The 72,089-nt window shown below is 37.5% G+C and overlaps 1 pseudogene; it reads left to right on the top strand.

Annotated features, from left to right (window-relative positions):
• Nucleotides 1-19,401: 19,401 nt before the first annotated feature.
• Nucleotides 19,402-47,437, top strand: LOC101353405 (guanylate-binding protein 4-like; annotated as a pseudogene).
• The last annotated feature ends 24,652 nt before the right edge of the window (nucleotides 47,438-72,089 follow it).

Below are 72,089 nucleotides of genomic sequence, written 5' to 3'. Positions count from 1 at the left end.
CTGTCAATTTGATCCCATATAGAGAGTTCTTTAAAGGAGCACAATGTTCAGACGGTCTTTACTAATTAAGCTAAACTATTGTTTGATTCAAGGAAGACTTCAAGGGATATTTTTGGTTTAAGTTTTAAAGATTATCTCAGGGCAATAGTTTTGAGAATTCATCCAGCCTCTATGGCTCCAGAAAGTGTGGATTCCATGACAATTTGAAGTTCTGTTCTGCATTTTCCCACTTTGATCAAGATTCTTCTATAGAATCTTTGATCAAAATGTTCAGTAATGGTAGCAAGGCACCATCCAGCTCTTCTAGTCTCATGACAACAGAGGCAGGTCTTCATATAGGCAATTTGCCATATTTCCACTTACTCCATCTTTTCCTGACTTTCCTTCTTCCTGGCTTCCTCCAGACAAATAGAGACAAATTATTGTATCTTGGATGGCTGCTTTCAAGCTTTTAAGATCCCAGGTACTACACAAAGAGAAGGTAGAACAGGAGCACTAAAAATGATATTAGGCCAATTACCTGGCATGTCCCATTAAACAATGACCCTAAATCTCCAAACCAAGAAAATGCATCCCAGATGCTGTTTGGTTGTACATAAGAAGCATCAGCAGCATCTGTGGCTGATTTTTTTTTTTGGTAAAAATACATATCACATAACATTTTCCAATTCACCTTTTTTACAGGTGTACAAATTAGTGCGGGAGCCCTGATGGCACAGTGGTTAAAGTGCTCAGCTGCGAACCAAAAGGCCATCTCTGTGATGGCCACTCAGCAGGAGAAAGATGTGGCAGTCTGCTTGGGTAAAGATTTATAGTCTTGGAAACCCTATGGGGCAGTTCTATTCTATCCTATAGGGTCACTATAAGGCAGAATCAAGTCAACGGCAGTGAGTTTGGACAACTTAGTGCCATCAATTACATTCATCAGCTGTGCAACAATTACCCTTAATCAATGTGAATTTTCCATCACGATAAACAGAAACTGTACTCCAGGGGCAATAACATCCCCTTTCTCCCTCCCTCCCATCCCTGGTAACCACTAATAAACTTTGGTTTCCATACATTTGTTGTTCTTGCCTTTTTATATAAGTGAAGTCATACAGTATTGGTCCTTTTGTGGTTGACTTATTTCACTCAGCATAATGTCTTCAAGCTCCATCGATGTTGTAGCATGTATCAGGGCTTCATTTCTCTTTCTGGGTGAATACTATTCCAGTGCATGTATGTACCACGTTTTGCTTATCCATTCATCCATGGATGGGCATTTAGGTTGTGTCCACGTTTTGGTCATTATGTATACTGCTGCAATGAACGTTGGTGTACATATGTCTGTTTGCGTCGCTGCTTTCAAGTCCCTTGGATATTTTCCTAGCAATGGAATTGCTGGGTTATGTGGTAGTTCTGGTTCCTGTAGTGGTTAAGAGCTCAGCTGTTAACCAAAAGTTCAGCAGTTCAAAACCACCAGCCTCTCCTTGGAAGCCCTATGGGGCAGTTCTACTCTGTCCTATAGGGTCACTATGGGTCGTAATCGACTCGACAGCAAAGCGTTAAGTTTTTTTTTTTTTTTTTTTTGGTTTATGGTCGTTCTATTTTGAAGTTTTTTAGGAACCATCACATTGTTTTCCACAATGGCTGTACAATTTTGCATTCCCACCAGCAATGCATAAGAGTCCCAATTTTCCCACATCTTCACCAACTCTTGTTATTTTTGGTTTTTCTTATCTTAGCCATCCTAGTGAGAGTGAAATGGTATCTCACTGTGGTTTTGATTTGCATCTCTGTGATGGCTGAAGATGTTGAGCACATTTTCATGTGTTTGTTGGTTATTTGAATATCTTCTTTGGTGAAATGTCTATTCAAGTCCTTTGCCCATTTTTTGATTGGGTTATTTGTCTTTTTGTTGTTCAATTTTTGAAGTTTTATATATATTTTGAAGTATAATTTTTATGAGGTCTCATTTATTTTGTCCTTTGCTCTTTGTGCTTTTGTTATTATATCACATAATCCATTGTTAAAGGGTAGACCCAATAGCCATGCCCCTGTATTTTCTTGTAAGAATTTTATAGTTTTAGGTTTCACATTTAGGTCCTAAATCCATTTTGAATTGTTTTTTGTGTATGGTGTGACGCATAGATCCTGTTTCATTTTTCTGCATGTGAAAATCTGATTTTCCCGGCACCATTTATTGAAGAGATTCTTCCCTCCCCATTGAATGGGTTTAGCACCCTTGTCAAAAATCAGTTGACCATAGCTGTGTGGGCTTATTTCTGGACTTTCAATTCTATTCCATTGGTCTATGCGTCTATTATTATACCAGTAACAGGTTGTTTTGATTACTGTAGCTGTATAATATGTTTCTAAATCAAAAATCGTGAGACCTCCTACTTTGTTCTGCTTTAGCTATTCGGGGCCTCTTGCCAATTCACATAAAATTGAGGATTGTTTTTTCTATTTCTTTAAAAGATTATTGGAATTTTGATTGGAATTGCCTTGAATATGTAGACCACTTTGGGTAGTATTGGCATTTCCAATCTATCCATATGGAATATCTTTCCATTTATTTAGGTCTTCTTTAATCTCTGTTAGCAGTGTTTTATAATTTTCTTTGCATAAGTCTTTCACATCCCTGGTTAAATTTACTCCTAAGCATTTTATTCTCTTAGATGCTATTGCAAATGGAATTGTTTTCTTAATTTCCTTTTCAAATTTCTCATTGTTTGTTTATAGAAACCTGACTGATTTTTGTTTGTTAACCTTGTCCCCTGCAACTTTACTGAATTCCTCTAATTGATCTAGAAGAATTTTTGTCGGTTCTTTGGGATTTTCTATATACAGTATCATGTCATTTGCAAACAGAGATAATTTTACTTTGTCTCTTCTGTCATAGATTGAATTGTGTTCCCCAAAAAATATATGTCAACTTGGCTAGGCCATGACTCCTAGTATTGTGTGATTGTTCACCATTTTGTCATCTGATGTGATTTTCCTATGTGTTGTAAATCTTACCTCTTTGATGTTAATGAGACAGGATTAGAGACAACTATGTTAATGAGGCAGACTCAATCCACAAGATTATGCTGTGTCTTAAGTCAGTCTCTTTTGAGATATAAAAGAGAAGAAACAAGCAGAGAGACAGGGAACCTCATATCACCAAGAAACAGCCAGGAGAATAGTTCGACCTTTGGACCTGGGGTCTCTGCACTGAGAAACTCCTCCTCCAGGTAAAGTTGATGACAAGGACCTTCCCCTAGAGCTGACAGAGAGAGAAAGCCTTTGCCTGAAGCTAGTATCCTGAATTCAGACTTCTAGCCTCCAAGACTGTGAGAGAATAAACTTCTGTTCGATGAGCTATCCACTGGTGGTATTTCTGTTATAGCAGCACTAGATAACTAAATCATCTTGCAATTTGGAAACCTTTTTATTTCTTTTTCTTATCACTCTGTCTAAGACTTCCAATACAATATTGAATAGTAGTGGTGAGAGCGAGCATCCTTGTTTTGCTCCTGATTTCGAACAGAAAGCTCTCAATTTTTCTCCATTAAGTATAATGTTGGCTGTTGATTTTTCATAAATGCCGTCAATCATACTGAGGAACTTCCCTTCTATTCCTCAGTCAACTGTTCTCAGTGCTGACCAGAAGGAGGGGTCAGCAAATCCAAACTGACCCCCAGGGAGATCCTGTTGGTTTTGGGGCCTGTGCTACTGGGTGCACAGACAGGCAGAGTGCTGGTTGTCAGAGCAGTCTCCATTGCAGGGGACCTTCTGTAGCAATTCTCAGCAGCTTGGCAGCTGACAGTTACTAGGTAGGGGAGGACTAGCATTCTCTGAACAGACCCTTCGGGAGGTCTACCTTGTTGAATTTTTGAGCTGAAGCTTGGGGTCCTGTCTCTTTGTACAGGCAGGGGGTGTGATGGCTGTGGAAGCAAGCTATTTTACCAGGGCCTCTTCCCTAGTTCGCAGCAGCCCACGTGGTTAGGAGGGGGGCAGAGTCAGTGGGAGAAGCAATGTTCCTACTGTGTGTGACTTGGTATCTTGGCTCCTTGACTCTTGCCTGTCTGCAGTTCCCCATTGCTGTTCTCTGCTCCCCAGTTCAGAGTCCCTCGAGGCCAAGCATCATTTTCTTGCTGTATTTGTTGATGTATTTGTGGGGAAGGGTCAGAATGATGATCTGTTTATGCCACCATCTTCTCAGAATCCTAGTATTTCTTGTAAGGTGGGTCTACTAGCAACAAGTTCTCTTCATTCCCTTGAGCGTGAACTTCCCTACACTCTGTTTCAAATAAAGTCAGTTATTTTAGGGATGAGTTGGAGCTCTCTGTTTTAGTGGACTGCCTGTGATCACACTCACCAGAGATATAGTCCCTGAATCTGGAAGCTGGAGGGTAAGAGAAATGCTAGTGGTCTGCCTTTCCAAGTGAGATACTGTATCACCTGAATGGGAGTTGAGGAAAGAAAGACTACTATCTCATTGTCCACAACTGCTCAGAGTGGAGTGTTGTGCAAATTTGTTGAAGTGAACTGACGGGAGGGGAGGGAGCTGGTCGTGCCCAAGTGTCACAGACTTTCACTGACCTTACTAAGTTGTAGAAGTATTTTTTGAATAAATATTTCTTCATTAGATGTATACGCTTAGGACAGTTTCCATATAATTTAATTTTTTTTCATATAGTTTTCACCAAGTATGCTTATTTTACTGATGAGCAGTTCCACAGAGCTCCACATGCCACCATTCCAAAAATGGAACTAACAATTCATTTTTGCAAAATGTATGAAAACATTTCACCATGTAAAATACATTACTTGGTACCCTTCCAAGGCCTTGGAAGGGGCTTGTGTAGTAGAGGAGCCCTGAAAATTAAGCATCATTAACCTCACTTTAATCAATCTCCAAATCAGTGGGGGTATGACTACATATTTGCAAATACTAAATGTTGTTACACGTTAAAAATCATGTAGGTGGTCTTGTGGGTGTGAGTGTGGGTGTTTTCCATTGCAAGGAAAGCTTTCTCTCACAGAGGGAATAACATGAGAGAATTGCAAATGGAAATTATTCTGGATGATAAAATGTTAACAAATGTATTTCTTATAATCAGTTTTATAGAAGATCTGAAAAAAAAAAGGTGCTTGTAGAAATTAAGTTTGTAGATGACATGAAACACATCTCAGTCATGAAATACCCATCTTTTCAGGGGAAACAGTGCCAGAAACATTCCTGAGGCTGCCTCAGCAGAAAGAAAAATAGTAGATAGACTTTAATATGTACCAGCATTAAATCATTAATTTTAGATAACATTAATATAGAATATAAAATAATGGGATCGTAGTAACTTCTAGAAACTGGAAAAATTGCGAAGAACTTGAACTAGTCCTTGCAAAACTAGTCCATTTTGCCTATGTGAGTAAGGAAAAAAATGCTGGGGACAACTGGGAGAGTATTAAAATTAAACACTTCCAAAATCTCAAATAAATGGGCCTTTTAAAGATGCCTTTAAAAAGTAATATACAAACATATGCTGTTTGAAATAATGAATAAAGAATTGCACTAATGGTATAGAATCACGTACCAGTGACTTAAGATACAATATCTACTATTTGTTCTGTAAACCTTCATATAAAGTACAATAAAAAAAGTAAAGAAAAAAAGAAAATCTAGTAAGTATCATACTCTGATTTAAAAAATGTTCCATTTCAAATAACTTTAACAGAAGTAAGGAAAATGCACTCTGAAAAAATAACTTAAATGAATTTAAAGTAGCTTCAGTAATGCTAATCTACAATGCAAAAAAAGATATGAAGTGTTTGAATAAAATTATTTTATAAAATGTGAGTATAAAAACTATGACATATCTGCATTACATAAATATGTCATTTAAATGTATGTATAACTAAGTTAACAAATTAAAAGATTTTACATAGATATTTTACTATTTCTTATACATTTCAAAAGGATTATTTATTCAAATTGGGAAAAATTACGAGTTTGTCTTACATTTACTCCTTTACTGCATCTGCATACTTTTTGTTTAAGTGGATATTATATACCCTCCCTCACACTCCCTGTTTTCACCTTAGAATGGAGATGAGTCCACTTATTTTGCATGATTGTAGTCAGGGCTGAATTAGACATGGAACATAAGTAATGCTTAGAAAACAATCAATAAAGAAGAACTGCTCTTCTCATTACTATTCCCTCAGCAGAGAGAGGCAGTGTAGTGAAGTGTTTTAACAAGAGAGCTTGGGATCAAAATGGCTTGGATTCAGTTTACTTATAGTGTTGTGCTTTTGGACAAGTGATTAAATCTTTCTGTGCCTTTGTTTCTATAAATTTATGGGGAAATATTCATTATGAAATTTATGTTAGATAACCCATGGAAAGAGATCATTATCAAATCTGGAACAAGGATGAAATACCTAGAAGCTACCCTCCTCACTGTGTATGTGTATTAAGTGCCAGGTATGGTGTTAGGGCTGGCTATTCATAAATGAATAAGACATGTCCTTTCCCTCACTTATTGCAACTATAAATGTGAGTGTGCCAGTTATTTCAAGAAATTAGTCCTAAAAGTAATATGATGCTTCCCCATTCTAGGCTTCTCAAACTGGCCTCCAAATCTGAGATAAATTGCATTACATTCAAATGATCCAATGGACATTCTTTCTTTCTTTTTTTTCTTCATGGCAAATGATCTCTAAGAGCTTTGCCAAAAATAAAATTTGATGATCCTAGGTGAGAAATTGTGTCAAACCCAGGTACCCTCCCACTATCATGTTGTTGTTAGGTGCTGTCAAGTTGGTTCTGAGTCATAGTGACTCTGTGTACAACAGAACAAACGAAACACTGCCCGGTCCTATTCCATCCTTACAGTTGTTGCTGTGTTTGAGCCCTTTGTTACACTCACTGTGTCAATCCATCTCATTGGGGGTCTTCCTCTTTTTTGCTCATGCTCTACTTCACCAAGCATGACGTCCTTCTCCAGGTACTGGTCCCTACTGATAACATGTCCAAAGTACATGAAATAGTCTTGTCATACTCACTTCTAAGGAGCATTCCAGCTGTACTTCTTCCAAGACAGATTTGTTCATTCTCCTGGCAGTCCATGGTTGTGATGGTTAAGATTGTGTGTCAACTTGGGTGGGCCATGATTCTCAGTGTTTTGGCAGTTGTATAATGTTGTAATCACTTCCCTGTTGAAATTAGATATTTGACCACCCCCATGATGGAATCTGCTGAGCGGTACCAGTAGGGGCAGGGCCTGTGGCTGCTGACTGCCCCCTCAGGCTTCACCTTTCCACTCTCTGCCACCTATTTCCTTCCTGCTCTCCTTGCCAAGGTTTTTGGCTTGTTCTGGATCTTGCAGCTGCCTCTTGTCATCTGACCTCTGGTTCCTGGGACTTGAGCTAGCAGCTTAACTGCCAATTTTGGGATTGATTATCTTCACAGCCTGTGAGCGAGAGTCTTGCTCCCTGACCTGCCAATCTTGGGTTGACCAGCACATGCAGCTACGTGAATCAGTAGAAGCTTTGCTGTCTTGCCTGCTGATCTTGGGATTCATCGACCTTCACTGCTTGTGAGTGGGAGTTCTGCTCTCTGACATACCCATCTTGGATTCACCAGCCTCTTTAGATGCGTAAATCGGGAGAGGCCTCTATCCTGATCCAAGGACTTGGGACTTTCCAGCCTCTACAATCACATGAGTTGTTTCCTTGATATACTCCCTCTCTATATATATTTATAAGTTTACTGGTTTTGCCTCTCTAGAGAACCCAGCCTAAGACAATGGTATATTCAATATTCTTCACCAACACCATACTTCAAAGGCATCAATTCTTCTTCTGTCTTCCTTATTCATTGTTGAGCTTTCACATGCATATGATGCAACTGGGAATCTATCATAAAAACATCATACTCATTGCCGTCAAGTCGATTCCGACTTACAGTGACCCTAAAGGACAGAGTAGAACTGCCTCATAGAGTTTCCAAGGAATGTCTGCTGGATTCCAACCACTGAGCTTTTTTAGTTAGCAGCCGTAGCTCTTAACAATTATTCCACCAGGGTTTCCAGAATCTATCACAGCTCCCAGCAAATCTCTCCTGGTTGTTGAGTCACTGCCTTTGCCTCAGTGCTTTCAGTTTCATATCACCCTAATTCTGCCACAAAAGTTGCTTTACTTTACTTACTTACATACTTACTTACTCTTAAGGAAATCCAGAAAGCCCCAGAATATTGGAGGATGAAATAAAAGTCCCAGGATCCAGAGAGAGACTGAGAAGGAAGAGAAATCATTCCACCTATACTGAGGAAAAAACAGTTAAGAATTCTTACTATTTTCTCATCAAGCAGGAAACACTGGTGGTCTAGCGTTAAGAGTTCGGCTGCTAACCAAAAGGGCGAAACTTCGAATCCACCAGGCGCTCCTTGGAAACTCTATGGGGCAGTTCCACTCTGTTCTATAGGGTTGCTATGAGTTGAAATCGACTCGACAGCAATGGGTTTATGGGGTTTTCTCAACAAACAGCTTTGTCTTCAACTCTGAAAGATCTCTGCTCCAGGACATAGAGCCTGCAATAACATTAAGGCAGAGTAGGAAGGTGTTTCTAAAGGTCAGTCAGTTTTCTTAACAATGACCAACACCAAGATAGGCTGCACTGAGCCTGAGGTGAGACAGCAGTTCAGTTGAAACCCTGGCCTCCTCAGGCTATCCGCATGTCCCTGAGAGCTCCTGTTGTGCTCTGGGCTGTATTAGACACCAGCGGAGCCTAATGAGAGCTCAAAATGCTTTAGGATTGTCTTTTTCTTTCTTGACAGTGCCTGTGTTGACTGGGGACTCAAATTATCATTGGCTTTGAAGGAACTTTCTCAATACTGTTCCAACTGCAGCTAAGAAACTGAAAGAACTACAAATGTGCTATTTTCATAAGAAGGAAAGAACAGTAAATAAGATACAGTGTAAACAGCTCACTACTCTGTTAAAGACAAAAGAGAAAACTGAAACCCAGAGTTTCATGAAAAGAACATTCTTTTTAATCATATGCTTGTACTTTGTTCGAAAGTGCATTTCTTCCATTAGAAATAGTCCAGACTTACTTTTCTGTGTGCCCACTTAATCCTTATGCCCTTTCAAGTAATAATTCAACCCACTACTTTACTGATTTGTTCCTCTTTAAAGAATCTACAGTGTGCAACATGTTTGCTTAATTTGACCTTTCCCTGCCCACTTGAAATTTTGATCCCTTCTTCTGGAAACTTCTCCCCTGGATTCTTTGGCATGACACTAGCTTCATTTATCACCTACTTGTCTGTCCAGCTCTCTTCTTTGTCAGTTCTTCCTTCTCCTCTTATCCACCTCTAAATGGAAAGACAGACCAGAACAGAACCTAGAAGTGGATGGCTGGAAATATAGATTTTTTTCAAATAACTGATTTTCTAGGTTTCCTAATCTTTTCCAACTTTTAACTGTTTGGGTTTTTTTGTTCTTTACTAAATTTTTCACTTTTCTTGCTCTCTCATTATAACCAAGAAATACCATGGTATTAATGATTTACTTTTAGCCTCAACATATCCCTAAGAACTAACTTTTACAATTTCCATTTTCCTAGAAAACATGTTTAAAGATGGTTAAATAGCATGGGAAATATCATACAACTACTAAGTATTACTCCAAACAAGCACTCTGTAGTCAACACATTATATTGATTTTCTGTTAATGTCTTTACGTACAAAGGGTGTTTTTGATATCTCCCGTTATTCTCCTTAACTTTTTGAACAAGTAGAATACAGTTATAATAACTATTTTTAATATCCTTCTCTGCTAACTCTAGCATCTTATTATGTGCTGCCTTGATTTTGATTGTCTATTTCTTCCTTGCGGGTTGCATTTTCCTACTTCCTTGTATTCCTGGTAAGTTTTAATTGAGTTCCAGACATTTGAATTTTACCTTCTTGGATGCTGGATATTTCTGTATTCTTATAATTATTCTTGAGAATTACTGGGAACAGTGTAGGCCTCTAAGTTTTGTTTTTAAGGTTTACTTCCTGGTGGTGCAGTGGTAAAGAGTTTGGCTGCTAACCAAAATGTCAGTAGTTCAAATACACCAGCCGCTCCTGGGAAACCCTATGGGGCAGTTCTATTCTGTCCTATGTTGTCACTATCAGTCAGAATTGACTCAGTGGCAACTGGTTAGGCAAGATGTGAGCAGTGCTCAGTCTAGAGTTAATTAGCTCCCACACTGAGGAGAGATCCTTCAATGTACTTTTTCTGATGCTTCCAAAATTATGAAATTTTCTAGTCTGACTGATGGGAACAAGCACTATTACTAATCTTATAAGAGCCCCGGGAACAGTTCCCTTTAATCATCTGAGGTGGGTCTTTCACCGATCGTGGGTAGTTTCTTTACGCACATGTCCTGATCAGCCCTCAGCTGATACTTGAGGGAATTTCTACAGTTCCCAGAATTCTCTCTATGTGCAGCTCTCTCCTCTCTGGTACTCTGTTCATGATATTCTAGATTCTTTTGTCTCCATATATTTTCAATTCCATCTTCTAAACTCTGAGAGTCCATCTGGCTCTCACTGGGTTCCCCTTCCTGAACCTGTGTTTTCAAGCTCTCTGAAGTCACTAAAATGGACAATCATAGGGCTATTTTGTTGGTTTGTTTATCAAATCTCAGGGATCACTACCCTTTGTTACCTTATGTCCATTGTGTTGAAAACTGATGTTTCATACATTTTGTCCACTTTTTAATTTTCTCAGAAAGGAGAGTAATTCCAGTCATTATTGCTCCTTCTGGGACGGAAGCAGACATCACAGCAAATTGATTTTTATTTTTGGAAAGGCAGAAAAATACAATTCCTAAGAGAAAACTGGTTTGAATCTCAAACAGGTAACCTGTGTTGTATCAGTTTCAATTCAGATTGCAGAGACTGAGACACAGAAGTTTGAAAAAAATGAAAGTTAAGGCATAACTAAGAGAAGTATAAAGATTTCTTACATGTCACAATTAGAAAAATGCTCTTAGTCTATTTTAAAATTCCATATCAACAGTTATATATAAATACTCTTCTAAAAGCAGAGTTCAAAGAATAAAAGAACCATGATTCATGAAAGAATGCTTCACAATAACCTGTCAGTATACAAAGAAACGTACTCTGCCTGAACATTGAACCTTGATATGCAGTAAGCACACTGATAGGAGTTAAAGCATGACCCCCGTGGTAGGACAGTGAAGGTGTATTTCTAGCCTTGCCAGCTCAAGGCAAACTGCGTCTGGTGGTCCTTCAAAACAGGTAAGGAGAAAAAAGCATTAGTGAGATCAATAGCTGCATGCCAGGTGTTTACTTTGCTCAAGCAATGAAACCACATCTGGAACAGCAGCTGCAATTTGAGTCACCACCTGGTTAAGTTTTCAATAGTCCACTGTCGTTCTCCAAGATCCATCTGTTTTTTGCACAGCCCAAACAGGCAAGTTAAATGGGGATGTGGTGGGAATCACCACCTCTGCATCCTTCAAGTCCTTGATGGTGTCAGTAATCTCTGCAATCCCTTCAGGAATGTGGTATTGGCTTCGGTTTACTATTTTCCTGCTTAGGGGCAGTTCTTATGGCTCCCACTTGGCTTTTCCTACCATAATAACCCTTACTCCACTTGTCAGGGATCCAATGCGGGGGTTCTGCCAGTTGCTGAGTATATCTAATGATGCATTCCTAAACTGGGGAAATCACCACAGGATGGGTATGGGGACACACTAGACCCACTGTGAGCCAAATCTGAGCTAAGACTGCATTAATAACCTGACCTCCATATGCCCCCACTATGACTGATTTACCACAGTGATGTTGTGGGTCTCCTGGAATTAGTGTCAGTTCAGAGCCAGTATCCAGAAATGCTTGAAAAATCTGATTATTTCCTTTTCCCTGATAAACAATCACTCTCATAAAATGCTGTAGATCCCTTTGGGGAAGTCTGGGAAAAAGATTAACAGTATAAATTTTGGGGAGTATTTTGTGGCCCTTAATCCAGGTGACATGGCTTCTGCTTCATTCAAGGGGTTGTGAGTCTATAAACTCGCTCAAGTCTGGGAATTGATTGAAGGGTCGTGACTCTACATTCTGGTGATTTGAGTTCGACTGCCGGGTACTAGACCTAGGATTCTTCCAACTGCACAGATCAAGTAAATATTTAGTAGATTTCCCAACTATTTCACTCCTAAGTGGTCAACACCATAAGTGCATACGAGTCAGACTATTCTGATTACTGCTTTAACTCCACTGTCCATTATGGTAACCACAGCCACCTTATATTTGTTAATCGAGTGCCACCACTTGGCTGCTACCATCAAAGAGTCTGATCAGCCCCATTGTAGTTAGGTGTCTTAATTTCATCCACTGTCAAATCTGACTTACAGGAAATAGTAATTACAGCAGTCTTCAAGGATGCTGGGACTCCCTTCACAAATTTCTTCCTCATCATTGTGGTAGAAGTTGTGTCCTCTGGGCATTCCATGTCTGGGTTTGTGGGTCTAACCTGATAAATTCACTCTAACATGCCGATTTCCCTAAGCCTTTGGATACTTTCTTCTGCAGTATACCAAGGTAGGTCTGGTACTTCACCTTGATAGGCCACCATAATCCATACTTCAGCAAACCAACCAAATAAAGTATTAGATCCTTTCCTAATCTCTCAAACTGATACCTCTCAAGCTATTGAATGAAGAATCTGTGCTTAGCGAGCCCATATTAATGAACTCAGATTGATCCAACTTTATGTTCCTTGCACCACTATCCCACACCCTTAATATCCATTCCCACAGATATTCTCCAGGTTTCTGTTTGTACATACTAGAAAAGTCATGCAGTTCTTTTGGCATATAGCATATCTCCTCCTGGGTCACACTTTGTACTTCACCTATGGGGTTCACAGGGACTTATGTCTATTTATAGGTCTAGAAGCAAAAATGGATGGTAGGAATGTGTTTTTAGAGCATTCAGCAATGTCTTGTAAGGCATTTGCCTCCTGAGATGCCCCAGGCGATGTGTCAGATAAAGGCTCTTCTGATATAGCTGGGTTAATCTCATCAGGGAGGTAGGAGTAATGGTTTTGTTGGCACTAGAGATTCAATGGAATTTAGGGGCTCATTGTCCCCAGTTTCTGATTATCTGCCCATATGTCCCCATTCCATTTTCAGGATCACATTTCTTCCCAATTAATGCCCTCATTTTAATTTCTGACTCCATTTGAGGTTGGGGATTCAACTGGCATTATAATTCAGCCACTTATATGGTAAGACACTGGGTTTGGCTCTCAGCAATATCAGCTCTCTTACTACAAGAAATAAGACTTTCAGGGCACAAGAGGAAACTTTGAGGCCGTTTATGTGGCGCTTGAGCTTTGACTCTGAAGCCCTGAGCTAATCTCTTTCTTTCACCATTTTGTCTAGTCAAAGTAGGACCAACCAACCAGCTCCCTTATACTTCTCATTCTGACAAAATTGTGGAAAAGTTATCAAACATTCAATCACCCAGAGCCTCGCTTCTCACCAATCCTTGATCTATTGGTGGTGACATTTTACGTATTTCTACTGCCACTTCATGCCATGGATTAGCAGTGCCCATTTTACTACTGGAAGCAGAGTCATCAACATCTTTTGGGCTAATCAGACTTGAGAACAAATTTAGAAAACTCATCCTTACAATTTCTTTTCTCTAGAACCACTCTTGGTACCAAATGTCTTAGGCTGGGTTCTCTAGAGAAGCACAACCAACATATATATATATAGTTTATTATTAGGTGCCATTGAATCAGCTCCGATTTATAGTGAACCTGTGTATACAATAGAACAAAACACTGCCTGTTTCTGGGCCATCCTTAGAATATTTGCTATGCTTGAGCCCATTGTTGCAGCCACTGTGTCAATCCATCTCATTAAGGGTCTTCCTCTTACTCTCTGACCTTCCACTTTACCAAGCATGGTATCCTACAGGGACAGGTCCCTCCTGATAACGTGTCCAAAGTATGTGAGACAAAGTCTTGCTTCTACGGAGCATTCTGGCTGTACTTCCTCCAAGACAGACTTGTTCATTCTTCAGGCAGTCCATGGTATATTCAATATTCTTCACCAATACCACAATTCAAAGGAGTGTCTGTATGTATATATATGCATATATATGTGTATATGTGTATATATATAAAGAGAGATATTTATATCAAGGCACTAGCTCATGCATCTGTAGAGGCTGGAAAGTCTCAAGTCCATGAGTCAGGCTGAAGGCTGAAGGCTTCTCCTGACTCATGTAGCTGCAGGGGCTGACAAACCCCAAGATTGGCAGGTAAGATGGTAGACTGTTGGCTCAAGTCACAAAAACTAGAGGTCTGATGGTGACAAGTTAAACGCAGGGTCCAGTGCAGAGCAAAAGCCAGAGAGTTTTGCCAAAGTGTCCATATATATTAGATGCAGGTCACACACCCAAGGAAACCTGATTTCAACCATTTGGCTCCTCATAGAAAATCTCATCATGGAGGTGATTAATCAATACATAACTGCCAAACCACTGAGAATATGGCCCAGCCAAGTTGACACACAATCTTAACCATCACACTAGACTTTAAAATAATGACAACCACCTATTTGTAATCATCATAATAAGAAGACCCAATGGTCCAATTTGAAAAAAAGTTTACTTGTAAATTTGCAGCATAAACTAGTAATCTCCACTCTTTTTTTTTCTTTCTTAATCATTTTATTTATTTATTTATTTATTTGTGCTTTAGGTAAAAGTTTACAGAGCAAATTAGTTTCTTATTCAACAAGTCATACTCAAAATTGTTTTGTAACACTGGTTTCAATACCCACTATGTGTCAACACTCTTTCCTTCCCCACCCTGAGTTTCCTGTTTCCATCTGTCAGTTTTTCCTGTCCCTTCCTGCCTTCTCGTCTTTGCTTTTGGGCAGGTGTTGTCCATTTGGTCTCATATACATGATTGAACTAAGAATCACGTTCCTCACGAGTGTTATTCTTTGTTTAGACATGTCTAATCCTTGACTGAAGGGTTAATTTGGGAGTGGTTTCAGTTCTGACTTAAAAGGGCATCCAGTGGTCATAGTATCAGGGTTTCTCTAGTCTCTGTCAGAGCAGTAAGTCTAGCTTTTTTGTGTGTGTGTGTGTGAATTTGAATTTTTTTCTACATTTTTCTCTCACTCTATCCAGGAACCTCTACTGTGATCCCTGTCAGAGTGGCCTGTGGTAGTAGTCAGGTACCATTTAGTTGTTCTGGGCTTGGGCTGCTGGAGGCAGTGGTACTTGTGGTCCATTAGTCCTTTGGACTAATATTTGTATCTTTGGTTTTAGTCCATCTCCTTTGCTCCAGGTGGGATGGGACCAGTGGAAGTCTCCTAGATGGCTGCTTATAAGCATTTAAGATCCCAGATGCTACTCATCAAAGTTGGATGTAGAACATTTTCTTTATGACCTATGTTATGCCAATTGACCTCGACAACCCCCGGGACCATGGTCCCCAGCCCTCAGCACCAGTAACTTAGTCCCTCAGGGTGTTTGGATGTGTCTATGTATGAACAAATCTGTCCTGGAAGAAGTACAGCCAGAATGCTTCTTAGAAGCAAAGATGGCAAGGCTTCATCTCACATACAACAAGTTATCTAGTTTACCTTCTGGTGTTTGAGCATTACTAGTTATGGTTTGTATCCTATTTAAGCCGTATATTAGGGCCCCTAGCGTTGTTCTCATTTTTTCTTCCATGATCTTTATATTTTTAGATTTTATATTTAGATTTTGATCCATTTTGATTTAATTTTTATGTATGGAGTGACATATCAGTACATTTCATTTTTTTCCAGATAGACATCGGGTTTTGCCAGAACCATTTGTTAAAGAGACCATTTTTTCCCCATTTAAAGGACTTTGGGCCTTTGTCAAAGATCAGTTGACCATTGCTGGAAGGATTTAAACATCTGGGTTTTCAATTCTATTCCATTGGTCAGTGTGTCTGCCTTTGTACCAGTACCAGACTGTTTTGACTACCACAGCTGTATAGGAGGCTCTGAGAGCAGGGAGTGTGTGCCCTCCTACTTTGTTCTTCTTTTTCAATAATGCTTTACTTATCCAGGGCCTTTTTCTTTTCCATAAAAATTTAGTGATTAGTTTTTCCATCTCATTAAAGGATGCTGTTGATATTTGGACCAGGATTACATTGTATCTTTAGATGGTTTTGGTTAGAGTTGACATTTTCAAATCTAAATTGAGTCTTCTTATCCATGAGCATGGTATATTTTTCCACTCATGTAGGTCTCTTTCGGTTTCTTGCAGTAGTGTTTTGTAGTTTTCTTTGCATAGGTCTTTCACGTCTATGGTTAGATTTATTCTTAAGTATTTTATTGGGAGGGGGTGGCTATTCCAAATGGTATTGTTTTCCTGAATTCCTTTTCAAAATTCTCTTTGTTGGTGTATAGGAATCCAACTGATTTTTGTATATTGGACTTGTATCCTGCTACTCTGCTGAATCTTTCTATTAGTTCCAGTAGTTTTCTTGTGGAATTTTTGGGGTTCTGTATGTGTAGGATCATATCATCTGTGAATAGGGGTAGTTTTACTTCTTCCTTTCCAGTTTGGATGAACATTACTTCTTCTTCTTGCCTTATTGCTCTAGCTAGGATTTCCAGCCCAATGTTAAACAGGAGCAGTGATAAAAGGCATCCTTTTCTTGTTCCCTTTCATATGGGGAATGCTTTCAGCCTTTCTCCATTGAGAGTGATGATGGCTGTTGTTTTTGTATAGATGCTTTTTATTATGTTGAAGTATTTCTCTTCTATTCCAATTTTATTGAGAGTTTTTATCAGGAATTGGTGTTAGACTTTATCAAAGGCCTTTTCTGCACTGACTGAGATGGTAATGTGATTCTTTTGTTTTATTTATGTGGTGGATTATGTTGATTGATTTTCTAATGCTGAACCATTCTTGCATACCTGGTATGAATCCCACTTGGTCCTGGTGTATTATTTATTTGATATGATGCTGACTTCTATTGGCTAGAATTATGTTAAGAATTTTTGCATCTATATTTCTGAGAGATATTGGTGTGTCATTTTCTTTTTTTGTGGTGTCTTTGCCTTGTTTTGGTATCAGGGTAATGCTGGCTTCATAGAATGAATGTGGGAGTTTTCCTTCCTTTTCTATGCTCTGAAAAAGTTTGAGTAATACTGTTGTGAGCTCTTCTCTGAATGCTTGGCAGAATTATCCAGTGAAGCCATCCATGCCAGGACTTCTGTTATTGTTGTTATTGGAAGTATTTTTATTACCTCTCAAACTCTTCTCTTGTTATGAATCTGTTCAGATTTTCTATATCAATTTGTGTTAGTTTAGGTAGGTATTGTGTTTCTAGACATTTGTCCATTTCCTCTAGGTTCTCAAATTTGTTGACGTATAATTTTTCATAGTATTCTCTTATGATCCTTTTTATTTCAGTTGGGTCTGTTGTAATGTTTCCCATCTCATTTCTTATTTGGGTTATTGGCTTCCTCTCCTTTTTTCCTTTTGTCAGTTTGGGCAGTGATTTGTCGATTTTGTTGATCGTTTCAAAGAACCAACTTTTGGTCTTGTTGATTCTTTCGATTGTTTTTCTGTTCTCTAGTTTATTTATTTCTGCTTTTATCTTTATTATCTCCTTTCTTCTGGTGGCTGAGGACTTCTATTTCTTCAAGTTGTAGAGCTAATGTTTTGATTTTGTCCTGTTCTTCTTTTTCGATGTGGGTGTTTATTGCTATAAATTGACGTGTGAGCACTGCATTTGCTTTGTCCCAAAGGTTTGGTATGATATGTCTTCATTCTCATTTGAGTCTCTAAATTTTTTTATTACTTCTTTGATTTTTTTATATTATCTAGTTGTTTTTAAACAAGTGTTATTCAGTTTCCATGTATTTGATTTTTTATCCTTGCTTTTCCTGTTATTGATTTCTACTTTTATGGCATTATGATTTGGGAAAATGCTTTGTATTATTTTGATGTTTTTGATTTTATTTAGGATTGCTTTGTGGCCTAAAATGTGATTTATTCTTCAGAATGTTCCATGCATGTTGGAAAAGCATATATATTTTTCTGCTGTTAGGTGTTCTATACATCTCTATTAGGTCAAGTTGGTTGATTTTGGCCTTTAGATCTGTATCTTTCTAGATTTTCTTTCTAGATGTTCTGTCCTTTACCCAGAGTGGTGTTTTGAAGTCTCCTACTATTATTGTAGAACTCTATATTTCTCTTTTCAGTGCTGTTAGAGTTCGTTTTATGTATGTTGGAGCCCTGTCATTGGGTGTGTAGATACTTATTAATGTCAGCAAAGTGAAATCTTTGCTTCTTAACACTTTAAGGAGGTTTTTTTCTCCAAGATTTGGCCATTGCAATGAGTCATTTGATTTCTTGACCATTGTTTCCGTGGGTGTTGGTTGTGGATCCAAGTAAAATGAAATCTTTGACAACTTAAAATTTTTTCCGGTTATCATGATGTTGCTTATTGGTCTAGTTATGAGGATTTTTGTTTTCATTATGTCGAGGTGCAATCCATACTGAAGGCTATAGACTTTCATCTTCATCAGTAAGTGCTTCAAGTCCTCTTCACTTTCAGCAAACAAGATTGTGTCATCTGCGTATTGCAGATTGACAAATTAACAGACAAGTGGTGGATTGTCCCTTTCATCATTATATAATGTCCATTGTTGTCTTTAATTGATTTTGCCCTAAAGTCTATTTTACCATAGAGTAGTATTGCCACTCCTGCCCTTTTTTGGTGACCATGTGCTTGGTATATATTCTCCTTCCTTTGATTTTTAATATATAAATATCTTAATGTCAAAGGTGTGTCTGTTGTAGACTGCATTTTGATGGATCATGCTTCTTTAATCCATTCTGCCACTCTCTGTCTCTTTACAGATGCTTTTAAATAATTTACATTCAGTTGAATATCAATAGATATGAGTTTATTATTGTCATGCTGTTGTGCTTTTCTTTTTTTGGCGCTGACTTTTTCTTTGTTCTTCTTACGCTCCTGTGCTGAGTTTCTTTTATTTTTTTTTGTGAGTTTTCTTTTCTTTTCTTTTCTTTTGTTCTTGTAGATTTTGTATTTACAGAGTCTTTATGCTTTTCTTCATTGGAGACAAGTAATATCGTAAGCATCACTATCAATATCACCACACATTATGGACGTGATGAAGGAAGAGCTCTATGATCTGCCAATGCCAAGCTACATACTTTTTCCTTAGAGTTGTATAAAAAGTAAAAAGTTGATATAAGCAGGAAGTCGATATGCACATGATCTGAACACCATTAGAGTTGACTTTGGGATCTTGTATTTTACTGACAGACTCTTCTGAGTTTGCAGGAGACCACGACATTTAAATCCATCATGGAGGCCCCTATTTGTCTAATAGAAAACCAGAATGAACAGCTGATGGTGAATCCAAAAGCATTAAAGATTCTTGACAAGATTTCTCAGCCTGTGGTGGTGGCGGCCATTGTAGGCCCATATACACTATAGGGTCATTCCAAGTAATATACAAATGTAGTTTACTATGTCCTATTTACAAAAATAAAAGGAAGGAGGAAAGGAAGAGTCACTGTATATCCCACATCTCAATAGAGGTACTATCCTTTTTTTTTTGCTTGTTGCATTTCATAACAAAACTTTGTTAAATTATACCCATTTCTTTCTTCTCCTACTAATCTTTTCAAGCACATGAACTATAACTCACACAGAAGAGTATATAAAATGCAAAAGTACAATAAAATTAATGAATGTAGAGTGAACATTTGTGGAATTAATGAGAGGTAAAGAAATAAAGCTTTACCAACACCTAAAAGCCCAAATTATACCTGCTTACAACCTCACTAGAGCTCATCAATATTTTGATTTTTATGATACTGCTTTTTTTTACTTTTTAGAAATGGTTCTACAATCTCTGTATGCATTTATTTTTAAGAAAGTTTAGTTTGTCCTTGTTTTTAAACTTTATATTAATGGAATTATATGTATTCTTTTGTATATTGCTTGTTTGCTTTATCAAGAAATTTATAGGATTCACCCACTTTATCATGTGTATCCATACTTTATTTCTTTTCACTACTTTATAGTATGTCGTTCTTTGAAAATGCCAAAATGTGTCCATTTATGGTTGATGAACGTTTGTATTTTATGAAGTTTTTATCTTTTATGAGCAAAGCTGTCATGAATTTTCTTGTATTTAAAATCTTTACACATGTACACAGCTTCCCTTGTGTAATATACCTAATATACCCAGAAGCAAAATTGCTAGATTACAAGTTTGTGTGTCTTCAGTCTTTCTAGATAATACCAAACAACTTTTCAAACTTTATTTGTAATTTACACACTTTTTAACAGTTATTGAGTATTCTTTGAATCCTTACCAACACTTGGTAATGTCAATTTTATACTTTTTGCAAATCTAGAGACAGTATGTCATATGCCTCATTATAAATAAGTTTGACCACCTTTTCATATATTTATTTGCATTTGGATTTCTCATTTTATGGTCTTTTTTATTTTTGATAATTTCTTTTGTTCTGATTGATGTTTCACAGAATCCCTTCATGGTCCTGTTTGTCCTTTTGGTCTACGCAGACCATGAAGCCATTTTTTTCAAATGTATTACTGCTTATGTTACAGAACCGCTAGGAATCAAAGTTCGTGTCCACTAGACCCTCAGGATCCCGTCAATCCAATTCTGTCTCTTTATCATCCTCTAGACCTCTCTCTACTTCCTTCATTTCCCCCTCTTCCTTTTTCACTTCCCAATCTCCCACTGGTTTAAAAAAAAAAAAAAAAAACATTTTCTGTCTATGTTTTGTTTAGAGTAATTTTTGATCACCAATCAGGTGAAGGCACTTTTCCTTGCCTAGTCCAAATAAATTCATAGGGATTTTCTTTTTTGTTGTATCAGAGACTACAACCACGAAAACCAGATAACGGTGAGGGAGTTTCAACAATATACTTTTTGTTTTCTACTCAAGATAAGATCAGGTAATAACCAGGTAATTTCCCTGTGCTTTTCTGAGAAATTCTCTGACCTCAAAATGTTTTAAACACCTGAAATGTGACTTTACCACCCCTCCCATATTATGGTAATAATATAAAGAAAGAGATTCACTCTAAATCAATGTCCATGAGCAGGACCAGGTCACTACTTCTATCACCCTGGTGGTGACTTATACCTCTGATAATAGAGGGTGATAACCTCCAATTACACCTTGTCCTTTCTCACTGAGGGCAGCGGAGTTGGTCTTACTAATCGGCAAGGAAACAAAAATTATCACCAAATAGAAGAGTATAGACCAATTCATGCTTTTATATTCTCCCCTTGGAGGAAACACAGGATGTAGGGATTTAATAAAGTGAGCCATACTGAACTGTGCTCCCCTAGGTATTTCATCACATCCATTTCCAGTCTCAGTTGAAGGAAGCATTGCATATGGTACGTGTTCAAATTCTTGGAGTGTTGGACAGGCCATATCATCAGGATTCTGTACATGGCCTTCAAATGATCCCCAATTGTGGGTTTAAGCCTTTGGGAATCAAAACCAGCAAGAAGTCTCACAGTTCTTTGCTGCTTTCCCTTCTGTTATATCCCCATCAGAGGCAATGAACCATAACAAACAAATTACAAAAACCATTACCGTTGATGTAATTCCAACAATGGCAACCCTATGTGTCACAGAACTCATTATTCTCTAAAGAGGAGAAAGGAAAGGATGAACATACAGAGGGAAAAGGGGGGAGAAAATACAGCAAAGGCTCATGTATTTGTCCTGGTCCTGGCAGGACACAAATGACCCACTCAGGATATCATTAAAGAACACTTAATGGAGGGACTATTTATAAGGAAACAGGCAGGTCAAAGAGAATCAACGAAAGATGGGGAAATACACAGAAAGTGGCTGAGAGAAAAGAGCTATAACCTTAGGTAGAGGAACAGAGCTACTGGGACACTGTGGTCCAGCAGAAGCTTGGGGTAGGGTAAACATATGACTTACTTCTAGGTGCCTGCTGGTAACCCCCACCAACTGGTTGAAGTCTACCAGAAGTTGGAACACAAAGAATCTCTGAAGATATAAACTATAAAAGTTAACATCCTGAAGCATATGTCTGCCAAACAGTAAAGCAAATCTGGTAAGGGGAAACGGGAGATGAATAAAAAAAACTGGTATACCAAAATATTCTCTTCCATGCTGGAAATTTTAACTATTTCTTGCTGATATATGAAACCTTGGAGTGCTCCCTCTTTCCCAGCTATCCCATTCATTTACTCTCCAAGATTTATCAAATCTCTTTCATTTCCTTTTCTACTAGTAAACCTTGATTGACCAAACCCATTCCATTAAACTGTTGACCTGTAGTCAAGGTCAGTGTAACCCACAAAGTCTCAGGCTAAGAGTCAAAGGGCCATTTTAGTGCAGGCTGTAAGTCTAGTTAGCTGTGCTAACCAGTGGCAGTTTCTGAGTTTCACTTACATCATCCACATAATGAGTGAGTTGGACTAGATGATGGCTTCAGAACTTCCCAGTTCTAAAATACTAGAATCCTCCTAACTACTCCAGGATCTCAATGACTAATTACTCTTGTATTCCAATACCACCATGATTTTCCTAAATATTTTATTTGACTTTGTTATTATCCATTTTTAACACTAATTGATTTCAGTTGTTTAACAAATCAGAACTCTTACATACATGCATAGGGGCCCAAATTATGGATTCCTCAACTATATTTCAGGGTTTTGTTCTCACTACTCTGCTACTGGAAGCCTGTTTCAGAAGAACTGGACTAGAGAAACCCTCACTGCAGTTCTTCCCATTTTGGTGTCTTCTCCATTTAAGAAGTTTTCTCTTAATCTGAAACCCAAATAATGGAAGAGATAGACAGATAGATATGGAGAGAGAGAGAGAGAAATAGTTTCCATCCAGTCAGCTTCAACTCGTGTATATTTTATGTACAACAGAACAAAACATTGCACCAACCCATCTCACTGAGGGTCTCCTTCACCCTTTTGTCACTTTACTTCACCAAGCATGATGTCCTCTTCAAGCAACTGATCTCTCCTGATGTCATGTCTGAAGCAAGCAAGTTGGACAATGTTCTGTTGCCATTCATAATTTTTTTATTTGCTAATTTTCAGAAGTAGATTACCAGGCCTTTCCTTCTAGTCTGTCTTAGTCTGGAAGCTCCCTGAAACCTGTCCACCATGGATGACCCTTTTAGTATTCGAAATACCAGTGGCATAACTCCCAGCATCATAGCAACAAGTTACCCAAGTGCAACAAAGGGTCAGAAGGGCGTAGAAATAAGGAAATGGAAGCACTGTGTGAAGATGAACAGGCAATATAGAGCTCTCATCTCAGCTGTCTCTCTGATTCTTCTTATAAATTTCATGCTGTTTTGTTCATCTTGAATGTCGGATAAAAATACACACATCAATAGAGATTATATTAATTATGTAATGTGATATAGTTTGAGCCTTTAAGAGAATGAAATAAATAGGGCACACAAAGTGTTTCTTGAGAAAATGCTTAATATGTATAATGGTTTGATGGCTATCCTTGCTGAAATGGAAGCAACTTCTCTGCATGGCACGCAACTGCAGTCTTGACAAGTTTAATTAATGTAGTCCCTGAGCAGTCTGGACTATCTGCTGTCACCATATGTTGTTTTCTCCACTAACATTGCAGGCTTCCGTCTGGGCTCCATAGTCAGATCTGTAACCAAAGGCATCTGGATGTGGTGCATACCTCACCCCTCCAAGCCCAATTACACCCTGGTCCTTCTGGATATTGAAGGCCTGGGCAATGTGAAAAAGGTAAGGCAGAGTGTCTTGGAAAAATCTTCTTTGCACTTGATTATCGACTTACCACTTAATTAACCATCTTAATTAACTTTTGTGATATATTCCTGCAAATCGAAAATCCAAATTATAGATGTTGTTGTTAGGGGCCATCAAGTCAATGTTTGACTCTTGGTGACCCAAAGTGACAGAGTAGAATTGCCCCATAGGGTTTTCTAGGCTGTAATCTTTATGACAGCAGATCACCAGGTCTATCTCTCACAAAGCAGGTGGGTGAGTTTGAACCGCCAACCTTTTGATTAGCAGCCAAGTGCTTAACCATTGCACAATCAAAGCTCCAACCAAATTATAGATAATGAGGTTAAATTCTGTTTCCTTGAACTTATTTCTTTCTTAAGCTCAAAAATTTTGGTATATTAGGGATAAATCTTATTTTTAACATAAAATTGAATGATGCCGTTGATCAAATACTTAATAAACAGCTGAATTCCAGCGCTCTGTGCTTAGTATTACAGACACAGCAGTGAACAAGGTAAAGGCCTAGGGCCTATTTGGGAGACAACAGGTACACAGTGTGATCAGAACAAGGTGCCATGGATGCACAAAAGTGGGCACCTAGCTCAATCAAACAGGTTAGAGAAAGCTTCCGGGAGAAATAACATTTAAATTGCAAGCCAAGAAGTCAACGGGAGCTACCAGTTAAAGTGTGAGGATAATGGGGTTGAAAGTAGAAGACATATAAATAAGGTATCAGTGAAGCAATTTACTTAAATCACCTTCAGAATAGCATCAGCTACACCAGGAACATGCATGAAGGTTTTAGTCTTGGCTTCTGGGATTTTGATTTGAATTCTTAACTGACTTCTATAAAAGCATGAGCTTCACCATGAAAAACATTGTAAATATGATTATTTTAGGTATTTTGTCTTTATAGTATCTGGTGCAATCAATAGTTTCTTCTTATTCTGTATTAGTCTGAGTCTAAAGAGACAGTAGCAGCAGTAGATATTTGGTTTCCATTACTGAAAAAAAAAGGGGGGGGGAAGGGGTAGGTGAGAAGTTTACAAATTCTGAATTTAAAAATTCTGTTTTAAAGTTCTCAGTAATCACCTCACTCATCACCAAAATACAATTAAGATGTACTCTAAACTTACTTCATTTCATCTAAATTATCTTTATTCAAGGAACCAAAACATACCAAACATTAAATGACTAATTGCAGCAGAAATACTGTACATGACTTTAGAAATTGTGGTATGACTTGGGTAGTATCTAATTCTATTAGCCTGGCCTTCAAGGACCTTCTTGTCTTACCTCAGGTCTCATTTCCAACCTCATCTTCCACTCCTACCCACCTACCAACAGCTTCAGTTAAAGAAAATAACTTTAAAATACATTTATAGAATTACACCTTCTAATATTTCTGACTTAGCTTGTGTTAGTCCTTCCAAGCATGATTCCTTTGACATTCTCTCAACTCTTTAAAGTTCAGCTGTTTTCAACCTACTGCCATCATTGCACAGTAAGACAGTCTCTTCTTGCAGTCTCTGAACATACTGGGTACTTGTTTCAGTTATTTCACTTACCACTTTTTCTTTTAGATTATAGCTTTTGCTTCCACTCTTGAGATTATTATTTTAATTGCAGTTATGTTTTCATATGTATCTGCCCATCCATAGTGTCATCTTCTTGAGGGCAGAGATTATCTTATGGAACTTTGCATCCACACAACCAAATGCAGTGCCAGGCATTTTGTAGATGCTTAATGAATACTTATTGAATTTAATGAAATAATAGTATATTTCTAATATAGCTCATGATAGATAAAATTTATACAAGGAATAGTTGCTCACTTATTACTGCAAATCTAGTTCTAGGACTTGTATTACATATATTATGCATATTGGCAGTGTCATTCACTTCTTTTAATTACTGAAAAAACCCGAGACCCTGAGAGGGGTCAATGTAAATATCAAAAATGAGATTCGAATTCAACATTGTTTTCAAAATTTGTGTTCTTAGACATATTATGTAGCAATAAAAAGAAAAATCCAAACCCACTACCATCCAGTTGATTTTGACTCACAGTGACCCCATAGGGTTTCCAAGGCTGTAAATCTCAAAGGAAGCCGACTGCCACATCTTTCTCCACTGGAGTCTGGTGGTTTCAACCACTGGCGTTTCAGTAAATAGATGAAAGCTTTAACCACTGCACTACCAGGGCTAGTGAATAAACAACTGAATAAATGAATGAAGAGTAGACTCCATGTCCCTTACTCTAATTTACTTTCTAGGCAGACCCTGAGAATGACTCATGAATCTTCGCACTGGCCGTGCTCCTGAGTAGCACCTTTGTCTACAACAGCATGAAGACCCTTGACCACCAGGCCCTGAAACAGCCGCAGTATCCTTCCAGAAACTGAACCACCATGTTTTATTGCGTTTATGGGAATGGCAACTGAGACTGTTTCTTCTTTTCTGTGACCCACTGTTATGATTGAATAGGTGGGGATATAGGGCAGAAGTTAATGTTTATGAAATGTATTTGTAAATAATCTGGAAGTTGTTATGTAGGCTGCAACTCCTTCCTTAACTAAATTCCTAGGTATGTGACTGACCTAACAGAGCTAATCACAGCAAAATCTTCCTCCAGATCTGCTGAAGTAGAGGATTCCACTGAGTTTGTGAGTTTCCTTCCAGACTTTGGACTGTAAGGGATTTCACCTTGGAGTTGGAGATAGATGGAAGCTCCATCACTGAAGATGAGTACCTGGAGGATGCCTTGGAGCCGATTCCAGGTATCAAAGCATGATCTGGTGGTGAAAAGTTCATTAGGTAATGGAATCATCTAAGTCATGTCATCAGCACTTAACTTTAATTTTTACTGAAACTCAGTTGAGACCTATGCAAATGGTGATTGGCAATTTTGGAATATTGATTGATGATTGATTTGTATGGATTACTACTACAGGTAGTCCCTGACTTAAGACTTATCAGAGTTACAACAAACCTCGCTTGCAAACGTGGTTTTCTTTTTTTTTTTTTGGCACATCTTATCATTAGTGATACGTACTACATACAATTTTGTAGTGCTTAAGTTGCTAATGTTTTCATTGTCAGATATTCACTCACAAATATTCAGTGTTATGATTTACTGTTCAAAACACTACTGTATAGCAAGCTATGAAAAATAAAAAAAATAAAAAATTGTTATTTGACTTACGTTGGAACCTACTTACAATGGAGTCATGGGAATAGAACCCTGTCATAAGTGAGGGACTACCTACAATTGAAAAACTCTAGTTGCTGGCATTTAAGCTTACTGAGGAAATTTCAGGCCCAGTGCTGGATTATTATTATATTATTTTAGATCAATTGATACTACATCATGAAAAAAATATTTTCCAGATTACGATCAGTTCCTTTTTAAGTGTTCCATTTCTTTTATATTGAGAAAAAAATAGATCATCATATTGGAAGTTAATGAACACCAAATCATAATGCTGTATCTTTCAGAGAAAGGATATTTATACCATAAATGTTCCAGTAAAAAAAATTCAACATACCCCCAGTAAGACATTCAAATGCATCATTTTACCTTTCTCATGACTTCACCCCTCGTGAGTCTGTCAGTTTGTTGTACCATGGGGGCTTGTGTGTTGCTGTGATGCTGGAAGTTATGCCATTGGTATTCAAAAATCAGGGTCATCCTAGAGCATAATTCTAACTCACAAAAAAAAGAGACCAGATTTACTGGCCTAAAGGAGACTGGAGAAACCTCAAGAGTATGGCTCCCAGACACCCTTTTAGCTCAGTGGTGAAGTTACCTCTGAGGTTCACTGTTCAGCCTGGGAGTGGACAGCCCCATAAAACCAAATGAGACTAACAAGGTACAGGAGTCCAGTGACAAGGGCCAGAAGGCAGAAGGGGACAAGGAAGCTGGTGTTAGGAACACAAGGTTGAGTAAGGATATTGTTGATGTGTTGTGAGATTGTTAACCATTGTCATAGGGCAACATTTATAGTAACTGTTAAATGAGAAACTACTTTGTTCTGTAAGCCTTCATCTTAAGTGAGAATAACAGCACAATTGGAAGAGCATAGTCAATGTCACTGAACTGTGTATGTAGGAATTTTTGAAACGGTGTATCTTTGGCTATGTGTATTTTCACCAAAAAAAAAAAAAAATGGTTGAGAATTTAGAGGATTAATACGTTGTGGGGTTGTTAACCAATGTCATAAAACAACATGTGTACTACCGTTTCATGAGAAACTATTTGTTCTGTAAGCCTTCACCTGAAGTACAATAAAATAAAATAAAATAAATTTTAAAACTACAAAAACAACAAAAAAAATCAGGGTCATCCATGGTAGACAGGTTTCACCTGAGCCTCCAGACTAAGACAGACTAGGAGGAAGGATCCAGCAGTCTACTTCTGAAAAGAATTAGCCAGTGAAAACCTTATGAATAGCAGCGAAACACTGTCTGATATAGTGCAGGAAGATGAGCCCCTCAGATTGATAGGCACTTAAAATACTACTGAGGAAGAGCTGCTTCCTCAAAGTACAGTTGACCTTAATGACGTGGATGGAGTCAAGCTTTTGGAAGCTTCATTTGCTGATGTGGCATGACTCAAAATGAGAAGAAACAGCTGCAAACATCCAGTAATAATCGGAACTTGGAATGTACAAAGTATGAATCTAGGAAAATTGGAAATTGTCAAAAATGAAATGGAACCCATAAACATCGATATCCTAGGCATTAGTGAGCTGAAATGGACTGGTACTGGCCATTTTGAATCAGACAATCATATGGTCTACTTTGCTGGGAATGACAACTTCAAGAGGAATAGTGTTGCATTCATTGTCAAAAAAAACATTTCAAGATCTATCCTGAAGTACAACACTGTCAGTGATAGGATAATAGCCATACGTCTACAAGGAAGACCAGTTAATACGACTATTATTCAATTTTACACACCAACCACTAAGGCCAAAGATGAAGAAACTGAAGATTTTTACCTTCTTCTGCAATCTGAAATTGATCAAACATGCAATCAGGATGCATTGATAATTACTGGTGCTTGGAATGCAAAAGTTGGAAACAAAGAAGAAGGATCCGTAGTTGGAAAATATGGCCTTGGTGATAGAAACAATGCTGGAGATCCGCATGATTGAATTTTGCAAGACCAATGACTTCTTCATTGCAAATACCTTTTTTCACCAACATAAATGGCCACTATACACATGGACCTCACCAGATGGAATGCACAGGAATCTAATCGACTATATCTGTGGAAAGAGACAATGGAAATGCTTAATATCATCAGTCAAAACAAGGCCAGAGGCCAACTACAGATCAGACCATCAATTACTCACATGCAAGTTCAAGCTGAAACTGAAGAAAATTAGAATAAGTCCACGAGAGCCAAAATATGAACTTGAGTATATCCCATCTAAATTTAGAGACTATATCAAAAATAGATTTGATGCGCTGAACACTAATGACCGAAGACCAGATGAGTTATGGAATGACATCAAGGACATCGTACATGAAGAAAGCAAGAGGTCATTAAAAAGACAGGAAAGAAAGAAAAGACCTAAATGGGTGTCAGAAGAGACTCCGAAACTTGCTCTGGAACATCGACTAGCTAAAGCAAAAGGAAAAAATGGTGAAGTAAAAGAGTTGAATGGAAGATTTCAAAGGGCAGCTCAAGAAGACAAAGTAAGGTATTATGATGACATGTGCAAAAACCCGGAGATAGAAAACCAAAAGGGAAGAACACACTCAGCATTTCTCTAGTTGAAAGAACTGAAGAAAAAATTCAAGCCTCGGGTTGCAATACTGAAGGATTCTACGCAGAAAATATTAAACCACGCAGGATGCATCAAAAGAATATGGAAGGAATACACAGATTCACTATACCAAAAAGAATTGATCGGCATTCAACCATTTCAGGAGGTAACGGATGATCTGGAAACAATTACTGAAGGAAGAAGTCCAAGCTGCACTGGAAGCAATGGTGAAAAACAAGGCTCCAGGAATTGACGGAATACCAGTTGAGATGTTTCACAAACAGATGAGTCACTAGAAGTGCTCACTCCTCTATTCCAAGTTATTTGGAAGATAGCTATGTAGCCAACCAACTGGAAGAGATCCATATTTGTGCCTATTCCCAGGAAAGGTGATCCAACTGAATGCAGAAATTATTTAACAATATCATTAATAGCACTTGCAAGAAAATTTTGCTGAAGATTATTCAAAGGCAGCTGCAGCAGTATATCGACAGGAAACTACCAGAAATTCAAGCCAGATTTAGAAGAGGACATGGAATGAGGCATGTCATTGCTGATTTCAGATGGATCCTGGTTGAAAGCAGAGAATACCAGAAAGATGTTTACCCATGTTTCATTGGCTATGCTAAGGCATTCGACTGTGTGGATCATAACAAATTATGGATGACATTGCGAAGAATGGGAATTCCAGAACACTTAATTGTGCTCATGAGGAATCTGTACACTGATCGAGAGGCAGTCTTTTGAATAGAACAAGGGAATATTGCATGGTTTAAAGTCAGGAAAGGTGTGTGTCAGGGTTGTATCCTTTCACCATACCTATTCAGTCTGTATGCTGAGCAAATAATCCGAGAACCTGGACTATATAAAAAAGAACAGGGCATCAGAATTGGAGGAAGACTCATTAACAACCTGCATTATGCAGATGACACAACCTTGCTTGCTGAAAGTGAAGAGGACTTGAAGCACTTACTGATGAAGATCAAAGACCACAGCCTTCTCTATGGATTCCACCTCAACATAAATAAAACAAAAATCCTCACAACTGGACCAATAAGCAACAGTATGATAAACAGAGAAAAGATTGAGGTTGTCAGGAATTTCATTTTATTTGGATCCACAAGCAACACTCATGGAAGCAGCAGTTAAGAAATGAAAAGATGCATTACATTGGACAAATCTGCTGCAAAAGACCTCTTTAAAGTGCTGAAAAGCAAAAATGTCACCTTGAGGACTAAGGTGCGCCTGCCCCAAGCCATGGTGTTATCAATTGCCTCATATGCACGTGAAAGTTGGGCAATGAATAAGGAAGACCAAAGAAGAATTGAACTGTGGTGTTGGCAAAGAATATTGAATATACTATGGACTGCCAAAAGCATGAACAAATGTCTTGGAAGAAGTACAATCAGAATGCTCCTTCGAAGCAAGGATGGTGAGACTACGTTTCACATACTTTGGACATGTTATCAGTAGAGATCGGTCCTTGGAGAGGGACATCATGCTTGGTAATGTACTGGGTGGGTGAAAAAGAGGAAGACGCTCAGTGAGACGGATTGACACAGTGGCTGTAACAATGGGCTCAAGCATAGCAACAATTGTGAGGATGGTGCAGGACTGGGCAGTGCTTCACTCTGTTGCGCATGGGGTTGCTATGAGTTGGAACTGACTCGACGGCACCTAACAACAACAACAACATGACTTCACTCTCTTCATTCTTACAAACTTTACACATTATGTTATTATTTTAATATTATAAATTAACTACACAGATTACTTAAGAGTGGACAATTGTGGCATCTGGAAGGAATATCTATTTTAATTTAGGCATTCATTTATTCATTCTAGCAACAAATATTTATTGAACAGATGATATTTGCCACAAAATCACTCTATAGGGCACAGTCAAGTCTGATTCAGTCTGATATAGAGAATCAGTGATGTTTCCAAACTACATTAGTTTAAGCTTAGTTTTCAGAGGTTTTTGCTAAAAGAATTCCTAAACATATTTATTGTATTTGCATTCTGGGGAGTATGACTTCTAAAAAATTTTTTTTGTTACTGACTTGCTTATCATCTCTCTTATCCCTGATGTTTCAAAAGCAATATCTTACCCTTATTTCTAGTATTACTTTAAGGCCCATATTTAATTTCTGACATGGAGACACTAGGATCAGAAAAGTACTGCTGACCAGTTTTTCCATTAGTCAATCATTCAAAAAACATTTAGTAAGTACTAATCCCCCAGAATCCATACAAGTGCAGAGGAAACCACACATAAGTTTCCTTACTTGAGATCAGTGCTTTCCCTGCCTCTCCAGAAGTAATTCCTCATCTCTTTGCCCTGTACAGAAATGGATTTTTGCTACCTTTGATAGATTGGCACAATGTTACTTTGTCATGAGGTACCACATGATTGAATAAACGGAGATTTTCAGGCACAGGAGCTGCAATGATGCAAAGATCCCTGGAAATAAAAGTTGACAGGATCCTTGCCTGAACTCCGTCCCATCAATAGTTGCTCTTTTTCCACTTCTGCAGCTCGGAATCCCAAAATTCAGAATTCCAACCTGCCTAGAGAGTGTACAAGGCATTTCTTCCCCCAACAGAAATGCTTTGTCTTTGACCAGCCTACACGTGACAATAATCTCTTACACCAGATTGAGGGAGTGCCAGAAGAAAAGCTGGCTTGTAATTTCCAGGTGAAATTTTAAAAATTTTGTTCCTATATTTTAACCATGCAAAGACCAAGACCGTGAGGGAGGGAATCATCATTACTGGAAACCATGAGTCACTTATGTCACAAAGCATGTCACTGTTGATTAGCGTGTGCAAAGTTGTGATTGTTCTGTGGGTTTGTCAGTAATGTTGTTTGCATCTGTGTGTTGATGCGGAGAAGCAGATGTTCATGCCACACGCAGAAATGCATGTTTCTTAACTAAAGTCTCCATGAATGTGTGTTTCATGAAGCCTAGTAGATGAGCCCTGGTGGCATAGTGGTTAAGAGCTCGGCTGCTAACCAAAAAGGTTGGCAGTTCAAATCCACCAGTAGCTCTTTGGAAACACTATGGGGCAGTTCTACTCTGTCCTGTAGGGTCGCTATGAGTCGGAACAGACTTGAGGGCACCTAACAACAAGAATATATCTGCAGATCCAAATCCACCAATTATAAAAAGACATAATGTTACTGAAGAGAGAATATCTGCATTGTAAGGAGAAGACCTATGTGATAAGTAAGGGTAGAAAAATATATATTGTGAATTTACGCCAGTCAGAAAATAAATACCAGGCCACGAATCCCTGCACATCACTTGAGACTTCGAGAAATAAAATTAAATATAATCTTATGTACTAGGCTGTCTTCATGGCCCTGTGACCTATGAAGTCACATAGTACCCCATTTTTAGAAGAGCCCAAAGTCAGAAGCACTTATGTTTAGTGAGATACTTTGTGTCACTGTCATCAAATTCTTGATGATTTTTTTTTCACCAAGGGTCCCACATTTTCATTTTGTACTGAGACATACAAATTATGTAGCTGGTCTTATTTATGTACTTGACTTCACCTATATAATCTACACATTTTTATTTTATTTGATGGGAAAATATATTTTTGAAGTACCCCGAGCGTATCGGCTGTGATCAGTAATTTTAATTATAATATGACGATTGGGAAACAAAAATGAAAGAGTGGACAGGAAAACAATGATGTTTCTAGATGGAAATAAATTCATGAAAGATGAAAATCCATTGTCATCAGTTCTTTTGTGATTTTTAGAACATAAATTCCTAAAGCTTGTAAACCATTGGGTGAGCACTTGATTTTATACGTATATTTTCTGACTCATTCAGGGCTGGCGACTCTGGCGGAGACCTATGTGGAAGCCATCAACAATGGAGCAGTGCCTTGTTTGGAGAATGCAGTGACAACTCCAGTGTGAGAACTCGAAGGCTGTGCAGAAGGCAGCTGACTACTACAGCAAGGAGATGGCCCAGTGAGTGAAGTTTCCCACAGACACGCTTCAGGAGCTGCTGGACATACTCACAGCCTGTGAGAGAGAAGCCATTGCACTCTTCATGGAGCACTCCTTCAAGGATGACAAGAGGGAATTCCAGAAGAATCTCACGGTACTGTGTCTTAGTATTTATCCTTCCTAATGCCTGTCTTTCTGGAATGATGCCTAGGGTCCCCCTTTTTGCCCCATGACTCATCTCCTTCTCATGGTAGGAGGAGCCGGGATTCTTGTGAGTGACAGGGCTCTGCAGGACTGCAGCTCACCCTTTTCCCTAAAGATGGGCACTTTAATAGTTTCAATTACTACAAACAAATTATCACAAACATAGCTGTAAAGCAACACACATTATTAGCTTAGGGTTCTGTATAGAAGCCATACAAGCTGGCTCAGTTTTCTGCTCAGTGTCTCACGAGTTGAAAATGAGTTGTCAGTGGAGCTGTATTCTTATCTGGAGGCTCTGAAGAGCCTCTAAGCTCATCCAGATTGTTAGCTGAATCAAGAGCTGTCCGGTTGTAGAACTGATGTCCCCATTCTCTGGATGACCATTAACCAGGGAGGCACCCTTGGGTCCTAGAGGCTACTTTGGGACCTTTCCATGTACCTTCCTCCGCAGTAAAGCCAGCAATGGTACTTCAAATCCGTATCTTATTTCTACTATCTCTAACTTCTTCTTTTGCCACCAGCTGGAGAAAACTTTCTGCTTTCAAAGGGTCGTGTGATTAGGAAATACCCCTCTGAGTAGTCTGCACTTCTTAAAGTCAAAATGTACTATACAACATAACCTAATGACAGGAGTAAAATCCACCCAATTCACAGGCTGAGGGGCTATGTAGGACGTGAACAACAGCACAAAGAAATTTGATAAAAAGCTTATTTCTGCTTACCATAGGAGCTTTCCCTGAAATTCTTTCAGTCTGTGTTTCACTACCCTAAAGAGGCACAAATTTCTTAGTTCATTTTAAGTAAAACCAGCTGCATTTTAATTTACACATGGAAGCAAAATGTTTCTGTTCCTCTGAAACCATCACTGAAAGAAATCATGAAGGGTTCCAAACTCTGTTCAGAGTACACTTACATGATTACTGGGTGAGTTTCTATATATATATATATATATATATATATATATATATATATATACACATTTTCATCCATAGCAACCCTGGTCCCTTAGGAAACTCTACTTCCACCACAGTCAGCTCTCTCTTGCTCATTTTTGATGATAAGGTCACTGTTAATCATACTATGTTGTTGTTAGGCACTGGTGAGTCAGTTCTGACTCATACCGACTCTATGTACAACAGAATGAAACACTGCTGTGTTCTGAACAATTCTCACAATCGTGACTATGGTTGAGCCCATTGTCGCAGCTAATGTGTCAGTCCAACTCATTGAAGATCTTCCTCTCTTTGGCTACCCTCTACTTTACCAAGCATGATGTCATTCTCCAGGGACCGTTCCCTCCTGATAACATGTCCAAGTACATTAGACAAATTCTGGCCATTCTCATTTCTAAGGAGGCTTCTGGCTATAATTCTTCCAAGACAGATTTGTTCATTCTACTGGCAGGCCATGGTTTATTCAATATTCTCTCTACTTTATTTTGGTCTTCTTTATTCATTTTTCCACTTTTGCATGCCTATAAGGTGATAAAAATGCCATGGCTTGTGTCAGGCACACCTTAACCCTAAAGGTGAAATTTTTCCTTTTTAACACTTTAAAGAAGTGTTCTACAGCAGATTTGCCCAATGCAATACGTTCTTTGATTTCTGGACTGCTGATTCCATGGGTGTTGACTGTGTATCCAAGTAAAATGATATCCTTGACAACATCAATATTTTTTCCATTTATCATGGTGTTTATGGGTTCAGTTGTGAGGATTTTCATTCTCTTTACGTTGAAGTGTAACCCATAATGAAGGATTGATTGATTGATCTTCATCAGTAAGTACTTCTAGTCCTCTTCACTTTCAGCAAGGAAGATTGTCTCATATGCATATCACAGGTTGTTAATGAGTCTTCCTCCAATCCTGATACCATATTCTTCTTCAGGCATTCCAGCTTCTTGGATTATTTACTCAGCATACAGATTGAAGTAGTATGGTGAAAGGACACAACTCTGACACACACCTTTCTTGATTTTAAACCATGCAGTATCCCCTTGTTCTGTTCTAACAACTGCATCTTGGTCTATGTACAGGTTCCACGTGAGCACAATGAAGGGTTCTGGATTTCCCACTCTTGACAATGTTATCCACAATTTCTTATGATCCACACAGTCGAATTCCTTTGCATAGTCAATTAAACATTTTTCTAGTATTCTCTGCTTTAAGCCAAGATCTATCTGACATCAGCCATGATATCCCTCCTTCTATGTCCTCTTCTGAATCCACCTTGAATTTCTGGCAGTTCCCTATCAATGTACTGCTGCAAATGTTTTTCAGTCATCTTCAGCATAATTTTACTTGCATGTGATATTCATGATGTTGTTGTTGTTAGGTGCCATCGAGTTGGTTCTGACTCATAGCAACCCTATGTATAAAACGACAAAACACTGTGGTCCTATGCCATCCTCAAAATCGTTGCTATCCTTGAGTCCATTATTGCAGCCACTATGTCAATCCATCTCGTTGAGGGTCTTCCTCTTCTTCACTGACCATCTAATTTACCAAGCATGATGTCCTTCTCCAGGGACTGACCCCTCCTGATGACATCTCCAAAGTATGTAAGACAAAATCTCTCTATTCCTCACTCTAAGGAGCATTCTAGCTGTAATTCTTCCAAGACAAATTTGTTCATTCTTCTGGCAGTCCATGGTATCTTCAATATTCTTCGCCAACACCACAATTCAAAGGCATCAATTCTTTGGTCTTCCTCATTCATTGTCCAGCTTTCATATGCAGATGAGGCAATTGAAAATGCTACAGCTTGCTTCAGCCTCACCTTAGTCCTCAAAGTGACATCTTTGCTTTTTAACACTTTAAGGAGGTCTTTTGCAGAAGATTTTCCCAATGCAATATGACGTATGAATTCTGGACAGCTCCTTCCATGGGTGTTGATTGTGGATTCAAGTAAAATTAAATCCTTGACAACTTAATCTTTTCTCCGTTTATCATGATGTCACTTATTGGTCCAGTTGTGATGATTTTTGTTTTCTTTTTGTTGATGTGCAATCCATACTGAAGGCTGTAGTCTTTGATCTTCAACAGTAAGTACTTCAAGTCCTCTTCACTTTCAGCAAGCAAGGTTGTGTCAACTGCATGGCACAGGTTATTAATAAGTCTTCCTCCAATCCTGATACCACTTTCTTCTTCATATAGTCCAGCTCCTCAGATTATTGCTCTGCGTACAGATTGAAGAAATATCGTGAAAGGATTCAACCCTGACACGCACCTTTTCTGACTTTAAACCTTGCAATAACCCCATGTTCTCTTCAAACAACTGCCTCTTGATCTATGTTCAGGTTCCTCATGAGCACAGTTAAGTGTTCTGGAATTCCCATTCTTCGTAATGTTATCCATAATTTGTTATGATTCACACAGTCAAATACCTTTGCATAGTCAATAAAACACAGGTAAAAATCTTTCTGGGATTCTCTGCTTTCAGCCGGGATTCATCTGACATCAGCAATGATATCCCTGGTTCCACATCATATTCTGAATCTGGCTTAAATTTCTGGCAGTTCCCTGTCTATGTACTGCTGCAACTGCTTTTGAATGATCTTCAGCAAAGTTTTACTTGTGTGTGATATTAATTATATTGTTCAATAATTTCCACATTCTACTTGACGATCTTTCATTGGGACAGGCATAAATATGGATTTCTTCCAGTACATTGGCCAGGTAACTGTCTTTCAAATTTCTTCGTATCCACAAGTGAGTGCTTCCACCATTGCATCCATTTGTTGAAACATCTCTATTGGTATTCTGTCAATTTCTGGAGGTTTATTTTACGCCAATGCCTTCAGTGCAGCTTGGACTTCTTCTCACAGTACCATCGGTTCTTGATCATATACTACCTCCTGAAACGGTTGACTGTCGACCAATTCTTTTTGGTACAGTGACTCTGTGTATGCCTTCCATGTTCTTTTGATGCTTTATGAGTCGTTCAACATTTTGCCCATAGAACTTTTCAATGTTGCAACTTTTGGCTTGAATTTTTTGTTAGTTCTTTCAGTTTGAGGAATGCTGAGTGTGTTCTTCCCTTTGGCTTTCTAACTCCAAGTCTTGCACATTTCATTATAATATGTTATTTTGTCTTCAAGAACCGCTTTTGAAATCTTCTGTTCAGCTGTTTTACTCTCTTTATGTTGGTATTTGAAATACCACTTACTTAGTTCCTGGCATCACAGCAACATGCAAGCCACCATAGTACTACAAACTGTGAGATAAGTGGTGGAATCATACTATAGCTTAAAAAAATCATGGCATTCATGTCATTCACACCCACCGTTTTACATATGATGAACCAGACCCCAAAGGAGTTAAGGATGTTCCAAAGATCACACAGAGAATTAGCCAAAACTGAGAGTAGCACATGCCTCCTGCTCCTGGTCTTTTGTATATCCTGCCCCACTGTTTTTTTTAAGAAGTCCACAGTTGGATCATCCTGTCTAATGGCATCTTTCCATTGTATTTCCCTATAGGAAACCATAGAGAAAAAGAAGGAGGATTTCATGATGCAGAATGAAGAGGAATCTGACAAATACTGCCAGGCTGTGCTTAAACAGCTTTCTGAGAACCTGATGGAAGGTATTTCAAGGGGAACTTTCTCTATTCCTGGAGGACATGGTCTCTACTTAGAAGCAAAGATGAAAGTTGAACAGGACTATGCACAAGTGCCCAGGAAAGGACTTAAGATGAGGAATAAAAAGACAGAAGGAAGTCTAGCCAAGTTGAGAATTAGAGTCTGTGCCTGTCCTTCTGAAAATCTAAGACTACAGTACCAGTTGTGGGGGACAAAGCAAAGCATAGGGATATCTTGCCATCTTTAGTTATTATACCCACAATTAGTTAGGTATCCTTGAAAAGACAAAAATATTTTTTCCCAAAGAAAGGATTTAGAATCAAGAATCCAAATGAAAGAGAACATTTCTTTCATTATCATGCAATGTGATAGTTTTTGTTCTAAATACAGGTGATATAAAGATGGAAGACTCAATTTTGTTTGTAAGATATTTATGATATCACCTAAAATAATAAAGACAAATGTATAGTCAGTTGAATACAGTATACTAGGAGTTATCATACTGCCATGTATAGAATATGATAGTAATGATGATGATGATGATAGTCAACACATACAGAGCACTCTCTTTCTTTAACAGTCATCGTATTAGGTGCTTTGTTGTATTATTAAGTTGTCTAAAGTCCAAGAGCCAGCAGGTGATAGAGCTGGTAGGGCAGTACATAGTACTTGGTGACCATTAAAATTTGGGAAGGCAGCTTAGGAAAGATTTCTGAAAAAGGAGAGAGGAGGTACAAGATGAAGTATCCATAGATGTTATCCTGGCTCATAATGGGTAGTTAACATCTAAGCAGAAGACAAAGAGTATGCAAATATATAAAAACAATAGAGGTTATGTGTTTGTAGAACTATAAACAAACCTGGTTGACTGTAACCTGGGTAGGTGCTGGGCAGCATCACTAGGAGAGGAGGCTTGACAGTTAGGAAGTAGGCTAAGACAGAGGATTTTCATGTCTCACTAATGGGTATGGAATTTATACTGTGGTTACAGAAAGAAAGGAAGTACACAGGGATCCTAAATAGCTTGAAAAGTCTACAGGGTCATGCTTAGGGTTTTATCAAACAATAATTTACAACAAGAGATTATATCTTGGCTGCCTGACATGTCTTTGCTCCTTTTTGTTCCTCAGGCAAATGAGATTCTCCTGAGCTTCCTACAAAGTCAGGCAACAGTAGAGGAATCCATCTTGCAGTCAGATAGAGCCCTCTCTGATTCAGAGAAGGCTAAAGCAGGTACGGGGGTAAGATTCAGTCACAGTAGGGTGGAGAGGCTCCTGCAATGCCCTGTGACAGATCTGACAGGAAGATCTTCCTAAAACAATAAGATTTCTCTCCTTCTGCAGAACATATGCTCTGCTCAATCTGAAAATAATGAGAGGAGTTGTGGTTTGTACGTCCAGCCAGACAGGCAGTGCCTGTCCTATCACATTCTGAAAAGAGTTCTTGATGGTGTGGATACTAGGAGAATTAAGAGATGTCAAATACTCCCTTCAATTTAGTGTCTCTGATATCAGAATAGCAGAGCACAAACCAAAAAAACCAAACCCATTGCTGTAGAGTCAATTCCGGCTCATAACAACACCGTAGGACAGAGTAAAACTGCCCCGTAGGGTTTCCAAGGAGCGGCTGGTGGATTTAAACTGCTGACCTTTTGGTCAGCAGCCAAGCTTTTAACCACTGTGCCACCCTGACTATTTTTTTCTTCCCTGTTTAAAACCTTTGTGGGACAGCAATGCAGGCCAAGATAGAGGCAGCTGAGAAGAAACAGGAGATGCTAGAACATCAGAAGAAACAGGAAAAGATGAAAGCTCAAGAGAGGAGCTTCAAGGAAAACATGAAGCAATTGAAAGGGAAGATAGAGAGGGAAGTAGAAAGCTTTCTGAAAGAGCTGGAAAGGATACTGAAGCATCTGCTGAAGGTAAGTCTGTGCTGGGCCTGGGCAGTGCATGACGAGCAGTGCTCTGGTACATCAGAAAGGGAAGAGTCAAAATTTGAAACAAATTCATAAGCCTAGAGAAATGCAAACATCATATGATTCACTAAAACCTGAAATCCATTTGGATCCAGCTGAAGTCATTAAATCCACAAGACTGCAGCACCTTTTGTCATGTTAGGCTTTGGAGAGGATGAATAACATTCCCCAGATCTTTGGGCTGCTATTTGTGTTGATTATAGGATGGCCTTATTGTGCCCCAATTGAATATGGTCTTGAGCCTCTTATCGTATAGTCCTAGGATTCTTGGTGGCACATCAAAGAAACCTGAAATAGATCCATCTGGTCTTGAAAGTACCTGATTTGGCCTCATATGAAGTACAAGTGTCCTAAAGCTATAAAACTGGCTGCATTTGTTTCCCAATCTGCCTGAGTCACCCTATGAAGCGCAGAGGAAAATTCTTTCCTTGTCCCAACATGGAGCTTGATAATAAGTGTTATCTACAGGGTCAGCAATTCCCATTATTTGTTAAATGTGTGTGGCATGCTCCCTTGGGTGAAATTGAAAATTAAGTCCCCTCAACCTACATTCCATTTGAAAGGGTATCATTTGGGCTGGAACACACTACGGGAATCATTCTCAGGCCTGACCTAACTATGACCCCTCCTCACATAGAGTGAGATAGTTCCAAGAGAATCTTAGATTGGTATAGACCATGGATACACTCACTATCCAGGTCCAAAGATACAGAGAATAATTTGACAGCTTCATCAAAGAGCCCTCTATGGTGGTAGAAAAATAGACACATGTGCTTATAGCTGATGGAGCTGTTATTGACAAAACCTGTACTCTTTATAATTGGAGATTTTAAAATTGTATCCTTGCCTCTTTGTAGGTTCAGAAAGAGATGCCAATGAAGGATTTAAAAAGAAATCTGGATGAAAAATAAAGAGATAAATCAACTGCAAGAAAAGATTGAAAAAACAAAGAAAAATAGAGACGTATGGGTTTCAGAGGCTCTTGATATAGCTGACGAAATATTAGTGACAGCACTACCTCTGATAATATCTACAATAAGACTTACCATGTAACATTTTAAATGGGCTTAGAATTCTTGTTAAGGAAATTATACAATGAAGACTCTTTTGTTTATGTTGTGGCTCATTTCTGAAGTATATATGTCATGTCAGTTTCATTTAACAAAAGTTTAAAAATAAAAAGTGATTTCTAGACAATATCAAAGCTTACCATAAACAATGACAAAATTATAATCGAATAAATTTAAAGAAATGAGAAAAACAAGTTAGAAGATGTAATAGAAGAGAATATCAAATTTGTAACACCAACAAAACAAAAATATGATGGAGTATAATTACCAAGAAGTATGTAAAATTCATATGAAGAAATATTTAAAATGTTACTGGAAGACACAAAAATTAATAAAAATGGACAAAATAGTAATGTCAGTATGCCAAAAGTCAACACTTAACATAACATATACACTTAACATAATTCAAATAAATATGTCACATCTTTTTTTTTTTTTGTGGAAGTAGACTAATTTACTGTAAAGTTTATAGGGAAAACCACAAACAAAAATATCCAATGAAATTTGGAAAAAAAGATAATGAGGGGGGACTAGCTCTAACCATATATTAAAACATCCCCACAATTAGCACAGTGGTACTGGCATCTTAGTATTCAAACAGCTGTATAACAGACTTGAAAGTCTAGAAATCAATGCAAAGTCATACAGAAATTTAGTGTATAATAAATTTAGTGTTTCAGATTGGTGAAGGAACATAAACTATTCAGTAAATGATATTTGGACAACAGGAAGCCATATGTAAATCCACTGCTAAAGACTGAATAGTCTTTAGCAGAACATGTAGAGAACTTTGCCTGTAGGTATATAGGAGGGCATGGTCAGGGCCCTGAATAGTTCTACTCAATCTGCAAAATAGTGCTGAGGAATTCAAGTGAAGCCAGGGTAGATCATGGATGCTTTTAGATATAACTGCACTTCTATAACTGCCACCCATACAGGTAATGAAGGGAGGGATGTCTTTTAATTCTTTCAGAATTTAATCAAGCCTTAGCAACTGGTCATTTAAGACTTTGATCTTTCCTTCCTGGAATAAATGCATCTTTTTTTATGGTGCAGTATTCCATAATTGCGAAGCTAAATTTCTGTATCATTTAAGAGGAGAGGGCAAGGAATGTGTAGAAGTATTAATTTCCTTACTTGATAAAGTGGGAAGTTCATAAATACACATAAAATTAAGAATTGTAATTGGTTTGAGTAAATTGAAGGCATTTCAGTCCTTTTCACTGTGGTCCGAGGGCTGTTGCTGGGCTTCTGGGAATCTTTATTCACAGAGAATAGAGGACATACAGAAATAAACAGTGGATTTTCTTTCTCAGCATGTTGAGTCCACATGTGGTGCTCAGAACAAAAGCAGCCATTTTGAAAACATGAAGGCAGCTGTCCAAAGAAAATAAGAAAATAGTAGTCAGAGATAAAAAGAGAAAGAAATCAGGAACTTAAGGATACTCTTGAGCTGCATATTTACCCAGCGCCATTAATGGCTTTCACCCAGATTTCACAGAGGTTAGATTCTAAACATCCTAAACTTAGGCCATTTTAAGTCTTCTACTTTTGTAAACTACATTATTGTTTTTTGCTTGTGCTTACATTATTTTTACTATTTAAAAATATTTTCAAGTTAATGACAAAACTTACTGTAAAATTTTAGAAAAGTTAAAAGTGAGAACAGTGACCTTGGCATGGTAAAGAATAGACACTACTGTCTAGTAGCCAAAATCATGTTAATGGTGATTCCTAGTGTCATGCCCTTGAGAGTCAGTATCACCACAATATTTAATATGGTTCTGGGGGTCTTAAGCCACCTATTGGGACCAAAAATTGTATACATTTGTCAATTCCTGGAGCTTTGCTTTTGCCAATGCCTTCAGTGGGCCTTGAACTTCTTCCTTCAGTACCAGTGATTCTTGGTCATAAGCTATCTCCTGAAATGATTAAAGATAGACCAATTCTTTATGGTACAGTGACTCTGTATGCCTTCCATCTTCTTTTGACGCTTAATGTGTCATTCAAATTTTTGCCCATAAAATTCAAGACATGAATTTTTTCTTCTCTTCTTTCAGCTTGAGAAATACTAACTATGGTTCTCCTTTTCTGGTTTTCTAACTCCAGATTTTTGCACATTTTATTATAATACTTTACTTTGTCTTCTTAAGCTGCCCTTTGGAAACTTCTGTTCATCTCTTTTACGTCATTTCTTCATTTTGCTTTAGCTACTTTGTGCTTAAAGCAAGTTTCAGTCACTCCTGACACCATTTTAATCTTTTCTGATCTTTTAATGATCTTTTACTTTCTTCGGTTATGATGCTGTTGATATCATCACAGATCTTTGGTCTTGTCTTTGGTTGTTAGTGTTCAATGTGCCAAATCTATTCTTGAGATGGTCTCTAAATTCAGTCAGGATGTATTCACGGTTGTACTTTGATTCTTGTGAACTTACTTTGATTTTCTTTAGCTTCAGCTTGAACTTGCACATGAGCAGTTAATGGTCTGTTCCACAGTTGGCCTATGGCTTAGTCTTGACTGATAATATTGGCTTCTCCATCATCTCTTTCCACAGATGTGCAGTTGTAGTCAATTTGATTGCTGTATAATCCATCTCGAGAGGTCCATGTGTATAGTAGTTACTGTGTTGTTGAAAAAAAGTATTTTAAATTAGTAAGTCATTGGTCTTGCAGAATTCTATTATTTGATCTCCAGTACTGTTTCTATCACCAAGGCTATATCTTCCAACTGCTGTCACTTCTTTGTTTCCAAATTTTGCATTCCAATCACCAGTAATTGTCAATGTATCTTGATTGTGCTTTTGAGCAATTACACGTTGTAGCAGTTCTTAAAAATTGTCAATGTCTTCATCTTTGGCATTTGTGCTTGGTGTGTAAATTTGAATAATAGTCATATTAACTGGTCTTCCTTGTCAATGTATGGATATTAATCTATCACTGACAGCGTTGTACTTCAAGATAAATCATGAAATGTTCTTTTTGGTAATGAAAGGAACACTGATCTTTTTCAATTTGTTTTTCTGGCATAGTAGACCATATGACTTTCAGATTCAAAATGGCTAATACTAGTTCTTTCCAGCTTATGTAGGATGTCTATATTCAAGTGTTCTATTTTATTTATTTATTTTTATTGTACTTTAGATGAAGTTTTACAGAACAATCTAGCTTCTCATTAAACAGTTAGTACACATATTGTTTTATGACATGGGTTAACATCCCCACAGCATGTCAACACTCTCTCTTCTCGACCTTGGCTTCCCTATTACCAGCTTTCCTGTCCCCTCCTGCCTTCTAGTCCTTGCCCCTGGGCTAGTATGCGCCTCTAATCTCATTTTGTTTTATAGACCTGTCTAATCTTTGGTTGAAGGGTGACCCTCAGGAGTGACTTCATTACTGAGCTAAAAGGGTGTCCGGGAGCCATACTCTTAGGATTTCTCCAGTCTCTGTCAGGCCAGTAAGTCTGGTTTTTTTTGTTTTTTTGTGAGTTAGAATTTTGTTCTACATTTTTCTCCATTTCTGTCTGGGACCCTCTATTATGATCCCTGTCAGAGCAGTCAGTGGTGGTAGCCGGGCACCATCTACTTGTACTGGACTCAGTCTGGTGGAGACCATGGTAGTTGTGGTCCATTAGTCCTTTGGACTAATCTTTCCTTTGTGTCTTTAGTTTTCTTCATTCTCCCTTGCTCCCAAAGGGGTGAGACCAGTGGAGTATCTTAGATACTTCACTCACAGACTTTTGAGACCCCAGACGCTACTCACCAAGGTAGAATGTAGAATATTTTCTTTATAAACTATGTTATGCCAGTTGAGCTAGATGTTCCCCAAGACCATGGTCCCCACAGCCCTCAGCCCATTAATTCAGTCCCTCAGAGAGTTTGGATGGGTCTATGGAGCTTCCATTACCTTGTCTTGTACAAGTTGTGCTGGCTTCCCCAGTATTATGTACTGTTTTACCCTTCACCAAAGTTACTACTTATCTATTGTCTATATAGCATTCCCCCACCCCCTCTCCCCCATCCCTTGTAACCATCAAAGATTGTATCTTTTTATGTGTAAATCTTTACATGACTCTTTTTTGTAACGGTCTCATAAAATATTTGTCCTTTTGTGATTGACTTATTTCACTCAGCATAAAAGCCCTCCAGATTCATCCATGTTGTGAGATGCTTTGCAGATTCATCATTGTTCTTTATCATTGTGTAGTACTCCATTGTGTGTACGTAACATTGTTTATCCATTCTTCTGTTGATGAGCATCTAGGTTGTTTCCATCTTTTTGCTATTGTGAACAATGCTGCAATGAACAAGGGTGTGTATATGTCTATTCTGTGATGGCTTTTATTTCTCTAGGATATATTCCTAAGAGTGGGATTGCTGGATCGTATGGTAGTTCTATTTCTAGCTTTCAAAGGAAGCGCCATATCATTTTCCAGAATGGTTGTACCATTTTGCACTCCCACCAGCAGTGCATAAGAGTTTCAATCTCCCTGCAACCTCTGCAACATTTGTTATTTTCTGTTTTTTTGATTCATGCCAGTAATGCCAGGGTGAGATGATATCTCATTGTGGTTTTGATTTGCACATCTCTAATGGCTAGTGATCTTGAGCATTTCCTCATGTGTCTGTTACTCGCTCAAATGTCTTCTTTGGTGAATTGTCTGTTTGTTTCCTTTGCCCATTTTTTAAATGGGTTATTTGTCTTTTTGTTGTAGAATAGTTGGATTATCCTGTATATTTTAGAGATTAGACCTTTGTCAGATTTGTCATGACCAAACAATTTTTTCCTGTCTGTAGGTTCTCTTTTTACTCTTTTGGTAAAGTCTTTTGATGAGCATAAGGGTTTAATTTTTAGAAGATCCCACTTATCTGGCTTTTCTTCTGGAGTTTGTGTGTCGTTAGTTATGATTGGTATCCTGTTTATTGTTAGTTATGATTTGTATACTATTTATGCCATGTATTAGGGCCTCTGGGGTTGATCCTATTTTTTCTTCTATGATCTTTGTAGCTTTTGTTTTTTGAATTAGTTTTTATGTATGGTATGAGGAACAGGTCCTGTTTCATTGTTTGGCAGATGGACACTCAATTTTGCCAGCACCATTTGTTAAAACGACTGTCTTTTACCCATTTAACGGACTTTGGGCCCTTGCAAAGATCAGGTGACCATAGGTGGATGGGTTCTTAATTCTGCTCCATTGGTCAATGTATCTGTCGTTGTACCAGTACCAGGCTGTTACAACTACAGTAGTTGTACAGTATGTTCTGAGGTCGGGTAGTACAAGTACTCCTACTTTAGTCTTCTTCTTCGATAGTGCTTTACTTATCCAGGCTGCTTCCCTTTCCATATAAAGTTAATGATTAGTTTTTCCATCTCTTTAAAGAATGTTGTTGGTATTTGGATTGGGATTGCATTGTATTTGTTAGATGTGTGTGGCATGCTGCCTTGGGTGAAACTGAAAATTAAGTTCCAGCAACCTACATCCATCTGAAAGGGCATCATTTGGGCTAGAACATGTTATGGGAATCATTCTCAGGCCTGACCTAACTTTCACCCCTCTTCACTTTCAGTGAGATAGTTCTGAGGGAATCTTAGATTGGTATAGATCATGGATACTCTTACTATCCAGGACCAAATGTATGGTGAATTGGACAGCTTCATCAAAGATCCCTTTATGATGGTTGAAAAATAGACACGTGCTTATTATACCTGATGAAGCTGTTATTAACAAAATCCCTACTCTTTATAGTTAGAGATTTTAAAAGTGTATCCTTGCCTCTTTATAGGTTCAAAAACTGCTGGATGAAGGATTTAAAAAGAAATCTGAGATGTTAAATAAAGAGATAAATCAACTACTAGAAAAGATTGAAACAACAAAGAAAAATAAAGCCTCCCAGGTTTCAGAGATCCTTGACTATGGTGGCCAAACATTACAGATAGCAATAGTTCAGCAAATGAGTGGACAAACACTTACCGTGTCATATATTGTACTCGTGGCTTAGAATTCTTGTTAAGGAAATTATGCAATGAGAATATTTTGTTTATGTTGTAGCTTATTTTTGAAGTATGTATGTCATGTTAGTTTCATTTAACGAAAGTTTAAAATGAAAAGTAGTTTCTAGACAATATCAGAGCCTACCATAAAAAAGACAAAATTATAATTGAATAAATTTAAAGAAATGAGAAAAAACAAGTTAGAAGATGCAATAGAAGAGAATATCAAATTTACAATACCATTAAAACATAAAAATATGATGGAAGAAAATTACCAAGAAGTATATAAAATTCATATGAAGAAATATTTAAAGTGTTACTGAAAGACACAAAAATCAATAAAAATGGATAAAATAGTAATGTCAATATGCTATAGGTCAACATATACACTTAACATGATTCAAATAAATATGTCACATCTTTTTTTGGAAGTAGACCAATTTACTGTAAAGTTTATAGGGAAAACCACAAACAAAAATATCCAATGTAATCTGGGAAAAAAGATAATTAATGAGGAGGGACTAGCTCTAACCATACATTAAAACATCGTCGCAATTAGCACAGTGGTACTGGCGTCTTAATATTCAAACAGCTATATAACAGACTTGAAAGTCTAGAAATCAATGCAAAGTCATACAGAAATTTAGTGTATAATAAATTCAGCATTTCAGATTGGTGAAGGAACATAAACTATTCAGTAAATGGTATTTGGACAACAGGAAGCCATATGTAAATCCACTGTTAAAGACTGAATAGTCTTTAGCAGAACATGTAGAGAACTTTGCCTGAAGGTATATAGGAGGGCATGGTCAGGGCCCTGAATAGTTCTACTCAATCTGCAAAATAGTGCTGAGGAATTCAAGTGAAGCCAGGGTAGATCATGGATGCTTTTAGATATAACTGCACTTCTATAACTGCCACCCATACAGGTAATGAAGGGAGGGATGTCTTTTAATTCTTTCAGAATTTAATCAAGCCTTAGCAACTGGTCATTTAAGACTTTGATCTTTCCTTCCTGGAATAAATGCATCTTTTTTTATGGTGCAGTATTCCATGATTGCGAAGCTATATTTCTGTATCATTTAAGAGGAGAGGGCAAGGAATGTGTAGAAGTATTAATTTCCTTACTTGATGAAGTGGGAAGTTCGTAGATGCATGTAAAATTAAGAATTGTAATTGGTTTGGGTGAATTGAAGGCATTTCAGTCCTCTTCACTTTGGTCCCAGGGCTGTTACAGGGCTTCTGGGAAACTTTATTCCCAGAGAATAAAGGACACATGGGAATAAACAGTACATTTTCTTTCTCAGTATGTTAAGTCCACAAGTGGTGCTCAGAACAAAAGCAGCCATTTTGAAAACATGAAGGCAGCTGTCCTAAGAAAATAAGAAAATAGTAGTCATGGATAAAAAGAGAAAGAAATCAATTTTACCAGAATTAAAGATACTCTTGAGCTCCATATTTACCCAGCACCATTAATGGCTTTCACACAGATTTCTTGGAGTTTAGGTTCTAACCTAAACTTAGGTCATTATTTAAGTCTTCTACTTTTGTAAACTACTTAATTTTTTTTTGCTTGTGCTTGCATTATTTTTACAATTTAAAAATATTTTCAAGTGAATGACAAAACATACTGAAAAAATTTTAGAAAAATTAAAAGTGAGGAAGGATACTTTGGCATGATAAAAATAGATACTATTGTTCAATAGTGAAAATCATTGCTAATAGTGATTCCTAGTTTCATGCCCTTGAGAGTCAGTATCACCATAATAATTTAATATTGTTCTGGGTGTCTTCAGCCACATATTGGGACCAAAAATTATATACATTTAAATTGCAGTTTGAGAAATGTGGCCCACCACGTTTCTCTTCCTCTAACAGATACTCAGGAGATTTGGCCTTACCATGTCTTTTGAGTGTTCTCTTTATGACAATTTCTCAGCATCTTGTGGCCTTTTCCCCAGAAGTCCTGGCTCCAGAATAGGCCACAATTCTGCAGATCAATATATCCATATCTTCATACCATAACATATACATTGAGATGACAGATTAAGAGAGGCCATTATTCCTTATTATACCCTCTCCCTATCTGCAAAATACACATCCGACAGAAGTATCTTAACAAATGGTCAAAATAAATAAATTCAAAAACTATTTTCACATCGGAGGGGAAGAGTTTAGATTTTCAACAATTATGTCTTTCCCAGGATCAAAAGGCCAAGGGAATATGCTTTCAAATAATATACAAATCTATATAAAAATCTATAACTATAAATTATCTATGTTATTTTTAAATTAGTATAAATTTTAAATATCTGTAAAGAAATTAATTACCTACAAATCAATTTATATTTGCCTGCTATATCCAATATAGTTAGAATTGTGAAGGAACCTCACCAAGTCATCCTAATTTTCACTTAGAGAAATTGATTAATAAGAGGATGCAAAACAATGTGTTGGAAAAGAAATTCCCTGCTGGATATTAAAACAAATATATATATATATATATATATATATATATGTAGTCATTTTAAATTAAAATACTGAGTTTAGTAAGTATAAATACAAACAGGAATTCTGGGAAGATGGCAGATAAATAGGTTTAAGTTTTGACCCTCCCTAAAAATGTACATCAAGAAATACAACAAGCAAACTGTGTTCAGCCTTGAGGTACTCTGAATTGGTGAGCAGAGGAGAGCAGAAGGAACTGCAGATGGATACAAGTTAATGACCAGTCACATATGTAGTAACACTGCTTCTCACACTGTCCCTGCCTCTCCCACCCAGCCACGTGTGTATGAACTACCAACTGATGTGAACTAAGGAAGAGGTCCTAGTAGAAGAGCCCGCCATCCCAGTAAACATTCTCCCTACCTGGGCAAAGGTAAAAGCTCCACACTTCTGCTCTGAAATCAACAAGGCAGTCCACCCTGGGGGTTCATTCAGAGTATGCTTCCCCTCCCCCTTCCAGTGACTGTCAGTTGCTACAAACTACTATAGTTACAGAAGCACTACAGAAACCTGCTTGCAGTGGAGCCTGCTGCCATAGCCAAAATACTGACTGCTTGTGCACAAGGAAAATCCCATAGCTCAGGCCTGATATCTCCTTGGGGGTCTGTTCAGGTCTGTCTGCCCCACCAGTCAGCACTGAGAACAGCTGACTGTGGCTGCTTTGAGCTAAGAAGTGCGTGCCTTAAGTGAAGCCTGCTCCTCCAGCCACTATTCTGCTACCGGAGCTCTGAAATCAATAACACAGACCTTCATAGGGTCCATGTGGGTCTGTCTACCCCTCCCTCTAAGACAGCACTGAGAACTGCTGACTGTGGCTGCTGTGAGCTATGAAGTAGGTGTCTTAAGTGGAGTCCATGCCCCAGGCAACACACTACTGGCCTGTTCAAAAGAGAAAGGCCCCAGCCTCTGAGATCAACAAGACAGATCTCCAGGGGAGTCTTCTGAGCAGTGTCTGCCCCTTCCCCTTCTCACATGGAAGAAAGTCTGACCATGTTTCCTCCGATTGTCAGTTCAGATATCAGTGGGCCACCACAGAGCAGGGAAGGAAGCTTCAGGCAAAACCTGAGGACAGCACTCATCTCTAGAAGGGACTCATTAGTTGTGGACTTTCTAACTGAAAACATGGTGGCAGAAACGGAGCAGGGGAGGGAGCAATGACTAGAGAGAGAAGACAGCATTCTGTAGTGAACAGATCAATTAGTGCCTGTTCTCTGTTGTGTTTGGGAGACACTGAAAGGTGAAAACAAACATCTAGAACTTGAAAATCCTAATTAAAACAGAGAGAGAGAGGAAGCTATCATAGCAAGGCAGAGGTAGTCAGCAAGGTCCAAAGACTCTGCCTGCTTAAGAGTTTCTTCCAGAAAGTAGTGTTGGCGAAATACACCAAATTATGGGGAAAATTGAAAAAGTTAACATGCTGTGAAATTCCAGTGTTGCAACAAAAAATCACAAGACACACAAAAAGAATGGAAATGATGGTCCATCCAAATAAAGAAGAGAAAACAAGTGGAATTGCATCTATGGAAGCCCAAATAATGACTAAAATGTGAGAACATAATACAACAATATTAAACATACTCAGAGAACTAAAGGTAAACACAAAGATCTAAAAGAAATAAGGACAATATTGCATGAACCAAACAAGGATTTGAAAAAAGAGAAACACTCTAAAAAGAAACCAAACAGAAATACTGAAACTGAAAGAGACAATAACTGAAATAAAAAGATTTAACACTGGAAAGATTTAACAACAGATTTGATCAGACAGAAGAAAGAATCAGCAAACTAGAGGATAAGATAATTGAAATTACAGAAGGTTGAAGAGCAACAAGTAAGGAGGCTCAAGACTGCTGAACACAGTTTAATGGAATTATAGGACAACATCAAGAGGACCAATATGCATCATGGGAATCCCAAAAGGAGATGAGAGAGAGAAAGGGGCAGAAAGATGAAGAAATGATGGCTGAAAATTTTCTGACTCTGACGGAGGACATAAACCTATAAATCCAAGAAGCTCAATGAATTCCAAGCAGAATATACCCAAAAGGGTCCACATTGAGACACATTATAGTCAGGCTCTTGAAAAACGAAGTGAGAATGCTAAAAGCAAACAGAGAGAAGTAAACTGTCACATATAAAGAATCCTCAATAAGATTAAGTGCCGATTTCTCGTCAGAAAACTTGGAGGCCAAAAGACAATGGAAATATATATTTAAAGTGCTGAAAGAAAAAAAAAAGGAAAAATTATCAACCAAGAATACTATATCATACCTGGCAAAACTGTTCTTCAAGAGTGAGGATGAAATTAAAACATTTCCAGATAAACAGAAGCCATGAGATTTCATATCTACCAGTCAGGCCTTACAAACATGTTAATGGAATTCCTTCAGGTGGAAAAGAAAGAACACTAGAAAGTAAGTCGAAGCCATAAATAGAAAGATCTCCAGCAAACATAATTGCATGGGCAGGTATAAGAACTAATATTTTTAAGGTATGTTTGCTTGATAATTCTAATTGTTATGTCCTTCACACTTTATAATGACAAATGTATAAAAAACAAGTATAAAATTATGTTACAGGGAACATGATGTATAAAGATGTGATTGGTGATAACAACAACACAATGGGAGAGGAAGGAATGCTATAGGTAGAGAGTTGGTATGTTACTGAAGTAAGTTGGTATCAATTTGTTCTAGGATATTATAAATGCAAGATGTTTAATGTAATAGTCATGGTAACTACTAAGAAAATATCTGAAAAATATACACAAAAAGAAAGGAGAGGGGAATCAGAACAGCTCACTACAAAAAAGGAACAAAACACAAAATTTGGTAGTATTAGAGAAAATAGACAAAGAAGGCTTAATATGCATGAAAAACAAATAACAAAATGGCAGAAGTAAGTCCTTCCTTATCGGCAATTACAGTGACCACAAATGAACTAAACATTCCAATCAAAAGGCAGTAGCCAAATGACTACAAAGCATGATCCAAATCTATGCTGTTTACAAGAGACGTGCCTTAGACCCAAAGACACAAATAGGTTGAATGTAAAAGAATGGACAAATATATTCCATAGAAACAATAACCAAAAGAGAGCTGGGTGACAATTTTAATATCAGACAAAATAGACTTAAGTCAAAATCTGTTAGAATAGCTAAAGAAGGACATTATATTACAATAATAGGGCCAATTTATCATGAAGATACAACAACTGTAAATATATATGTACCTGACATTGGAGCACCTACTGATATATATATATACACAACCAACATTGGAGCACCTACTGATAAAGCAAACACTGATAGATTTGAAAGGAGAGGTAAACAGCTCTACAATAGTATTTGGAGACTTCAATACACTACATGCAATAATGGACAAAACATCTATAAAGAAGATCAACAAGGAAACAGAAGACCTGAATGACACTATAAATCAACTAGACCTAACAGACATATATAGAACACTCCACTTAACAACAGCAAAGTACACATTCTTTTCCAGTACACAAGGATCTTTCTCAAGGATAGGCCACACGTTAGGTCATAAAGCAAGTCTCGATAAATTGAAATCATACAAAATGTTTTATCCAACCACAATGGAGTGAAATTAGAAATTAATAACAGAAAGAAAACTGGAAAATACATGAATTGTGTTGGAAATTAACCAACACACTGTTAAAAAAAAAAATAGGTCAAGGAGGAAATCAAAAGAGAAATCAGAAATTCTTAGAGTCAAATAAATATGGAAACACACAACATATCAAGACTTAAGGAATGCAGTTGTGGCAGTTCTCAGAAGGAAATTTATAGTAATAAATGCCTACATGAAAAGAGAAGAAATATCTCAAATCAATAGCCTAACTCTAGAACTTGAGGAACTACAAAAAGAAGAACAAAGTAAGCAAAAATCTACCAGAAAAAAGAAATAGCAAAGATCAAAGCAGAAATAAATGAAATACAGAATGGAAAAACAATAAGAGAATCAATAAAACCAGAAGTTGGTTCTTTGAAAAAATTAAACAAATATACTAACAAATGTTTAGCTAGACTGACAAAGAAAATAAGAGGAAGATACAAATAACCAAAATAAAAGATGAAAGTAGAGACCTTACAACTGACCTGATAGAAAAAAAAGAATCATACCAGAATATTATAAACAATTATATATCAACAAACTTCATAACTTAGATGAAATGGGCAAATTCTTGGAAGCACAAAACTTACCTAAACTGACTCAAGAGGAAATATAATATCTCAAGAGACCCATAACAAGTAAAGAGATTGAATCACTAATCAAAAACTTCCCAACAATAAAACAACAAAACAAAAGCCCTGGACCAATTGCTTCACTGAGGAATTCTACCAAACATCTAGAAAAGAATTGACACCAATTGTGTTCAAACTCTTCTAAACTGTAAAGGAGGAAGAAATAATCCCTAACTCAGTCTATGAAGCCATTATTACACTGATAACAAAGCAAACAAAGACACCACAAAAAAAGTATGGGCTTTTATCCTTTTTGAATGTAGATGCAAAAATTCTCAAAAAATACTAGTGCACAGAATCCAATGGCACATTAAAAGAATTATACATTTCATTAACATCATAGAGATAGGATTTACAACACACAGCAAAATCACATCCGATGACAAAATGATGGACAATCACACAATACTAATAATCATGGACTAGCCAAGTTGACAGACATTTTAGGGGCACACAATTCAATCCATGACAGCTATGGTAATCAAAACAGTCTGGTATTGGTATAACAATAGACATACAGACCAATGGAATAGTATTGAAAGTCCATAAGTAAACCTATGCATCTATGATCAACTGATTTTTGACTAAGGTGCTAAGTCCATTCAATGAGAAAGGAAGATCTTCTTGAATAAATAGTGCAGAGAAATCTGGATTTCCACACCCAGAAGAATGAATCAGACTCTGTGTCTCATACCACACCAAAAAACAATTCAAAATGGATGAGGACCTAAACGTGAAAATTAAAACCATAAAATTCTTAGAAGAAAACAAGGATGTGGCTTTGGGGCCTAGTTTTTAATGACAGGTTATCAGATATTATGACAAAAGCACCAGCAGCAAAAGACAAAATAGATTAATGAGACCTCATAAAAATCAAATACTTCTGTTGATCAAATGACTTTATTAAAAAAAAAAAGTGTAGAAACAACCTATGGATTGGGAAAAAAATCTTCAGGAACCATATATCTGACAAGGGTCTAATATCCAAAATATCTATAAAACTTCTACAACTTAACAAACAAACAACACATTCAAAAAATGGGCAAAGAACTTGAACAGACATTTGAAAAAAGAGGACATTCAAATGCCCAATAAGAAATGAAAAGATGCTCAGTGTCATCAGCCACTATATGGATGCAAATCAAAATCACAATGAGATATCACTTCATTCCTATTAAGATGGTTAAGATTAAAAGAAAAGGGGGGGAGTAGGGAATATCAAATGTTGGCAAGAGTATGAAGATTGTGGAGAAATCTGAACCCTTATCAATTGTTGGTGGGAATGCAAAATTGTACAGCCAATGTGGAAAAAAATTTGGTGGTTCATCAAAAGTTAAACATAGAACTACCATATAACCCAGCAATTCCACTTTAGAGACCTGAAAACAACAATGTGAACAGACACATATACACCCATCATCATTGCATCACTATTCACAATAGTGAAAAGGTAGAAACAACCTAAATGTCCATCAACAGATGAATGGATTAAAAAAACAGAACAAAAAAGGAATACTTGCTGTTGTTAGATTCTGTCGGATTGGTAGAACGCCTGGGTCTGTGCCATCTTCACAATCCCTGCTATATTTGAGCCCATCATTGAAGGCACTGTGTCAATCAATCTTGTTGAGGGTCTTCCTCTCTTTTGGTGATCCTGTACTTTACCAAGCCTTATGTTCTTCTCCAGGGACTGGTCTCTCTTGATAATGTTCAAAGTACGTGAGACAAAGTCTCACCATCCTCACTTCTAAGCAGCATTCTGGCTGTACTTCTTCCAAGACAGATTTCTTTGTTTTTCTGACAGTCCAAAGAATATTTAATATTCTTCAACAACACTTATTCAAAGGCATCAATTCTTCTTCGATCCTTCTTATTCATTGTCCAGCTTCTGAATGCATATGAGGCAATTGAAAATATCACGGCTTGGTCAAGCACACCTTAGTTCTCAAAGTGACATCTTCACTTTTTAACACTTTAAGAGGTCTTTTGCAGCAGATTTACCCAATGCAATACGTCATTTGATTTCATGACTGCTGCTTCCATGGGTGTTGCCTGTGGAAACAAGTAAAATGAAATCCTTGACAACTTCAATCTTTTCTCCATTTATCATGATGTTACTTATAGGTCCAGCTTGTGAGGATTTTTGTTTTCTTTATGTTGCGGTATAATCCATACTGAAGGCTGTAGTCTTTGATCTTGAATTCCCATATTACCATATTATACAGCAACTCCACCTGTAGGTATATACCTAAAAGAACGGACAGCAGGAACACAATCAGATACTTGTACACCAATGTTTATTGTTGCACTATTCGCAATAGTTAAAAGGTGGAAAGAGTCTAAACGTCCATCAACAGAAGAGTGGGGCTGGAAAAACCCCTGAAGCTATTGCCCTGAGATAGATAGTTTTTAAACTTAAACCAAAAATATACCCTGAAGTCTTCTTAAAACCAAACGATAGTTTAGCTTAACTAGTAAAAAAGTCTGCCTTGAGCATTATGCTCTTTTAAGAACTATCTATATGGGATACAGTGACAACAGCAATTCGATAAATTACATACTCACTGTAGGGGGCAGTGAGTTTATGTTAATGGGGAGGGACAACTCTGAAAACGAAGATGAGAATGGTTGCACAACTCAAAGAATGTAATCAATGCATTGTACATGTAGGAACAGTGAAATTGATATATGTTTTGCTGTGTATGTTCTCAATGACAACAGAATAAAATAAAGAAAGCATGATTCCTCCTGTCAGGGAGGACATTAAAGGACAGATACTTTCATATACACTTGGAAGAGTGGGAGGGACTACAAGCATTACTACAGGCAAATTTTATAATGTCTCAAACTTCTTCAAAATGACCTTCACATTTAACTGACATATTCTACATTCAAAGATTTAATTCATTCAATCAACAATTTATTTACCAAAGGCTTAGAGAGTGTCAGACAGTGTTATGAGGTGCTAAGGATTCAGCAGTTGAGAAAAGAGGCAAAAAAATAAAAATAAAAAAAAGTCTGCCTTCCTGGAATTAACAGTCTAGTTGAGTAGGGAGAAAGGGGATAAAAAACAAAATGTGAAACATACAAAATGTCGATTGACCACAAATTCTTTGGAGAAAAGTAAAGAAAGGATGCCAGAGAGAGTGTGCTGGTAATATGGAGTATAGTTATTTTCTATAAGTGGGTTGAAATAGCATTAACTTCACTGCACTTCTGAAGAAAACATGCCTGTAGTGATCTATTACTGGTATATACAGTGTAGAAAATGCCTCAGGACGGAAAAAAGAAATACAGATTGTGCACAACCTAATGCAAGATCTTATTAGTCTGAGATGAGTCCAGGCCTGCTTTTAACTGTCCTCCACATCCATATCTAGGATCAGAGGTGAGATGAGAGGATGTGAGTCAGTACAGAAGACATGTCTAGTATAGTCTGCACTTTCAGCTCTCTAATCCACTTGTGCCCTACACTAAATTGGGTTCATCATCAAGTCTTCGATGTGGTGAACAGGTATAAAAAATTCCATAAAATACTTAATAATACAAAGAATTAGTGGAGCATTCCACAGACTTTGCTTCTGCAATTTGTCACAAGGGCAGAATTGATATTCAACATATCCCTCTTTCACCATTCAGTCTAGATTTTCCTCCCTTTGTCACAGTCAAAAGCAGGTGTAGCACTTCAACTATTAAAGCACACACACACACACACACACACAGTTGATTTGTGTGCTTAAAACACTACTTCTGTAAGATTAACACAAAAAGATAGCATAACTTGCAAAATACATATTCACCATCTTCAGGTTGAATATATTTGGAGCATACTATTTAGTTTGTTTGATGAAAAAGGGAATGAGCTCCATATAGTACATTCTGCTTATTTTTTAATGTGTTTAAAGAGTGCATGATGCCCTTTATCCTTACTTGTCATAATAGCTGCATAGCCATATGACATAGCATACCATTCTCCATGAATATTGCTCATAGTATATTATAATCATCCAGAACATATCTCACTTTGTTGAACACAGTCACAGAAATAGTTTTCAGTTGGCAAATAACTAAAAGACAAACAAGCAAACAAAACCCTACAAATCTTTCAAGGTTTCTGTAATAACTTGAGCCCACAATAATCATTAATTGATCAGTATTTGTCCCATGTGGCATAAAATCAACAATAACAAAGTAGTATTTGGAGTCCAGTTTATTTATTTTATTTAACACTTACTTTGTCCATGTTTCCTACAATTTTAATTAATTCTTCGTGATCGGTTTTGGATACATATATAATTTATTTTTTTCATTTTAGAAAATTTCTAGGTGCTCATTGCAAAAACCTCATTTAACAATGTAGTAATTGCAGACTTCTGGGCAACACGGCACTATAGAAGCACGATGTTGTCCCTCCACAGCAAAGATCTGAAAATCTAAGTCAAACAGAGACAAATATCAATTGTGAAACCTTAAGTATCAAACGAAGAGATAAAGAACTCAGTCAAGCACTGAATGGAATAAGAAACTGACAGAGAACAGAGAGTGAGGGGAGATACATGCAGAGGTCCACTATCAGCTAATGGAGCATGAATCTGCCATCTTGGACGTCTATCAGAGTTTGACAAACAGGGGGTATGAGAAAGTAGCTTCATGGAGCTCCCAGCAGGAGACAGAACAACAAGTAACCAGCAATATATGCTTTCCCAGCCCCACATTTCTTTGCCCCTACTCAGCCTCCTCTGCTTCCTGCAGCCACAGGGTCTTGGCAGGGAAGCACTGGCTTCACTCTGGTGCCACTTGGATTCCACCCACCCGCACTGGCTGGCTCACTTAGTGCTATTTGCTGCTGGTGTTGCTTTTTTCTACTTCTTTAGGTTTCTTCCTTACCTCTCATAACCTCCCCCTCCTTTCTCTCGAAAACCTGGCTATGTGTGCCATCTTTGCTTCTTCCTGAAAGGATGTGAAACACCATTCAACTGTAAAACTGTTTCTCAGCCCATGCGACCACGATGGTGGGATCCCCGGGGCTTTTTGTTTGTATGTTTGTCCTGACTTGTTCTGTTTTGATTTCTTTGTTTGCTTTCTTTTTCTTTTCTCAGCTTGGGAGCTCCTTCTGCACGGCTTGGGAGCTACTCCCTTACTCTGAGCAGACACACAGTGGGATCCCTGAGAGCATTTCCTTTTTCTTGTTCTTTTTCTTTTTTTCTTTTTTGGTTTTTGTTTCTTTCTTTTGTTTTCTTTTCCCTTTTTGTCTTCTTTATTTCTCAGTTTCTCATCTCTCTATACTTATCTTCTCTTCCTGTCTCCTGAATACCTGGCACCATGTGACACCTCTACCCCTTCTAGCCAGGCCGTACTTCACGGCCTGGGAGCAACTTCCCCAGTCCTCGTAGACGCAATGGTGGAATCCCCGGGGGCTTTTTTCCTCTTATTTTTATTTATTCATTTTTTTCTTTTACTCATTTTCTTTTTTCCTTTTTTCTTTTTGTTTTTCTCCATTTCTCAATCTCTCATCTCTCCACTCTAACAGCAAACTCCCTTAGCACTCTTTTTTGTTTGTTTGTATGTTTTTGGCTCCTGTTCCTCTCTCCTCTCTCTCCTCTTTTCCATACCCATCTTAGCTCCACATATCACAGTCTCCTCCCTCCTTCCTGCCTACCTGCACTGTGCACTGAACATCACACCCCCAAGAAGCACAGGCACAGCCTACCAGAACCTGCCCTGCACTGATTCCCAGTCTGCCCTGTTGGCCCTAGTACATGCCACAAACAACCCATCCCAGCAACTCCATTTCAGCTGAATCTGTCCTGCTGTACCATACCTGAGTGACTGACACTGCCCACTGGAGACGGAGGCAAAAAGTATCATGCCTAAGATGAGCAAACAACAAAGAATGCACAGCCCGCCTGCTCAAACATAACCAAATAAAAAAAAAGCAGAAAGAAATAAACAATTCTACAATCTATAAACAAGGAAAATAATTACAGAATGTCCCAAAGACAGCAAATATCGACATTTACAAAAACAGGACAGGATGGTTCCAGTAGGTGTCCAAAATAAAACACCAGATGACTTTCCAGTAGAAGAAAAGGCACTAGAACTACCTGATAGGGAATTCAAATTTCTACTATTCAGAATTATCCAAGAGTTGAATCAAAAAGCAGACAGAAAGGAGGAAAAAACAGACAAATTCATGGAAAAGGCAGACAAATTCATGGAAAACACAGGCCAAAAAAATGGAAGAATTCAGGAAAATAACACAGAAACAAAATGCAAAAATAAATTCACAACTAGAAATAATACAAAATCAACAATTAGAAATCCAGAAGATAAACAACAAGATTTCAGAAATGGACAGTGTCATAGAAGGGCTGAGGAGCAGCTTTGAAACAATGGAAGACAGGATCAGCGAAATTGAAGACAAACACTTGGATACAATTCTGTCTGAGGAAAAAACAGAAAAAAGAATGAAGAAAAATGAAGAAACCCTGAGAATTATGTGGGACACAATCAAAAGGAAAAATGTGAGTGATAGGAGTTCCAGAACAGGGGGAGAAAATACAGAGAGGATCATTGAAGAACTGCTGACAGGAAACTTCCCTTATATCATGAAAGATGAAAAGCTGACCATCCAAAAAGCTCAATGAACCCCATATAGGATAGACCCCAAAAGAAAATCACCAAGGCATATCATAATCACACTCACTAAAACCAAAGACAAAGAATCCTGAGAACAGCTGGAGAAAAAAAACTCACGTACAGAGGAGAAGCAATAAGACTAAGACTGGATTATTTGGCAGAAACAATGCAGGCAAGAAAGCAATGGGATGACATATAAAAAACTTTGAAAGAAAAAAATTGCCAGCCAAGAATAATATATCTTGCAAAACTCTTGTTCAAATATGATGGTGAAATTAGGTCATTTCCAGATAAACAGAATTAAGGCACTATGTAAAAACCCAACCAAACTTACAAAAATTATTGAAGGGAGTTCTTCAATCTGAGAACAAACAACATCAGACCACAGCCTGAATCTAGGATGCAGGATTATACCAGCCAGATACCAACCTAGGAAATGAAATCTCAAGGACTATCTAAAACCAAAATAATTACAACAGTGAAACAGAGAGGTTAATCTGTAAATCCCAGCAAGATTAGAACAATACAAGAGGCAATAAATGTTGTAGATATAGAAACTTCTAATGGAAAGGAAGGCAAGGCTATACCAAGTAAGAACAGACTGGTTCAAACCTAGAAAGAATAGGATAAATTTCAAGGTAACTACAAAGAAAGATAAGAAACCTACTCTTCAATATAAAGAAGAAAAACATAAAGTCTCAGTAAAAACAAAGCCTACAAAAACAAAAGAAATAAAAAAAATACACAAACAAAAGGAATTCAGCACAGGAGAGTAAAAGGAACAAAGAAAACATCAACATGACCAAAAAAAGCACTAAAAAATGACAGCAATAAACTCACAACTACCAATAATTAAACTGAATGTAAATGGCCTGAATGCACCAAAAAGAGATGGAGAGTGACAGAATGGATAAAAAAACAGGCTCCATCAGTATGCTGTCTACAAGAGACACACCTTAGCAACAAAGATGCAAATTCATTAAAATCAAAAGATGGAAAAAATGTACCAGGTGAACAGCTAACAAAAAAGAGCAGGAGTGGCAATACTAATCTCAGATAAAATAGACTTTAAACAAAATCCACCATAAAAGGCAAAGAAGGACACTACATAATGATTAAGGGGATGATCCATCATGAAGACATAACCATAATAAACGTCTACACACCCAATGACGGAGCTCCAAAATACATAAAACTTAAACTTTAACAGCACTGAGAAGAGAAATCGACAGTTCCACGATAGTAGTAGGAGACTTCAACACACCACTTTCAGTAAAGGACAGAACATCTAAAAAGAAACTCAACAAAGATACAGAAGACCTGAAGGGCACGATCAGCCAACTTGACCTCATAGACATATTTAGAACACTACACCCAACAGCTGCAAAGTACACATTCTTTTCCAATGCATATAGAATGTTCTCCAGAATACGCTACATCTTAGGTTACAGAGCAATCCTCAGCAAGATCCAAACCACTGAGATAATACAAAGTATCTTCTCTGACCACAACGTCACCAAGGTAGAAATTAACAACAGGAACAACAAGGAAAGAAAATCAGTTACAGGGAAACTAAATAATAGTCGGCTTACAAACCACTGGGTCATAGAAACAATCAGAGATGGAATCAAAAAATTCCTAGAATCAAATGAGAATGAAAACACATCATACCAAAACCTTTGGTACACAGCAAAGGCATTCCTTAGAGGACAATTTATAGCAATAGACGCACACATCAAAAAAGAAGAAATGGACAAAATCAAATCATTAACTACACAGCTCGAACAAATAGAAAGAGAACAGCAAAAAAAGCCCACAGCCACCAGAAGAAAGGAAAATATAAAGATCAGAGCAGAAATAAATGACATAGAGAATATAAAAACAATAGAAAGAATCAACAAAACCAAAAGTTTGTTCTTTGAAAGGATCAACAAAATCAACAAACCTCTGGCCAGACTGACAAAAGAAAAACAGGAGAGATGCAAATAACCCAAATAAGAAATGAAACGGGGAACATTATAAGAGACCTAACTGCAATAAAAAGGATCATAACAGAGTATTATGAAAAACTATACTCCAACAAATTTGAAAACCTAGACGAAATGGGTAAATTTCTAGAAACACACTACCTAACCAAGCTAACACAAAATGATGTTGAAAATCTGAACAGACCCATAAAAGAGAAGAGATTGAAAAGGTAATAAAAAAAACTCCCAACAAAAAAAGCCCAGGCCCAGATGGCTTCACTGGAGAATTCTACCAAACATTCAGAGAAGAGCATATACCAGTACTACTCAAACTATTTCAGAACATAGAAAATGAAGTGACACTTCCGAATTCAGTCTATGAACCCAGCATAACCCTGATACCAAAACCAGGGAAAGATACCACACAAAAAAAAGAAAATTACAGACCAATATCTCTCATGAATATAGATGCAAAAATTCTCAACAAAATTCTGGCCAATAGAATTCAGCATCACATCAAAATAACAACACACCACGACCCGGTAGGATTCATACCAGGTATGCAAGGATGGTTCAACATTAGAAAATCAAACAATGTAATCCACCACCTAAATAAAATGAAAGAAAAGAATCCCATGATCATCTCAACTGACACAGAAAAGGCATTCGACAAAGTCCAACACATATTCCTGATAAAAACTCTCAATAAAATAGGTATAGAAGGGAAATTTCTCAACATAATAAAGGGCATCTATGCAAAACCAATAGCCAACATCATTCTTAATGGAGAGAGGCTGAAAACATTCCCCTTGAGAACAGGAACAAGACAAGGATGCCCTTTATCACCACTCCTATTTATCATTGTTCTGGAAGTCCTAGCTAGAGCAATAAGGCAGTCAAAAGAAATAAAGGGCATCCAAATTGGTAATGAAGAATTAAACTGTCCCTGTTTGCGGATGATATGACACTATACATAGAAAACCCTGAAGACTCCAAGAGAAAACTACTGGAGCTAACAGAAAGATTCAGCAGAGTAGCAGGATACAAGATAAACATACAAAAATCAGTTGGATTCCTATACACCAATAAAGAGAACGATGAAAAGGAAATCAGGAAAACAATACCATTTATAATAGCCCCTAAAAAAATAAAATACTTAGGAATAAATCTAACCAGAGATGTAAAAGACCTGTATAAAGAAAACTACAAAACACTACTACGAGAAACCCAAAGGGAGCTACATAAATGGAAAAACATACCATGCTCATGGATAGGTAGACTCAACATTGTGAAAATGACAATTCTACCCAAAGCAATTTACAAATACAATGCAATCCTCATCCAAATACCAATCGCATTCTTTAAAGAGATGGAAAAATTAATCATTAACTTTATGTGGAAAGGGAACAAGCCCCAGATAAGTAAAGCACTATTGAAGGAGAAGAATAAAGTTGGATGACTCACACTGCCTGACCTCAGAACCCCCTACACAGCTATGGTAGTCAAAACAGCCTGGTACGGGTACAACAACAGATGCATTGACCAATGGAACAGGATTGAGAACCCAGATGTAAATCCATCCACCTATGGTCACTTGATCTTTGACAAGGGCCCACAATCCATTAAATGGGGAAAAGACAGTCTTTTTAACAAATGGTGCTGGCAAAATTGGATGTTCATCTGCAAAAAAATGAAACAGAACCCATACCTCATACCATATACAAAAACTAATTCAAAATGGATCAAAGACCTAAATATAAAGCCCAAAACTATAAAGTTCATAGAAGAAAAACTAGGATCAATGCTAAAGGCCCTAATACATGATATTAACAGGATACAAAGCATAACTAACAACACACAAACTCCAGAAGATAAGCTAGATGACTGGGATCTTCTAAAAAATAAACACTTATGCTCATCAAAAGACTTCACCAAAAGAGTAAAAAGAGAACCTACAGACTGGGAAAAAAATTTTGGACCTTGCAAGTCAGACAAAGGTCTAATCTAATCTCTAAAATCTATGAGAAAATCCTCTACAACACCTCTACAACAAAAAGGCAAATAATCCAATTAAAAAAATGGGCAAAGGAAATGAACAACACTTCACAAAGAAGACATTCAAGCAGCCAATAGACACATGAGGAAATGCTCGCGATCACTAGTCATTAAAGAAATGCAAATTAAAACCACAATGAGATACCATCTCACCCCGGCATTAACTGGCATGAATCGAAAACACTGGAAGTAACAAATGATGGAGAGGCTGCGGGGAGATTGGAACTCTTATGCACTGCTGATGGTTATGCAAAATAATACAACCATTTTGGAAAATGATGTGGCACTTCCTTACAAAGATAGAAATAGAAATACCATACGATCCAGCAATCCTACTTGTAGGAATATATCCTAGAGAAATAAGAGCCATCACACGAATAAACATATGCACACCCATGTTCATTGCAGTATTGCTCACAATATCAAGAAGATGGAAACAATCTAGATGCCCATCAACAGACGAATGGATAAACAAACTATGGTAATACACACAATGGAGTATTATGCAACAACAAAGAACAATGATGAATTTGTGAAGCATCTCATAAAATGGATGAAACTGGAGGACATTATGCTAAGTGAAATAAGTCAATCACAAAAGGACAAATATTGTATGAGACCTCTACTGTAAAAACTCATGAAAAAGCTTACACAGAAAAAAGAAACAATCTTTGTTGGTTACGAGGGATGGGAGGGATGTGAGGGAAAAATAAATAGACAGTAGATAAGTGGTATCTTTGGTGAAGGTAAGACAGTACACAGTACTGGGGAAGCCAGCACAACTTGTACAAGGAAAGGTCATGGAAGCTCCATAGACACATCCAAACTCCCTGAGGGACTGAATTGCTGGGTGGAGGGCTGTGGGGACCATGGTCTTGGGGAACATCTAGCTCAACTGGCATAACACAGTTTATAAAGAAAATGTTCTACATTCTACATTGATGAGTAGCGTCTGGGGTCTTAAAAGCCTGTGAGCAGCCATCTAAGATACTCCACTGGTTTCACCATTCGGGAGCAAGGGAGAATGAAGAAAACAAGATACAAGGAAAATATTAGTCCAAAGGACTAATGGACCACAAACTACCATGGCCTCCACCAGACTGAGTCCAGTACAACTAGATGGTGCTCGGCTACCACCACTGACTGCTCTGACCGGGATCACAACAGAGGGTCCCAGACAGAGCTGGAGAAGGATGTAAAACAAAATTCTAACACACAAAAAAAGACCAGACTTACTGGCCTGACAGAGGCTGGAGAAACCCTGAGAATATGGCTCCCGGACACCCTTTTAGCTCAGTAATGAAGTCACTCCCGAGGTTCACGGTTCAGCCAAGGATTAGACATCCCCGTAAAACAAAACGAGACTAATGGGGCACAACAGTTCATGGGCAAGGACTAGAAGGCAGGAGAGGACAGGAAAGCTGGTAATAGGGAACCTAAGGTTGAGAAGGGACAGTGTTGACATGTCGTGGGGTTGTTAACCTTTGTCATAAAACAATATGTGTACTGTTTAATGAGAAACTAAAAGTAGTAATTGCAACTACTGATCCAAAATAATAGTGAATGTTCTTAAAAACATTAAGTGCTTTTATATTTGATTTACTTGAAATCCAAGAACTCAAGCCTTGTAATGCTCTTCTGAGGGCTCAGCATATTTTGATGGTTCTTGAATAGTCATCCAGTTTGAAAACCATCCGTTGTAAGTGGTATCTGTCCTCGTGAAAACAGTTTACTATCTAAACACAATATGCAAGCTTACTATTCTGAAATAGACTAGCCGGGATCTCATAAGAGTTTCAAGAGTTGTAAAATTATGAATATTACTTACTAGCTTAGGAAAAATGTTTGGTGAAGTGTTCTACTGATGTCTGTTAAGTCTATTTGACTTACAATGTTGTTTCAGTCTACTATTTCCTTGTTGCTTTTCTGTCTGGTTGTTCTATCTTTTTATTAAAAGTGGGGTATTGAAGTCTCTAACTATTAATGTTGAATGTTTATTTTGTCCTTCAATTCTGTCAATTTTTGCTTAACATATTTTGGAGCTCTGTTGTAAGGTAAATCTATGTTTATAATTATTATATCTTCCTGATGGATTCATCCTGTTTATCATTGAAAAATTTCCCTATTTCTAGTAAAAAAATTTTTATTTTAAATCTGTTTTTTCTGATATAGTATAGCCAGTCCATCTTTCTAATGATTGTGGTTTACATGATAAATTTTTTTTCCATTCTTTTATTTTCAACTAATTTATATCTTTGAATCTAAACCATGTCTTCTGTGGACAGCATACAGTTGGATATTGTTTTTACCCAGTCTGATAACTCTGCCTTTGGATTGGATTGTTGAATCCATTTGCACTTAATGTTGCTATTAACGTAGTTGGGTTTATGTTTGCTATTATACTTTTGTTTTCTGTGTTCTCATGTATTTTCTGTTCTTCTCTTGGAGGACAGGAGTGGGTGTAGGTGTTTTCAATGGTAAGGAAAGCTTTCTCACAGATAGAAAATCAACTTTGAGTCAATGGCAGAGGAAAATACTTTGGATGATGACGTGTTAATAGACATATTCCTGATAATCAGTTTTATAGAGGATCTTAAAAATTACTGTATGTAGAAATAAAGTTTTTAAGACAATATGAAACTAATCTCTTTGGTGAAATACCAAATTATTAGGAACAAAAAATGCCAGAAACATTCCTGAGGTTACCTAAGTAGGAAGACTAATGGTAGATAGAGTTTTATATGTACAAGCATTAAAAGGTTAATTTTAGAAAATATGAATATAGAAATATATGTCTAAGAAAATGGAATCTTAGAAATTTCTAGAAAAAATTGTTTGGGAAGAACTATGAATATTCCTTGCAAATTAGTCCATTTTGACTCTACGAATAAGGAAAAACACAATGCCAGGGGCCACTGGGAGAGTACATCAAAGTAAAGTATTTTCAAAACTTCAAATAAAAGAGCCTTTTAAAGATGTCTTTTAAAAGTAATATACAAACATATACTGGTTGATTCAGTAAAAAATGTACTAATGTTATAGAATAAAGCACTGTGATTTAGGATAAAATTTCTAGTATCACACATAGACTTAAAAAGTACTGTATCTCAAATAATTTTAATGAGGTAAGGATGTTTTCTGAAAAAATAAGATAGATGAGTTTAAAGTAGCTTTAATAATGATAAAACTACAATGTTAAGGATGTGTAGAGTTTGACTAAAAATATTTTTAACATATAAGAAAAAACAATGTATCTGCATTACATATATACAATATGCAATTTAAATCTTTGTATAACTACATTGACAAATTAAATGTTTTTACATAGATATTTTACTATTTCTCCTACATTTCAAAAAGCTTATTCATTCAAATTGGCAAACGTGGGATTATCTGATATTTAGAGTCATTTTATATTTAGTTACCCTTGAGCTTCTCTATGCCAAGTCCTATGCAAGGTGCTGTAGATACATCTATGAATATATGAGGTTCCTCTCTTAGAGACTAGAATTACAGATACTCATAAGTGAAATTAAAAAAAAAAAATCAAGGTGATATGATGGAGAGTCACTGAGGGGTCATGGCAGACTTCACTGAGAAGAAACCATATACCTCAGACCTGAAGGATAAGACGTTACCAACCTTCCCAAGAACTGGGAGAGGGTAGGGGGAAGAAAGTTTCAGATGTAGAAAACTGCGGGGGAAAAGACCCCTAAGGCAGAAAGAGCCTAGCTGTGTTCTAGCATTCTAAAGATCCAGATACATCATGATTTCCAAAGCAAATGAAAGTGCTACTTACTCCGTGATGTTTTAAAGGATAATAGCAAATTAAGGGAGAGAGAGTAACTATCTCCATTTGTCAAATTCAGACACTGGTATCTGGGTGTAGAGAACTACCTGGGTACAGTGGATCAGCAGAGTACCTTGTGAATCCCTCCCTTACTTCTCCCTTCACTCTTTCTTCCTTACAGAAGCAATCAGAAGGGGAAAGAAATAGCAGAGTTTAAAGTTAAACAGAGTTTAAATTTTGTATCCCACTTCTATGACTTAGTGAATTTGGGCAGACATGACTTACCGTTCCTCAGCCTGTTTTCACTGTAGGATAGAAACAATACCACTTATTTTGCACGATTATAGTCAGAATTGAATTAGACATGGAACATATCTAGCTCTTAGAGAATGATCAATAATGAAAAGTTGTTAGTTTTATTATTATCCACTCAGCAAACCTCGAAAGATAGCATAGTGAAGTGGTTCAGCAAGAGAGTCTGGGATCAAAAATGTTCTCCCAGTAATAAAGTTTGTCAGTTCTAGCTGAGAAATCATAACAAATCCATGTACCCTCCTGCTAGGACAGATCCCAGTAAATCCTTTTATGGTTGTAGAGTCACTGCCTTGCCCTTAGAATTTCCATTTTCATATTACCCTAATTCCAGTACAGAGGTTGCTTTACTTATCTGCCCTCTTGAGAAAATCTGGAAAACCCCAGGACATTAGAGGTGTGAAATAAAAGCCCAAGGATCCAGAGAAAGAGAGTTAGAGAAGGAAATAATTCTCCCTATATTGAGGAGAAAAAGAACAAGTGAGAACTCTTAGTACTTTCTCATCAAGCAGTTTCTCTTCAGCTCTAAAGGATCTTTGCTTCAGGACATAGATCCTAACATTGGAGGGGAGGAAAGGGATTTATAAGGGACAGTTAGCTTACATAACAACAACCAGCTCCAAGATAGGCTGCACTGAACCTGAGGCGGATCAGCAAGATGAAATCCTAGTCTGACTAGGTCATCAGCAAGTCCCTGAGGGCCCCCGCTGTGCTCTGGGTTGAATCAGGCACCAGCAGAGATGCTACGTATTCTGAGAATTTGAAATGCTTCAGGGTTGTCTTTCTCTTTCTTGACATTGTATTGCCTGGAGACAAAATTAAATCACCATTGAATTTGAAGGAACTTGTTCAATACTACTCTGACTGTAGTTAAGATATTTAAAGGACTATGAATGTGTTATTTTCATGAGAAGAAAAAAGCAGAAAATAGGATGCAGTGTAAGCAGCCTACTGACACCATTAAAGAAAAAGAAAACTGAAAGCCAGAGTGAAGGATGAAGATGATTCATGAAAAGATTCATACTTTTTAATTATACACTTTGTTTGAAAGTGGTTTCTACCTCTAAAAATAGTTCAGATTCACTAGGTTCATTTTCTCTGTGCCTATTCACTCCTTAAATCCTTTCAAATAGGAACCCTGGTGGTGTAGTGGTTAAGAGTTTGGCTACTAACAAAAAGGTCAGCAATTTGAATCCACCAGGTGCTCCTTGGAAACCCTATGGGGCAGTTCTCCTCTGTTCTATAGGGTTGCCATGAGTTAGAATCAACTCAACAGCAACTAGTTTGGTAGTTTTTTGTTTTTGTTTTTTTTTACTTTATTTAAGGGCTTCCTCTTTAAAGAATCTACCTTGCGCAGCATCTTTGCTTACCTTGACCTCTCTCTGCCTTCCTGAAATTTTTATTATAACTTCTGGAAACTTCTCTCCTGAATTCCCTGGCATGGCACTAGCTTCATTCATCATCTACTTGTCTGTCCAGTTCTCTGTCTCTTTTGTCAGCTCTTCCTCCTTCTCTTCCCTCCCACCTCCAAATGGAAAAACAGAACAAAACACAAAACCTAGAAGTGTATGACTGGAAATCTAGGTATTTTCTTCAATTTCCTCTCTAGTTCTTCTGATCTTTTCCTCCTACTTTTAATCATTATTTCTTCTGTTCCTTTTCACATTTTTCTCTCCCCTTGTTCTCTCTTATTATAACCAAAAAATACCATGGTATTCATGTAGGAATATAATTGTTTATTGAAAGGACAAGCTATCATCTTCCCCCGCCTCTTTAATTAAGACTTGAAAGAATAACCTCTGGTGTTGGAAAGGATGTGGGGATCACACGCTTCACAGTGTGCTGGAAGTTGTTTTTCTCAGAGCGAACTTGGTAAGAAGTCTCTAAAGATGAACTAGGAAAGAAGATTTCTTCTTTCTTCTTTTATTCTTCTTGCCATCTCCAATATTTTGAATGAGAAAAAGAGACCACAAAAATGAAGAGAAAGAAGGGGAGAAGTGAAACGGAAGACCTTACTGCTAACTTCTCCCTCCGATCCCACTGGTCAAGTCTGACCTGGGGGAGAGAAGCTATGAAGTTTGAAACTAGACTCAATTTGCCTTAGTAGCTGGAATGTTTTATTTCAGAAAAGATCAGAAGGCTCTGGGACATGCCAAGATGAGACTAAGGGTTGGAAAAGAGAAAGGTGATGTGGCCTCATTGAGGGCAGTGCAGAAAAAAAAGTTCATCCATTTCATGTCTGTGCCCCTGAGAGCTCAGTCTGTGCACTACATTGACCAGTATCCTTTTCCTTCCTCTTCCCTCTGTTAGGAATCTCACAATGTGTAAAACATAGTGTTGTTCTTAAAAAAATGTAGCAGAAAAGAATAACACACAGTCCTCACATATTTTTATTGAATTAAATTGACTTATTTTGGTACATATTCTTCCAGGCTTTTTTCTAAGCATCTATGCATATATAGATTTTTTACTGTATTAAAACAAACTGAATTAATTTGATATGAGATTGTCTATTAGAAGGATACTTAGATACCTAGGATAGTCTAGAGACAGCAACTCGAAGTAAACTGGAAGGTAAAGAAACTTACTTAGCTTTCTCATACCCAGAGTTTAAAAGAAAAAGTCCTTTGAAAAATTTTCAAGCAATCTGAAATAAAAGCAACACAAAACTGCTCACATCTCATTGTACTAGAAGAGAATAGCTGTTTCTCAGCATATAATTCATTTCGCAGAAGCTAAGAGTCAGTCTCTGCTTTCACTTTCAATCAGACATATGTTCAGTAAAAATTATTTCCACTGTCCTGAAATGACACCAGGAATTCTTTCTCTCGTAAGAAGAAGTGGAGTAGGGCCAGAGACTGTTCATTTATAAAAGGAATTATTAGGCTGTCAAAGATAGGGAGGAAAAAGGCAAAGTACCAGAGTGCTCTAGTCCACTTTTGCAGATGATGGAGCCATTAATGATCTCAATTTACCCTTCCTCTTTTAACACACCCACTCATCATTTCAAGAAACCTCAAACCAACCAGTTGCTGGGCCTTGTGGACTGATGAACTGGTAATAAAAACCCATTAAAAGTCTTTAAGCTGTATTTACTGGTCTATAAAATGGAGATAATA

This window comes from Trichechus manatus, unplaced genomic scaffold (assembly GCF_000243295.1).
Source record: "Trichechus manatus latirostris isolate Lorelei unplaced genomic scaffold, TriManLat1.0 scaffold00058, whole genome shotgun sequence".
In the NCBI taxonomy this organism is placed as follows: domain Eukaryota; kingdom Metazoa; phylum Chordata; class Mammalia; order Sirenia; family Trichechidae; genus Trichechus; species Trichechus manatus.
This window is presented reverse-complemented; position numbering and strand designations above follow the sequence as displayed.